Raw genomic sequence first — 68,935 nt, 5'->3', positions numbered from 1 at the left:
GTGGTGGTGGTGATGTGTATGTGTTTATGCAAAGTGTGTGTGTGTGTGTGTGTGTGTGTGTGAGAGAGAGAGAGAGAGAGAGAGAGAGAGAGAGAGAGAGAGAGCGAGCAAGCTTGACTCCTTTTCCTGGGAGCTTTTGTGGATAGGGATATCATGGGGAAGGGAAGACATGAGACATTCCCAAAATGGCTTCTTCCCTCTCTTCCGCAGGCTGAGTCTGAAGGGTGATAGGCTTGGGGAATGAAAGTTCTCTTTCCCAGTCTCAGTGTTTGGCATTAATCCCATAGCACCGACATTGTAACTGTGTTTCTATATGTTCAGTGTTGAGTAACCTGGAGGCAGAACCCACCCTAAAGGGCCAAAGGCTTGTACAGGATGCAGCTATGCTGCAAATGCCTGGCTCAAGTTGATTCTTAAATCCAAGGAGTGTCTAGCTAGGGGATAGGGAGGCTTCTGCAGGAGAACAGGGTTTAAATGCGGCTGCTGGAGCCTGAAGTTCCAATACCTTCTTTGGCAGCTTAGGCGATGATTCTAGTTCTATTCTATGTGTGGGTGCTTTGCCTGCAGGAGTGTCTGCTCATCACATGTGTGCCTGGAGCCTTTGGAGGCCAGAGGAGGGTTTCAGATATCCCGGAACTAGAGTTTCAGATGGTTGTGAGACACCACACATGTGCTTGGACTCTCTGGAGTCTCTGGAAGAGAAGCCAGTGCTCTTAAACCCCGAGCCATCTCTCCAGCCTGACATGGGTTCTACCAGGAAAGATAAACAGTCATAGAGGTGGGAATTCAGAACCTGTTCCACACACACCTGGGTTTGATAGATGAATGGTTTGGGAAGTGCTGTGTGCCTGTGACCAGAACCCTCTGGTGGTCCGGCTGCAGCAACAGGCTCTACCAGGTTCAGGAGGGGCGAGGTCCCCTAAACTCTACACCCTTCTGTGCTTTGGTACTACCCTCACAGGCCAGACTGCCCTGCCAACATGTCCTGCTGTGGGGTGACCCTTGGCAGGGAGCAGGTCTGGCTGAAGGCCCTGTTTTGAAGTTGCTAGGACCAATTCTTTTTATCTTCTCTCTCTCAGAGTCACAGCTTGGAACGATGGGAGAGGAGGCTGCGGTGAGGTGGTGGAGGGTGAATGGGTGGGTTGGAGAGTGAGGCAAACGGGAGGCATTACGGGGTCCCCTTCCCCACGGAAGGACAGGCCCTTCCTGCCAGTGTCCACAGAAACCACAAAAGCAATAGTCATTTTAGGAATTTATTTATTTATCCATTCCTTTGTTGTAACTGTGGTTTGTATGATGTGTGTGTCCACACAAGCCATGGTACATGTTTCCTTTCTTCCATCCTATGGGATTGGGAATGGAACTCTGGCTGACAGGCTTAGTGGCAAGTGCCTTTACCCCTGAGACATCTTGTTAGTCCCACTATGTTTCTTTATTGTCCGTGCTGCGTGGGCAGGGAGGAACAGAGGTCCATCTCACCGTCTAAAGGGGTCCGTGGGTAGCCAGATCACGGCCAGGCTTCTGGAGGTCAAGGTCCAGGCTGGAGAGGAACACCCCCTGGCCCTGGCGTACCCCTTTCACGTCCCCATCCCCAGGAGAGAGTTTCCCTCTCTCTCCTACCCGCCTGCCCAAGGATATGGGTGGAGGCCTCTGCTGGTTGCGCCACCTGCCTATCTGGAGTCAAGGGAGGGAGGCTCAGAGCTGGAGCCCCAGTGGTTCTTCCAGTACTCGGGGTTGGCTGGTGTTGTACGGTGGTGTAGTTCGTGATGTTCAAGTGAGGATGGACTGTGACGCTCGATGGGGCAGAGTTGGTAGAGTTGGAGGGTTTCTTCTGTTTTTGGGGTTTCTTCGATCTAGGAAACACGTCATTGCAGAGATCACGGGGGCCGAGATGTGAGTGGGGTGCTAGGTCCTCCTTCCCCCATTCCTCCGCCAGCTCACCTGTTGAAGAGCTTCTCCATGTACTTGTTGATATTTGTGAACCATCTGGCCACTCTGGGCTCGGGAGACTGCTGCAGTTGGACTTCCTTGCCCAGGGCGCCATCGGGTGGCACCAGGACTGCCGCTAGGCATCCCAGAGCCAGTGCGCACGCGCAAGGTAGAGACACGGTCTGTAGGGGGACGGAGCAGATAGCACGGTCAGGTGACCCTGGGAAGGAAGGTGAGGTGGGGTGGGGTGGCGATGGGACCTGGTTGTGTCCGCACTGAATCTCGGGGCCACACTCTGTTTGTTGGGAAAGCTGGGAGTGTGGCGAAGCTCGGACCAGGAGATGTAGCTGCCCGTGGTATACACAGAGCTTCTAGGGAATCCTGGTTCCCAGGGAGAATAGGGCACGCCTGGATGTGCACTCAGTAACCCCAAAGTACTGAGGCAAAAATGGAGCCCGGTCTGACAAGGATACATGATCTAGAGTTGCCGGTCAGGTCCCTGACCTTACAGACTTCTGCGGCAAATTCCTCCTTGAGCTCTCCACTCTAGCCTTTCCCGCCTCCTTAGGTGGTCCTCAGAAACCCTAGACATGCTGCTGTCTGCCTGGAAGCCTGGTCCTCCAGATGCCTGCAGGGCCAGCTCAGCTTCAAGCATCAGCTCGACACTCCAATAGGTCTAGCCCTGACACCCTATATAAAATTTCCACCCACTCTTACCTGTGCTGCGGCTGCCATGGCCACTCCTTGCTGCTTCTGTAGTAATTTGTAGCTATCGGCTGAACCTCCCAGCCCCACCTCCTCCCACTACCCTGCAGGTGGGCTCTTTACCCACTTTCTCTGATGTAGTACTGAGATCTGGGCCTGGCATTTAACACATTAAATGAGTAACATAGTTGCACACTGGAGTGCCAGCCCAGTAATTCCCTCCATCCCCAGTCACACACACACACACACACACACACACACACACACACACACACACACACACACGGTTCCGGGGCCACCGGACATTACCATAGTCCTAGGCAGGCACAAAGCAACACAGCAAAGGGTCTCTGGCCAGGACTTCAGGGGCCTTTTATATGTCTCAAATGTCCTGCCCCACATGACTTTCTCCTATTCCTGGGTCGTGACCCAGGGATTGGGAACAGAGAGAGTGTGGGGGTGGAAGGACACGGCCTACTGACTGTCCTGAGTAAGGCACAGTGTCTTCTAAGGGCTCAGAAGGGTGGGCGGCAAAGGTGGGAGTCTCCTGGGGCCAGGTACCTTTTTGTTCTAAGACCATAGATCCTGGGGAAGAGCTGTGTCTGTGCTTGCAGGTGGGAAGTGCCTTTCCTAGGGGCTATTTCTGAGGTTAGAAGAGGCCAATGTTGAGAGGCCCTACTCGGCCAGCTGATCCAAGGAGAGTCTTCCTGAAGGTTGCTGTGGAGGCCTAGCACGTCTGGTTTTGTGGGATTGCATCCCTTGCTCTGCCTGTCCCAGCCACGTGGAGCCCCCGGGCGTGACTAATGAGTCCTATGGGGAAAGGAATCTTGGCTACTTAAGTAACACACTCACTGTGATTCAGGCCAAAGAACCTTGCTGTGAGCCTGTGTCTTCCACCTTGCTAATTGTCCAGACCAAATTCCCTGCGACCACCCTGCTTCTAGGAAGGGACAGTAGGAATTCTGAGCTCCCTCGTTCTTGGCTGTGTTGAACCTGATCAAGGGACTGTACTTCCTGGTGAGCCCCACAGCCTCGTATGTGGAACCCGGCTCATTATGTCTCTGGCATGAGACTGATGCCAAGATTAGTCTGATCATGCGCCTCTGCCACTGGATAGTTCTTGGCACAGACTGGGCGATGGGCACGATGAGCCCCTCTATGTGGGCACACCTCTCCTCTAGTCTCCACTGATCTCCTGTTCACCCTTTCCTTAGTAAATCCCGCTCTCAGTGGAGGGGTGGGAACTCAGGGCCAGTACAATCAGAGAATCCACAACACCTTAGGAGCTCAGTGAGGCCACAGTGCCATCAGAACCACATTCCTGGGTAGCAAAGAGCTGGAAAAATAAATGAGATTTCCAGAATATTTCATAGTTCAGGGTAAAGGAGTTGTTTAGGGGGGCAGATATCCCACATGTTAACAAGCTATGAATTTGTGTGTGTGTGTGTGTGTTTTGAAACAGGATCATGAGGCTACTATGTAGCCAAAGAGAAGGTTGAACTGATCTCCCTGCCTCTGCCTCCTAAGTGCTGGGTGGGATTAAGACACATACCACCATACTGCATTTGAAACAAGCTATCACATGTCCCAACTAGATGCAAGCCTGGTTCTACACCCGGAACCCCACACTCGGTGAGGTCCTCAGAGCTTCAGTGATGTGTCCGTGTGGAACTCTAGGGCTCTTTCTCATCCTTTGGTTGCTGTCCTTGACTCATCTCAGAAGCAATCCAGTTCTGACTGTGTGGGGATGATGGTCCAGGGGCTTACTCTATTTCTGGCTAGAGGAAAGCTTCTGGCATGGAACGGAGCTGGCCAAAGGGAAAGGCGAGCTGTGCTTCTGGTGGCAGAGCTGAGGGCACAGGACTTCTGGAGTCCAGATGGTGCCGTTATGAGCCCCAGATGCCTAACACGCAGGGCAGGAACTGGGGTTAATTCTGCTGCTTCTCAGTCTTGCTTTGGTCCTGTCTTTCTGTGGGTGTCGAGTGGGTGGACTTGTCATGTTTAATCTTCATGGGCTGCTTCTGGAATCAAGGAACTTTGCACTGTATCATTATCAATAATATCTTTATGCATATTCTAGCCAATAATTGATAATCATTGTTGTGCTTGGTGCCAGGTCTGGCGTTCCAGTAAAACAATCTGACATGAAATCTCTAGTGTTATTTAGGTCACACTTCTATACCTTATTAATCCTTTATGTTGAAGGATGAAAGCTGAGAGAAATTAGATTGACCCAAGGGTATAGGGGCATGAAGCTGAAGCTCAGGGCAGGCTTTGATCAGAAGTAATTCAGTCTCTTGGAGTGTTCCCTGCCACTAGTACCCTGTCTATCTGTCCCCCCCCCCCCCCGTGGCCTTCCAGTCCCTCACCCAGCAGCTGTCCGTGCTCAACAGGCTTGCACCCTGCTTGTCTTTTAACCCCTGCCCTTTCCTATGCCTCTTCCATCCTGACTGTTTCTCAGGAACTTTTCCCTCTTGATTCTGGTAGGTGAGATAGCGGCTTTGGTTCCAAGACAGACCTGGGTTCCAAGCTTGGCATGACCACTTGCATTCCGTGGACAAGTTACTTTGTGTTTCTGAGTGTGATCTCTTCAGCTGTGGAGAGTGCTGGAGCTAGGTGCAGGCTCAGTGGGAGAAGTCTCAGAGGGGTTTGGGCCCCAAGCTGAGGTGTCTCCCTTATAAGGTGCTCCAGAGACCATCAAGGAATTCTTTTTTGTCTAAAGTGGTTTGAGCTGGCTAGACTAGTCAGTAGGGATTCTCCTGTCTCTGCCCTCTCAGCAGGAATTACAAGCAGGTACCACCATACCTGGTTTTTACATGGGTGTTTGGTTTAACTGGAGGCTTCTCTTCCACCCACCAGTTCCCAAATAACCACTCCGAGGCTTAATATTAATTGGCCTATTAATGCAGACTTATTATTAACTAGCTCTTGCAACTTAAATTAACCCATTTCTATCACTCTGTATTTTACCATGAGGCTTGTGGCTTGTTACCTCACATCTTGCTTCTCCAGGGGCTGCTGGTGTCTCCCTAACTCCACCTTCTTTTTTTCTCTATCTTTGATTTTCTGCCTAACTATATTCTGTCTGGCTATTGGCAAAATCAGCTTCTTTATTAACCAATGGTCATAAAACATATTCACAGCATATAGAAGGGCATCCCACATCAGCTTGGGGAAGCTCAGGTAGGTCTCTCTCTCTCTCTCTTTGGTTTTTTTGAGACAGGTTTCACTGGATGGCTGTTTTGGAACTGACTCTCTCACTCTGCAATCTAGGCTGGCCTCAAACTCACAGAGATCTGCCTGCCTCTGTCTCCTAAGGGCTGGGATTAAAGGTGTGCACAGTCAGCATCTGGTAGGTCCTCTTATTTGTACAGAAAGGATTTCACCGACCCAGCTATGTCTCCAGCTCTGATTGCTCCATCAAAAAAGTTTTTATTTTTTTAAAAATGTATGTGTGGGCTGGAGAGATGGCTCAGAGGTTAAGAGCATTGCCCGCTCTTCCAAAGGTCCTGAGTTCAATTCCCGGCAACCACATGGTGGCTCACAACCATCTGTAATGGGGTCTGGTGCCCTCTTCTGGCCTGCAGGCATACACACAGACAGAATATTGTATACATAATAAATAAATATTTAAAAAAATGTGTGTGTGTGTGTGTGTAGCTATATGAACATGAATGCAGTTGCTTGAAGATGGTGTTGGATCCCCTGGAGCTGGAGTTAAAGGCAATTGTGAGTCACTGAATGGGATCACTGGGAACTGAATTTGGGTCCTCTGTAAGAGCATTGTAATGTTCTTAACAACTGCGCCATCTCTTCAGTCCACTCACCCACTTTTTTTAATTTTTTTTTGAGACAAAGTCTTTCTACATACTCATGTCTATCCTGGAACTCACTGAGTAGACCAGGTTGGCCTTGAACTCACTGAGATCTGTTGTGGAATATTAGTTTAAGATGTTACATTGATTTGTTTAATGATGCAAAGATGCATTGCTTTTTTTATGTTGCATTTGTTTAACTCTGTGTTACTTTGTCTAAATTACCTGATTGGTCTAATAAAGAGCCGAATGGCCAATAGCTAGGCAGGAGAGAAATAGGCAGGGCTGCCAGGCGGAGAGAATAAATAGGAGGAGAAATCTAAAAAAGAGCAAGGAGTGAGAAAAGAAGGAGAGGAGGATGCTGGGGGCCAGACAGCCACAGAGCATAAGAAAGATAATATAGAAAGGTAAAAAGCCCAGAGACAAAATGTAGTTAAAGGAAAAGCTGGCTAGAAACAAGCCAAGATAAGGTCAGATAAGTAAAAATAAGGCTCTGTGTATTTATTTGGGAGCTGAGTGGTGGGCCCCCAAAGAGAGAGGGAGGGGGGAGAGAGAGGGAGGGAGAGAGAGAGCTACAGATATCCACCTGCCTCTCTGCCTCCTGCGTGCTGTGCCACCACACCTGGCTTTTTCCTTTCCCTTCTTCCCCCTTTTCTATTATTATGATTTTGTTTTGAGACAAGAGCTCACTATCTAGCCCAGTAGCCTGGGATGGCTTTGAACTTGCTTCAATCCTTCTGTCTCCCTCAGCCTTCTGAGTGCTGGGATCCCAGTGTATGCAGCCTGGCACAGTAGCTCTTGTCCTTTCCATCCCCTTGTGCAAGGCTGGACCTAGGGCTGTGTGCCCACTAGGCACTGTAGGCTGAGCTATAGCCTCGATCCTAATCACGCTTTCCCATTTTCTATGTTCAGATGTTTTGAATTCTGGGCTAAACCCACTGTTTGAAGGTTGTACCACCTCCCAGTAGTGACACCCCGAGGCCTAAGCCTTTAATCCCTTTAATCCACCTTTCTTTGGGAGATGCTCATCTAAACCCCAGTTTCCAAAACTGTCAATATTTGGTGGACCTGTCCTCAGAGATTCTGCACCCCGTGCTTACTGAGCGCTGGCCTGATGAAAGACACCACAGCTCAGCTAGACTGCCACTGTCCTCAAAGAACTCCATGGTCTAATGGGAATAGGTATTTAAGGAATGGAATAATTAATGTTTCAAGAAATATTTGCTAAGAGGCTACCTCTTGTCTGTGGAAAAGGATTTTTAAATTTTATTATTTTTTGAATGAGTAGAAGTCTTGGTTTCCCATCCTCCTCTGTTACAGGTGATTCGTGGACCAATTTTCCTGTGATGCGGGATGTTGGTGACTCTGCAAACCAGAAGGTCCTGGCCTTTGGACATCCCTGACAGGTGCTGTCAAGCATTGCTGAACAGTCAGGTGTGGTGTTGCATGCTTGTAATCCCAGCACTGTGAGTTCAGGGTCAATTCAGAAGGTCAGTGAGGCAGTGTCTCCATAAAAGAAAGGAAGAAAGAACCGCTAAGCTGTGTTGGGTCCAGTGTCTAGTGCCAAGTTAATAAAAGATTAAGATTAATTAGTAAGATTACCACCATCGAGCCTAGGTAAGTGTAGGGTTGGAGTAAGCTGTGACGGGAAGTGGCTAAGCATCAGCAAGGAAGCACACAAGTTGCTCCCAGGGGTTTATTTCTTTCAGCTGGGAGCACTGAAGGGAGGAGAGGAGAGAAGTGGGTGGCCCAAATGGGGCTGAACAAGCTTCCTCTTAAAGATGCGTGGGCACTGAGAAGAGGACATGCTCTTCAGACCACACACTTCAGAGGCCCTTGGGTGGACCCCGCCTGCTCTGGGAGGACCTGGGGTCAGTCAGGGCACATCAGATGGAAGAGGTGAACCACCCACTCATCCCCCTGGCACCTAGCTAGAGCCTTCCAAACTTCTAGAAGGGACCTGCATTTAAGGATCGTTTTCTGTGTGCCCGACACAGTAGCAGCTACTCTGCAGCTATCCTCCGGCAAGGTGGAGGCTACTATCCCCACTGTGCAGTTGGAAAAACTGAGGCTCAGCAAGGCTGTGTAACTGGCTTAGCATGCATACACATGCGGCTGGGCTAAGATTTCAATAGCACTGCTACAACTTCCCACCCTGATAAGGAAAAGTAGGACCAGGAGAAGTGTGGTCCTGGAATGGGGTGAGACAAGGAACAAGGAGGCTGCTTCACAGAGAGATCTAGGGCCCTCCCTGGTCCACGTGAGCTGTCCGAGTACAGGGCAGGGTGTGTGGTGTGACCTTGGATGGTGGAGTAGCCTTTGGGATGTGTCTTGTGATTGGTCCTCACATACCTGTCGGGAGGTTGTATTGAGGCTGAGACTGGGGCGGGGGAGCATAATATATCCCAAGTAGGGGGTACACCCAGGAGTATTCAAGGTAATTCCTTGCCATATGGGGAAACACATTTGAATTTTCATAGTTTCAAAATAATGCTTTAAGTTTTTGTGTATATGTGAATTGCTTCTAATATATGCAGTAAGTTCAGTAGCTCAGCTAAAATAATTCATAAGAAAACGCCCACCTCTTTTTCTTATTTATTTTTAAAGATGTCTTTATTTTATGTGTATGTTTTGCCTTGCATGTACATCTGCATACCAGAAGAGAACATCAGATTCTATAGGACTGTAGTTATAGATGGTTGAGAACTGCCATGTGGGTCCTGGGAATTGAACTCAGGACCTCTGGATGAACGGTCCGTGCTCTTAACCACTGAGCCATCTCTCTAGCCCTCTCCTATCCTTTTTTTTTTACATTGATGTTTCCAACCTTCTTTTTCCTGAGTGGCATAGCAAATAGAAGACGTTTCCAGAACAAACAAGCTCTGGGGAGTTGTAGGTGGGTGTGCATCCATATCTCTGTCCTTGTGTGTCCCAAGTGTGGGTGCATAGACTAGGCATAGCCCTGGTGGCTCCTACTGGCTAACCCAGGAAGTATAGCACCACTCCAAGGCCTGAACATCTGCCACAGGAGACAAGCACAGCCAGGGAAGCAGTGCCTGCACCTTGTGACTTCTGAGAAAGCCAGAAGCAATGCAGATCTGTGATCAGGAGGAAGCATTCTTCCTGGGGGCGGTGCAGCTCCTAAAACTGCAGTGAGAAGCTTGGTAGACTCTGGGAGAATCTTCTAAGCCGGGCCTGGATGGCTTTGGGCTCATTTTAGAGCAATATACCTAAGGGCACATTCGTAATAGAATTCGTAATAGAATGTGCCTTTAGGTCTATTCTATTCTATTCTATTCTATTCTATTCTATTCTATTCTATTCTATTCTATTCTATTCTATTCTATTCTATTCTATTCACCATACCACTAGAATAGCTGCTTCATCCCTGTGACACGTATCTCCCCGGCTTCCACTCCAGGACATTAGGCTCCTCATCTATTTCAGGAACACGGAAATGGGCACCTTGTCTTGAACAAACAGAGACATTCTAGTCTTCATTGATAAATGTTTCCATCCACTCCAATCTCACAGGACTATTGTATGAAACTGCCAATCAAATGTAAGATGTGTGTGTGTGTGAGGGGGTCAGACTGTAAGAACAATGAGTTGAACTCCACCAGGTGGATTCGAACTGAAATTACACCATGTCCTTAGGATCCTGGATGGAATAGGTTTGCTGTGTGTTGCTAAGGGGTAATAGTTGCTTGCTTGAGAAATAATTAATCGTTTTGGGAGAAACCAAAATCTCTCTTCCCTTCCCAACTAAATGCAAAAGTTAAGCAGTTCCCTGAGCAGAAGTGTGTAGCAGGTTTTTTCTTTTGGGTCACCAACCAGCTCCCAAACCATGACACAGAGATTTATTAGTTTTGAATGCTCAGCTTAGCTTAGCTCTTATTTTAATCTGTTTCCCTTTACATTTTGCCTCAGGGCTTTTTACCTTTATTTCTGTATCTCCTACTTTCCTGCTGTCTCCATGTCTGGTTGTTGGCTGCCTGGCTTCTTGCCCCAGGGGTGTCCCTCTCTTTCTTCCTGTTCTCTCCTTCTTCTCTCTCTTTTGCCTAGATTTCTCCTCCTATTTTTTTCTCTCTGTCTGCCAGTTATTGGCTGTTCAGCTTTTTATTAGACCAATCAGGTGCCTTAGGTAGACAAGGTGAAACAAACGCAACACATCTTTACATAGTTAAATGCAGTACAAATGTAACACATCTTTACACAGTTAACAGAGGCAGCAGAAACAAAAGTAACACACCTTCACATAAAGTAACATTCTGCAGCATAAACAAATGTAACACATCTTTGCCTAGTTAAAGTACCGTTCCACAGCACAAGTGAGTGGTTGAGAGCGGGTGTAGTCTCGGTAATGGGAGGGAGGAGACCTCTTGTCCTGAGTTCAATTAGGAAGATCTTCTAGTCTAACTACAAAAACGTTTGGAGTGCTCTGGGAAGCATTTTTCCTCAGACAGAAGCCTGTAGTTCCAATCACTACCATCTGGGGTCGCCACAAAGCTTTCTTCTCCTTCCTTAGTAATATGGTCAGCTTCTGAACATGGCTTTTTAGTATTTTGACCGTCTCTGACTTTTCCTTGTATCTCTTCCCAACTTTTACTCTTTGTGAACAGAGTCTGCTTGGATCACGTCTAGGGATGGATGCTCAAGCTAACTCATTTTCGAGATTTCCAAGCAAGTTTCCAGGACGCAATCCATTTCTGATCTTAGGAGCTCAGTTAGCAAGGGAGAGAAACGGTTTGGTTGCCAACTTTGCACATATTCCAGAGGGCAGCAAGGGGGAGCAGGGGACTCCCAGTTTAGGGAAATACCCGGGTTGCACAGACTGAATGAATGCTGTTTTCTACACCGCAGCCACCAATAGTTAGAGGCTGTGCAGTATCTTTTACTAGCAGGTCTGGGTGGAGCCAGAAACTGAGAAAGGCGGGCTAGTGGGCTTAACCCTTTGTTTTCTTTTTTCTTTTCTTTTTCCTTTTGGTGCCAGAGATAAAACCTAGGGCCTCCTGCACGCTCTACCCACCAATGGCGCCCCCAACAGCAACTTACACTTACATGTTGAAAATGGGACTCAGGAAAAAGAGAGTGTTACTTTTGTCCTTCCACAGACAGAAGCATGGACCAACTCCATGCGTCAAGGCCTAAATTAGGGTCTTGGTCTCCTTCATGAAGACACAGCCCTTTTTTATTTTTTGGTCCAAATTTTCTTGGAAGCCCGGTATGCAGGTATTTGCCATCTGAATGTTTAACGCCACCCCCTGGATGAGCCCCACCGGGAGTTAGTGTCCTAATGTTCCATTCCTTTTCCAAACTGAATCAGGAAAGCGTGCGTGGGACCAGAATTCTGGACCAAGCGAGTGTGTGTGTGTGTGTGTGTGTGTGTGTGTGTGTGTGTGTGTGTGTGTGTGAGATGATCCCACCAGGCTCAGGTTTTCCACCATTGCCCTTTTAAAGAATTCCCGGGCGCCAAGTGACACTCATTGGTGCTTCTCCGCGTTGGGGGGGGGAGGTGTCTCGTGGGCTTTGAGGTCTGCTAACCACTACCACCCCGCCCACCCGCCTGCTGCTGTGAGATTACTTTACAGTGGTCGGGAGGTTGCTGTGTCCCTTCCGCGTCCCAGCCCTCTTCTGTCTCCGCCCCTTCGCGCCTAGGCGGCCTCGCCGCTTTAAGAGCGCGGCTAGCGATTGACAAGCAATAACCGTGGAGCGCCCGGCTGCACAGAGTCGCCAGGAGCTAGGGGCTCCCCAAGACGCAGGTAGGTATCCCCAGGCCTCTCGGCCAGCATCCACCTCAGAATCCCTGCCTTCTTTTCGACCTGGCACTGCACTTGGGGACCCAATTCTCTAGGTCCAAACTCCCGGGCCCCTTTCCCAAGCCGACCCCCTCCGTCTCCAGCCGCAGCCCCCGGTGCTCTCTCTTTCTCAGGGATGCGGGTGAGGAGAACTGAATCCCTCATTCCAGGGATGCTGGTTTCCATCCCAGAGTAAGGGCTCCAGAGGGACACCGGGCGCAGGGGTGCTGAGCTGAGGGGAGCCCAGGTATTGGCTCGGGGGCTGTGCAGGGTTTGGGGGAGACTTCGGATCCCGGCATTACGTAAGAGCCGTGCTGCCGGCGCTTCCGGCCGTGGGGGAGCTAGACTGAGACTGTGCTGGGTCCCTTGGCACTCTGCACCCCAAGAGGCCAACATCTCGACCTTCCTGGGAGGGGGTCCTGGGAAGAGCTGCCCTGCTAACGCTGCAAGGAACAGGAGGTTGCCGGGTCTCGGGGGGGCCAGGGTTTAATGCCTGGGGACTTCAGAGGGAATTCGTGCCAGAAGCGAGGAGCCAGGGTCAGAAAGTTAGGTCAACTAAGAGGCTGGTGGGGAAATGAAGACTGGGGGTGGGGAGTGGGGGTTGAGGGGGGGGGAAGCAGTCATTCAGTGACCTCATCCCCTGGTCTCTGCGGGCGCGCAAGCAAAGAGCCTTCTTTGATGGCTCGCATCACGCCCCCTCCTTCCTGGGTCCTAGCGCTCAGCGGCTTAGGACTGAATTGGAGGGGCGGGGGGCGGTCTGATTGTGAGTGCAGGCACGTCCTCCTGCTCCCTAGACCCCATCCTCCGCTCCTAGTTACGACCAGCCCTCCCCACAACCCGACCAGGCTCCAAAGTGCCTTTGTCAGGCGTTCCTCTTTCTCACCTCTCTGTGTCAGCACTGATGGAGGGGTGGGTGGGAGGCTGGAGGAAACCTCCCCCTTTGAAGCTGGCGGGCTTCACCTACAGACAGACACCCTGGGGGTGGGGAAAGATGGATAGCTTGGTGGCGGTGGAGGTGGGAGTGGGAGGGTACCTGGGCTTAGGCTTTTGGATGCTGAGGTGCTGGGTCCGTGATGACTGGGCCTGGGGACCTTGGCATGGAACCAGGCTAGCTTGCCTGGCACTGCCGTTCTCCTGTGGGCACAGCCGGCCCCGCCCTCTCAGAGACTTGGGTGGGGGTGGGGCAGAGCGAGCCGACACCGTGGGAACCAACTCCTCAGGGAGCAAACCCGGGCTCACTGGGCAGGACTCCCGAGCCTAGGGTTTCATACAGGCTCCTCCCTTGCTTCTTCCCTGTCTCCTGGCTCCGGGAAGAGTTACCCCGCAGCCAGCACCTTTACTAGGAAACACGGCCTGAGCTATGAGAGGGTGCCCCCTGCTCTCTAGGAAAGAGCAGGGGAGTTGGCACAAGGGACACTGGCTGGCACAGTGGAGCCTGGACATTTCCCCCAGTCAGTGGTGCTAGTGTGAGAGGGGTCCCCCCCCCCCCTCTGCAAGTTCAATGCTTCTGGAGAAGATCCAGGAGGAAAAGGAACTAGCCTACTCACCTTTGTGGTTTCTGCCTCCAGAGCTGAGGTCATTAGTTTAGGCTTGCGAGGAGCAGAGAGGCGGTTAGTAAAGTTAGTAACTGCTCCTCATTTTGGATTCTTGGGTGGAGATGGAGTGGTCCTGTGTCTCCCCTCCCCCCCTTGAAGGGGTGCAAAAGGCTTTAGTCTTAAAGTGGGCACTGCCAGCTGCTTACCCCTACTCCCCCACCCTTGCTGTGAGCCACTGCCTCCTGTTGTCATGGCAACTAGGGAATTAGGGTTTTAGCCAGTAGCACATGCCCAGGAAGGCAAGGGGAGGAAGAGTGGTGGGTCACCCCATTATCGTTTCCAGGGAGGATGAAGGACCCACTCTCGGCTTGGGGAGACCCTGGGATGGGCAGTGGGGTTGTAGACTTTATGCCTATTTATGGCTGCAGAACCCCCTCCCTGCCCTGTCCCAATTCTGGACCTGTAGATGAGAAGGGGGAGAGAGAGAAGCCAGGACAGTGGGAAAGGAAATAGAATTTCTGTCAGCTGGACACCAGTGTTCATGGGACACCCAAAGGTTCTAGGCCTGGGGCCTAGAGGTGGGTAATGGAGTCCGTTCTTGTTCTCACAGAGCTTCCCTTCCGGGGACACTTCCCGCTTTTGCCTTCTATTCAGGACTCACACTTAATCTCCTTCCAGAACCAGGAAGAAATATTATATTTTGTTTGTTTGTTTTTGAGATGTTTCCCAGGCTGGCTCAAATCCCTGGGCTGAGGGGCCCTTCTGCCTTGACCTGAGTGGCCGGCACTACAGCACAGGTGGGCATCGGCATGCCCAGTGAGAAATACTCTTTCCTTACGCGTCATAAAGCCTAGGTTTTCACTGTAGCTCTCCTACCAGCTGTGGGACTTGGGGAAAACCGATTAGCCTTTGATACTTCCTGTCTCTCCCACCTCTGAGAAGGGGCGTGCTATCTGCTCTTCTTGCCTTCCAGGGCACTTGGGGTCACTCTGCTAATCCAACCCCCCATTTCTGGGCAATGCTCTCCTCCTCCTATGTGGCTGTTCCTGAAGAGGATGTCCTTCCTAGTATCTCATGTCCCTGGCTTTGCCCTGTACCTTCTCATCCTCCTCTCTCCCGCTCTAGGAGACTGATTCCAGAGTCCTCGCTGACCTCACCATGCCAGTTGCCGCCACGAACTCCGAGTCCGGTAAGAAGAGGGTGAAGCTGCCAGTCCACCTTAGTGGTTGGGGGGCTGCAGCAGTAGGAGCTGGGCACTTTGTATTCCTCCCTAGTCACACCGCACGCAGACACTCAATCCTCCATTCAGCTGCCTCCTCACTGGGATCAGAGAGAGCAGAGTAAGACCCTCGCTGGCTCCAGGTAGCGCTGGGTTACATAGCACAACTCACCTGCTGGAGGGCCGGGGTGCCCGCTCCAGAGATGGTGCACACTGCAGCTGGACAGGAATGGCAGGGAAGCGCCCAGGATGTGGGGAGGAATCTGGGATTTGGAGGATAGTACAGGTTGGAGGAACTGAGAAGTCCATAGCACATTCTGCCTACCCGGAGGCTAGGGGGCAGGACAACTATGGTAGGTGTAAATAGAGAGACAAAACCCCAGGTAGGAATGCTTGCACAAAGTTCTTAGAGTACAGAGACTGCAAAACCCAGGAGCCGGCTGGGGACTGCCTAGCCCGGACTTCTGAAAGAGTTGAAGGGCTATGAGAGGGGAGAACTCATTGCTGCAGAGGTGGCTGGTTGTTACCCTGTCGTCAGCCGGCCACCTCCCTTGGAGGACTTGTTTCCTCTGAAACAGAGTGGCAGGATGGGACTGGTGGTTTTCATTTTGCTCCTAGATCTCCCAGACTCTTGATGATAGCAGTGGGCCCCACCCACCTGCATTCATGCCCCAAAGTCTACACCGCACCCCAGTGGTTCCTAGAGTGTTTTCTGAGACCCACCAAAATTAGGCTCCTTGTCTAGAAAGCTCTGGCTACAGCTGTGAGATGCCCTGAGAAGGCCTGAGTTCTTCACAGTGGATCCTGCTGCTCCTTCGGCAAAGCATGCAGGTCCCCACTTTGGATAGAGCAAATCCTTGTTCCTACCCTCTGAGAAAATGAAAAATGCTGTCTGCCGGCTAGAACCTAAACTGTGACCCCTTTGCCGCATTCCCCCCGCCCCCAGGAAAGGTTCATTCTTCATACTATGGAATGTCCCCAGCTTCTTGGAGGGCTCATGTTTTTTCCTGCCCCCCACCCTGTCTCTCCCCCTGCTCTAGTCACCAGCTAGCCCGCTCTAAAGCTGCTTAGGAGTGAATGAGACCCATCCCTGAGCCTGTGATTAAAGGCTTCTCATCTGGGGCTGCCAAGTAAACCTATTAGCAGTGACCCGAGGGGCTGCATAGGGCATAGGCTCCAGCTGCAGGACACTTGATGGGGGTACACAGGACGGGGAGCCCGTGCCTATAAGTGTGGCCTGAGTTTTCAGACACCCCCTGGTGCCCTGTTCTCCTAGATGGAGTGCTGTGAACTGTTCATTGCTTCTATATCCAAAGGAAGAAGTACAGTGTGCTCCCTTTCCCTAGCCGGCCCTCTGTGGACTTCTCAGCCTCAAAATCTAAGGGTGCATCCTGCCCCTTATCATTTGGTGGCTATTGTACTTCCCATGGGTCTGACAGAGACCCAGCTGTGCCTCTCATCTGAGGTCAGGCTCCTCCCCACCCCCCACCTCCCGCCACACCACCCGCTTCCAGGGGGGCATCCCTGTTTTGGGCTCTGCAAAGGTGAAACTAGCAAAGTTCCTTCTCCATCCCTTCCCCATGGATTAAAATGGCCCTTGTTATTATGGGAGGGCTCACCCTTACTTTAGTTAAGGAGAGTTTGGAAGCTGCGTGGGTGGTAACACAGCATGGGAGTTTAGACATCCTGCGCTCACTTCCGGCCCCACTGTTTCTTCTTTCTTCACCAGGCTCACTCCTCTCCTTGAATCAAGGTGAGGATGTGGGCCCGCATTCAGATGAGGCTGTCCCTTTAAATATCTCTGCCATCCCTGGGTTACCGTCCTTGTGTGTAATCCTGCCTGCTGCCATGACAACCAGGGGTGCAAGGCGACCTGGTGCCAGTCCTCTGGGAATGGCTGACTGGAGGTGGCAGCAACAGCAACAGCAGTGCCCTCGTAGTGGCCTCACGGGTACGCATGCGTTCACATGGAGTACCGGGTCGTCACTAAGCCCCCTGCTCTTGCCCACTTTTATTCTTGCTGCGCCTTTTCCTTCCCCCAGTTCTAAGGTGCCTGGCTTGCTCCAGGGCATCATGCTTCACCTGATGGATAATGATGGCAAAAGGGAGAAGCAACTACTAAGCTAGAGTTAAGGGGCGGGTCCTTTACTGCTCCGTGGGTACCACCATTCTGTCTCTCCCTCCACCCGCCGCCCACACCATGCCCTAGTGTATGATGGCATGTGAGGTTAAGACACTTGCCTCTTGTCAAATGGTATTACTGCCTTCCTGCACCTAGAGCTGTTCTTGAAGCCTTCCTTCGGTTGAGGGGGTTATTGTAAAGAAGCTAGCCTGGCGTGGGGGAGAGGGTGAAGGTCAGGAGCAGGTAGGAGTCAGCATCAGAAGTAGAGGAGGGGCATCCATATGAGAGAGGTACGAAAGCAGACGGGAGTCAAGCTCTGCCGGGAATTTCTACACTGGCTGAAAGGGCCCAATCCTGAGGGACTTACCCCAGTCTCATCGCCACCTCCCTACCTGCACTGGTGACGGGGATCAGGCCAGTTTAGCATGACTCTCTCCTGCCACCTCCTTTCTCCCACCCATTACCGCCCCCTCCTCACCAGCAGGCTTTTGGCCAATCAACAAGGCGGTCCAGGAGGCGGAGCCTTGCTATTGGCTGATCCTGCAGCGCTCTGCGAGTCCCGCCTTCTTTAGCTCAGCCCGCGTCTGGCTGGGAAGGCGCCGACCTCGCGGGAGACTGTTCCAGGATTGCCAAGGGGTCGCCATGGCCTGCAGCCCAGGCAGTGGGGCTTCCTTGGAGGGGATTTCCCTGGGCTCCTCTGAAGAGGCAGAGCTTCGCAGGGAAGGTAGGAAGAGGAGTGGGGAGAGGTCAGGGGAGGGGTACTTACCCTTTAACTGACCCTCTCATAGTGGTCTCTGGGACACCTGGGCAGCAGTGCCCTTAGGGGAGATCTGGACGCCCACTGGCCAGAGAGCTGATCTGGCAGAGGACATTACTCCCCCCTGCTCAGTCCCCCACCCTCAATAGCTGATTGTCTGGGCAGACAGTGAGCAGGCCCGGGGACTGTGGACGTTTGGCAGACTGGGAAGGGCTCTGACTTGCCTTCTTTGAGAGCCCTGGAAGGACCTTGTAAGTCTCTGGTCCTTGCGAGTCCGGACCTGGAAAGGAAGGGTCTGGAGGCAGACTGGGCTGTGGTTTATGGAGAAGATGGGGAAGAGGAGCGGGAAAGGAATGGGGTTCGGGAGCCCTAAACCATCCTCCCCAAGCTCCAATCTTAGGGCCCCCTCCTGCCCACCATCACTCTTTGGAGGAGGGGAGCTCTGACAGGACTGGGGAGAGGTGACAGGGAGCCTATTTCCCCACTCCCCCTCCTCCAGGGCTTGGATGCTGTTATGTAGAAGTAGGCGTGGGTGGCAGAGTAATGATACCCCCTGCCCATCTTTGCTCCCAGCTGGGCACACTGATTTTTTTTCCTTCCACTCCCTGGAGCTCCCTCCCACCTTCCCCCACCGGGAGTGAAGGCAGCTTCTACCCCATTCTCGGAGACCAGTTTTAGGTGTACTGATGTCCTTGGCTGCATCTCATCCCAGGCTGATAGTGCTCAACCCTGGGGCGATATGGTTTTTGACATCTATCCTTGGTAGCCACAGCTATCCCTGGGTGCTTGTTTCTCCAGCCCCTGCTGTTATTCCAGGCTTCTGTTTTGACTTTTTTTAAAATCATGCATTAGTTTCTAAATAATGATGTCTCTTAGAGAATCGTGCTGTATCACACTAAGCTAGTGGTATGTAGCTTAGACTGGTGCTGTGTTGACCCTGGCCTTTGGCAATGCTGCCTGCTTGGGTATGCTTGGACTCCGGGACCCCCCCCCCCAAGCACTGTCTTACCCCTGGGCTGCCAGCTACAGGTGGTTGTGTCCTCATGCTTTGACCCAGCTAGAAGTTGAGTGTGATGTCTGAGTCTTTGGTGCTGGGCAGAATCTGGAAAAGGGACACCTGCCCCTGCTCCTTGGTCTGGTTCCTGCTGCTGGTAGCCTCCTACTTTCTCAGGCTGGCCTTGCTTAGGGTGGAAAAAAAGGTCAAGAAAACTGTTGCCTGTCCCCAGGATCTCTGCCTGGGAGTCTGTGAGAGGAGAGTAAGTGCTGCTGGGTGTCTTCTATGGGGCTGGATATGGGAGGGTTTGTGCTGAACTTTCATCTTCTGTGTCCAGCTGATACTCAGCATCTCACTGCCCCTCCCCCAGCCATGCAGCAAGTCTTGGACAACCTGGGATCTCTCCCCAACGCCACCGGAGCTGCAGAACTGGACCTGATCTTCCTTCGAGGCATTATGGAAAGTCCCATAGTCAGATCCCTGGCCAAGGTATGGTGTATCAGGGAGGTGGGTCTCAGGAACCCTAGGAATGGGGCACATGACGGAAGGAACCACCTGAAAGGGTGTGGAAGGATATCATGCCTGGGTGAGGAACCCGAGGGTCCAGGTAGACGAGCTTCCGTGGCACCTGGCTGCACCTGGCTGCATGTGGCTGCACCTGGCTGGTGAGAGGTGGCAAGGGGAACATCTGACTGAGAGAAGAGCATGCATGGGTATTGGAATCTCCAGATTGGTCCTGCCCACTTCTCTGCCTTTGGGTGCTGGTGCATGTGTGCCAGGTGGGGGGAGGCAGACTCAGGAAAAGAGAAAATTAGGAGAATTTCGTCATGGCACTTTAGGAGCGGATGCGTACATGCTTGGAGGAGCATCGAGGACAGGACCTACCTGAGCCTCTGGGGGTAGAAGGGGCCAAGAGGGGGAGGGGCTAGCTGAGTATGGAGGACACAGAGAGGGGCAGGAAGAAAGCTTGGGCAGAAGCATCAAAGTGAGAGGTATTTGGATGTGTGAAGCTGGGGCCTCAGGTGCCAGACAAGGACAGTGAGCTGTGAAGATGGTGGCAGGTTGTGGAGGGCACTGAGGGTCATGCCTGGGGCCTCAGATATTGTTCCTCAAGTATCAAGCCAGCTTTGTACATTTTAGGCAAGAAGGGACAGTGACATAGGAGTTTGGGAGCCCCCCCCCCCCAAGCTCTGGCAGCCAAATGGAGGGTTTCAGAGACCAGTTAAAGATCACGTGGTAGTTAGAGCTAGGAGGAGCGTAGTGCTGAGATGGTATGGGATAGGACATAGTGAGGAGCCCAAGGTTCTGCTGTAAGTGGGGGAGGCTGCTGTTGACTTTAGTAGAGAGGGTGCAACAGTAAGAGAGGGAATCTTCTCCTGTGGTGAAGGAGGTGCTTCTGGGGGGGAAGGGGGTGCTCCTGGGGGAAGGGGGGTGCTCCTGGGGGAAACGGGGTGCTCCTGGGGGAAGCGAGTGCTCCTGGGGGAAAGGGGGTGCTCCTTGGGGGAAGGGGGTGCTCCTGGGGGAAAGGGGGTGATCCTGGGGATAGGGGAGTGATCCTGGGGGGAAGGGGGTGCTCCTGGGGGAAGGGGAGTGCTCCTGGGGGAAAGGGGGTGCTCCTTGGGGGAAGGGGGTGCTCCTGGGGGAAAGGGGGTGATCCTGGGGATAGGGGAGTGATCCTGGGGGGAAGGGGGTGCTCCTGGGGGAAGGAGGGTGCTCCTGGGCTGGGTTGGAGGCAAGGCTGGGCATGCTGGAAGTCAGGCTGATCACTGGGAAATCTGAGGAAAGGCAGGCATTCCTCTCCTGGGATTCAAGGGTCAAGGTCCAAGCAGGGGATCAGAAGCAAAGTTTGACCAGTCACTGAAGGGGAGAGGATCTAGTGAACAGGGACCCAGACAGTCAGCCCGTGATAGGCACTGACTTCCCTGGGTGGGATGACTCAATCCCTCCCCCAAGAGGAAGAAGAAGGTGGGCTTTTGATCCTGGGCTCAGAGGTAGGTGGAGACATGAAAGAAGCCTGAGATTGAAAACATGACCTTGGGGCCCTGGCTGGGAGGAAACCCACCAGGAGGTTGGGAGTGGGGTCTGCCTGAGATTGTACCGTAGCTGGGGAGTGGTGAGGGTGTAGAGATGGAAGAGAAGGCCAAGGCCAGAGAGGGAGGTAGGAGAGGGGGATGGCATGACCATACAGGGTGTGGCTGCTACAAATAAGTCTGTTGTTCAGGGGCATTGAAGAGATCCTGGAGGGAAAAGGCTGTAGTGAGGTGGGCGTGGCTACATGCACCTGGGAATCAGAGCCAATGGCAGGTGATATGGGAATGAGACTCAGGCAGTCAGCTGGGCCTTCAGAAATGAATGATGGGGCGGGATTATAGGACAGAGAGGCAGTATAGAGGGCAGTAGGGTTTCCTTTGTCTTTTCTTTGTGTGTATGTATGTGTGCACATGTGTGCATATGTGTATGTGTGTGTGCACATGTGTGCATATGTGTATGTGTGTGCACATGTGTGCATATGTGTATGTGTGTGCATATGTGTGCATATGTGTATGTGTGTGTGCACATGTGTGCATATGTGTATGTGTGTGTGCACATGTGTGCATATGTGTATGTGGTGTGTATTAGGTCCTGCTGGAGGAAGGGACACATCTGGCATACGTTAATGCCCATGTACACGGGAAGCGGAGGCAGGAGACCTATGTGTTTGGTAGCTTGGGCAACATAGTAAAGCCCTGTAAAAAAAACCCACAAGAACCCAGCATAATGATTTATTTGTTTAATCCCAGCACTTGGGATGTAGAGGCGCGAGAAGCAAGGGAGTTGAAGGTCAGCCTCAAAGAGTTTGAGGTCCCTCTGGGCTTCCAGGAAATGCTGAATCCAGAAACCACAAAAAGTAAACATTCAAAGCGAACAAAAACAATCAAAACACAGAAAAGAGCAGATGATTAAAAAGTCTGAGAAATTCTGAGGAAGAGAAAAGATGATTGGAGGCTACAAGAGAAAGGGAGGTTGCTTTTTGCATTCTGTGGTCATTGAAGATAACTTTTCTTAAAAAAAAAAAATTTAAAGCAAAAACTCACACATGCCTGTAGTGATAGCTACTGTGGAGAATGAGGCAGGAGGATTGCTTGAGCCCCGTGCAGGGCAAGTCTGGGCAACACAGTGAGACCCTGTCTCTTAGACGATGAGGGGGAATTAATTTGTGTTCAAATGTTGAACACTTGTGTTCCAGGCAGGCAGGAAGGTTTGTCTATCTGGATGGCCGCCGTGTCTTCAGAGCCTAAAACAGTGTTTGGCACATAATTGGCTTTTACTGAATATTTTTTGAGTGGATAAATAGAAAAGACTGAGAAAAACCAATGTACCCCCCCCCCCATACCCATCTCCGTAACATTAATACTGAGACTGTTATTTTTGGCTTCCTTTTTAAAGCCCTTTAAAAATACACGCATTTCTTTATGTGTATGTATGTTTGTGCATGGGTATCTCCAGAAGCCAGAAGAGGGCATTAGCTTGCCTGGTGCTGAAGTTGCAGGGGTTGTGAATCATTTGATGTAGGTGCTGGGAACCGAACTTGGGTCCCTCAGCAGAAGCAAGAAGTGCTCTTAACTGCCAAGCCCTCTCTCCAACTTTTACTCTTTCTGCTGAAGAAATACAAATGTTGTTTGTTAAATCCACTCTCCCCCCCTTCCTCATTTCTACTGCTGTCCCTTCCCAAGGGTAAACACTGGTGATGTCATTTCCCAGAATGCTTGCTATCCTTATCTATATATGGGTTTAACCACTAATAATATGCCCTTGTTATCCATGCCTTTAAATTGCCCATACATGGAATGATAGTATAATCTGCTTCTGTCTTTGAGATTTCTAGTTTATGTAGGGAGTAAAGTTCTTGATCTAAGTATAGGTAATGATGGTGAGATTCATTGAACTATTGTGTTCCAATTGTGACGTGTGTCGAGCGCAGAGTCTGGTGTCTCCCTTCTGGGAGATGAGGGTGGTGGTGCAGATTTTTCCCTGAAAAGGACAGCACTGAAGAAAATGTCCTTATATCCTTGTGTTTATGCACAATGTGAGGATTTCTCTGGGGTGGACCTGGCAGTGGAAGTGCTGAATGCATGAATGTTTGAGCCTCAACATCTGTAACCTTCCAAAGCTGGATTCAGGGCTGTATGGGTTAGGCCACATCTGTGGGTCACAGGGTCAGGGCTGGGTGGTATCCAGCTTCCTTCAGAGTGACTTCCCTCAGTAACACTCATTCCCTGATGGCCTTGCCCAAGCACTTGACAGATTTCCAGAGAGGGATTGCTGGCTCTGTCACCCATTCATTCCCTCATTCATTCATTCCCTCCCTCATTCATTCCCTCATTCATTCATTCCCTCACTCATTCATTCCCTCACTCATTCATTCCCTCACTCACTCATTCCCTCATTCATTCTTTCTTTCTATCATCTATTCAACAGCTGTCTCCTGGATTCCCAGCATGATTAAAGATCCAGCTGCAGCCAGGCAGTGGTGGTGTACACCTTTAATCCCAGCACTCAGGAAGCAGAGGCAGGCAGATCTTTGTGAGTTCGAGGCCAGCCTGGTCTACAAGAGCTAGTTCCAGGACAGGCTCCAAAGCTACAGAGAAACCCTGTCTTGAAAAATGAAAAAAAAAAAAAAAAAGATCCAGCTGCAAAATCTTGGTACCTCAGAGCCCTCAAGGGATTCGGGTTAAACTCTTTATAGTCGTTAGTAACCTGCCTCCTTCCTTTGGCCTTTGAGGAGTTGGGCTTGACTTTTGTCTCTGAGAATATGATAGGCATTTTGGGGGGGGGGTGTCCTGGGATGGGTAGAGCTGGGGCCAAGAATGGGGTGCCTGAGGAAGCAAACCCAGATTCTGAGGGCGAGCATGGCAGGCAGCTCCTAAGTCCAAGGGTTGGCTGTAGATAGCAGGTGCCTGGCATCTGGGAGGGCTGACATGGATCCAGCAACAGGTGCTTCAGAGGCAGCTAACACCAAGGTGAACAGTCCAAGGCGAATGGCATTTAGGAACCGGTTAAGTTGCTAACAGCAGGCTCGCCTCCCTGCAGGAAAGCATGGGAAGACGATATTTGAACTAGTCCACATGATGAAGGGCAAAGAGCCATGGCTAAAGTCAGAGACCCCCCTGACTGACTTTTGGGGTGTCCCTTATTCTGACTCATGGTTTCAGGGCAGTCTGTCCTGGCAGGGTTCCTGGAAGTAAGAGCATGCGATGGAGACTCAGCACGTCACTGTGGATCAGGAACCAGGGAACAGCTGGAACTAGGGACGGGGCTGTCACTTTATTGGACTGTTTCTAGTGTCTTCTGCCAGATATGTAGATCTAAAGGAACCTCCTAACGGTTCCACAGCCCTCTTAAGCAGTGCTACCAGCTAGGGAATAAGCTTTCAAAAACATGAACCCATGGGGGCGCATTTCAGGTTCAGACCCTGTGGTGCCGTAGTCTGTTGATTTCTGGGTATCAGTTGTTTCTTCTGAGAAGTGAGGAGAGGCACGCCTGTCTGGTAAGAGAGTCAAACGGATGTAGCGGTGGCTATGGATGTGGCCGTGTCTCTATGGTATAGTCTTCCATCAGCCTGAATTCCTCAGAAGGCTTTGTCCTGTGGTTAGGCTGCCTGGGATGAGCTGGTGGAGCAAGCCAGGGCTCTAGAACAATGAGGGGACAGGGAAGCCAATGAGATTGGCGCCTTGACAAGGGTGTGTGTGGTAAGGGGAAGGTGTGGCAGCGGGGAATTCCCTAAACCAGTGAGCTTTCGTTACACCCCAGACTCCCCGACGTGCTGTGCTTTAGTTCTTGTGGTTTTGTAGGCAGATTGGGTGCCTTCTCTGGGCTGGGCTTGCTCACCTGGGTGAGCTGGGTAGTCTAAGATGACCTTGCCCGCGACTGCTGTCTCAGCTCAGAAGGCTGCAATGCCTGAGGTGACGGGGTCTCTCTCCATATAGTTTCTCAGCCTGTAGGAAGGTGGCCCTGTCTTCCCCACATGGTGCTTTCTCTGTCCAGGGAGAACAAATTCCAGGTCACAGACCCCGCCAAGCCTCTGCTGATGTCCCAGTAGCCAAAGCAAATCACCGCTGCTCAACCCTGATGGGAGAGTTCTGGAACACTGCTCTCTGGCACCTGCTTCAGTTCTTGAGTTTAATTATGAGCCAGAGGTCAAGGGAGAGTTCTGTTCTCTGCCAGGATCGGAACTCTGGGAATCAGAGGGTGAAGGAGTTTTGCAGAGAGATGGCTGTGGAGGCTCTACGGTTGAAGCCTGCTGTTGGCTCTGACTCAGGAGTTGGCAGAACCAGGCCACTAGTATTTCCTCGACTGTCAACTGACCATGTCCCTGGCCCCAGTTCCTGGCCCCTGCATTGGGGGGGTATGTGAGTCATAAAGCTTCCTGTAGCCTCGACTGGCCTTGACCTCACTACGTAGCTAAGGCTGACTTTGAGTTCCTGCTTCAGCCTTCCCAGTGCTGGGATTAGAGGTATACACAGCTGTGCTTGGTTACCATATGCTGGGGATCCCCACAATTTCCTTCATGCCAGGCCAGCACTCTACCAGCCGAGCTACACCCCAGGCCATGTTGAGGATGGTTTGAGATCAAAACGGATACACGTGGTCACCATGGACATTCAAATTACTCTCCTGGGCCCAGTGCCTCTAATAATTGTTTTTTACGTCAATCATGTCTACAGAAAATAAGGGAAAAAAATCTGTTGGGGGCTGGAGAGAGGGCTCAGCAGTTAAGAGCACCTGCCACTCTTGCAGAGGTCCCTGGTTTGGTTCCTAGAATCCATACGACTCCAGTTCCAGGCTACCTAAGACTTTAATCTGCCGTCTCAGGCACAAGGCACAAACATGGTACACATACATAGGTGAAGGAAAATGCTAATACACAGTAAGTTTAAAAATCACCCCTAGTAAAATTAACAAAAAGTAGTAGATAAAATAGATTTTCACTCAGTAAGTAAATTTTCATAATAAATTGTAAACAAAATAAAACAAAACCCCACACTAGGCACCTAGGATTTTACATATTTAGGATTTTAGCTCGACTCTCTTTTTTTTAAAGATAAAAATAGCTACAAATTATATTCCCTTTAGGACTGTGTAGAATCCATACAGAGAGGTAAACAGCCAGGGAATCATGAATGCAGGCAATGGATATGTGGTGGGTGGGGCCTGTGGTGAGATCAAGAATATCGTCCAATAACTCCCAAGTCACTGGGCATAAACCCATCATGAAAGCACATCATGAACTTAGCATTGCGAGCCAACTCTTGAGTTCCTAAGGCCCCCAGAGGTTGGCAGTTGTGAGGGAGGCTGAGAGAGTTCAGCCCTGGTGAGAGAGTTTCAACCCTCCGAAATGTTAGCTCTGTATTTAATGGGTCCATATTCAGAGTTTTCTCTGGGTCAGAGGTCACTGTGGTAGTCAGAGTTCTCAGGAACAAAACTGCCAAACTGGTAGAATGAATATATAAATAGCACACACACACAAACACACACATACACACACACACACACACACACACACACACACACACACACACACGGGATTTATTAGAAGGTATTACAATGGCTGTCTCCTGAGGGAAAGCTAAAGAATCCCATAGTTCAGTCCTTGAGACTGGCTCTCCAGTCCTTGCAGTTTGGTGCTGGAGTCCTCGGGAACTCCTAGAGCGCTGCTGGCCGTGGGTCTGCGTTGGAGTCCTGGAGAAGCAGAGTCTAACACCAGCGAGGGAATGCCTCAGCAACAGAGTGCGTGAACCTGCCAGCAAGAGTGAGGGCAAGGAGACAAAAAGGTGAAGGCTTCTTTCTCCAGCATCCTTTTCCGTGGGCTGCCACCAGGAGGTGTGGTCCAGATTTAGAGTGGGCCTTCCCACCTCAAATGATCTAATTAAGAAAATCCCTCACAGCCATGCCCCACTACTTAATTTTGATTTGTTCTTGATGTAGTCAAGTTGCCAGCCAAGATTAGCTATCATTGTCATTATGTCCAAGGGGAGTTGCTGGGAGGTGCCTGACTCCTTTGTTGGTCAGGTTAGTCTCTTTAGCCTGCTTGGCTTGTCCTGATCTATCCATGTAGCAGAAGATGCTAAAACCCAAAGGAGCAACTTCTCGGGAGCCCAAGTCAGATACTTGGGTCGGAGCTGGATCCCCTTAGCCACCACGCTGGCCTGCGGTGTTCACTTTCCTGGGCCAGAGTTTGCGCTGGCCTGCGGTGGTCACTTTCCTGGGTCAGAGTTTGTGCTGGCCTGCGGTGGTCACTTTCCTGGGCCAGAGTTTGCGCTGGCCTGCGGTGGTCACTTTCCTGGGCCAGAGTTTGCGCTAGCCTGCGGTGGTCACTTTCCTGGTGCCCTGTGACTTTGTTCCTCTTGCGACTCAGAGTCCCAGCGTTAGCCTTGGGCCCAGAAGTGACCCAGAGCCAGTGCAGTTTCTCTCTCTCTCAGGCTCCAGGCCAGCTCTCTCTCACTGTGCTCTGGGGTTTCCCAGGCTTGTTTCTGTCCCGGTATGGGACCCTTGTGTCCCATCAATGGCCTGTTCCCCCTTAACAGAAACATTGGCAAGCCGAGAGGAAAATGGACAGTCTAGTGGTCATGTCGGGTGCTGTTCCCTGTCCTGTTTGGGAAAGACAAAGGGGGAAGGACCTGCTGTATGCAGACATCGTGTCTGTCTATGAAATGTTATTAAGGTCTCTTTTCAGAAGACGGACTCCAGAAAATTGTCCCCTGGTCTCGGCATGCGCTCTGTGGCATGCTTCCCTCAATAAGTAAAACATAATAAAATAAACAAATGTCATAAGAAAATTAAACTCTCCCTGTATGAAACTGGGTTTGGTGACTGCGTCATGCATGCCTGTAATCCCAGGATTTAGGGAGCCGAGGTGGGAGGGGCGTAGGAAGCTGAGAGTTTGAGACCAGCACAGCAACATATTGGGAACCTCACCCCCAAAACAACCAAACAAAACTTGCCCTATCTTGTGGGCTTAGAAAACATTGTGGAATTAAAAAAAAAAAGTACCCAGAGCCGTCGTCCATCACCCTTCCATCTTCAACCAATGGTAATTTACAATCTTGCTTCAGCCACACCTCCATCTGCTTCGCTCTCTGCTAAAGCAAATCTCAGATGTAATCAACTTTATCTATCTCTAGGCATTTTAGTGTGCTTATCAAAGATAAGGATTCTCTCCCTCCCTTCCCTCCCCTCCCCACCTCTCCCCTTCCTTTCCCCTTTATGTGTTATGTGTGTATTATTCTGTCTCTCTGTGTATATACTTTTGTTGTTGTTGTTGTTGTTTTTGAGACAGGGTTTCTTTGTGTAGACTTGGCTGTCCTAGGACTAGCTATATAGACCAGGCTGGCCTTGAACACGTAGAGATCTGCCTGCCTCTGCCTTCCAAGTACTGGGACTAAAGGCGTGTGCCACCTGCGTATATGTACATGCAACATGTTCATACTTGGTGCCCAAGGAGCTAGAAGAAGAAAGCACTGAACTTCGTGAAACTGGATCTAGAATCTGTCATGAGCCACCATGTAGATGCTGGGAACCAAACCTGGGTCCTCTGCAAGAGCTGTCTCTCCAGCCCATGGTTATTTTAGATAGGGTCTTTCACACATAATAGCTCATCAGTTTGGCTAGGCTGCATAGTCAATGAGCTGTAGGAAACTATGTATCCGCTTGTTACCTCCCCATCTCATCCCCACCCCACCTGCTGGTATCACAGGCACACACCCCACTTCCACTTTTTCTTTTTCATGTTTGTCTTGGGCATCTGACTTCAGATCCTCATACTTGCAAAACAGGAGCGCTTTACTGACAGCTACCTCCCAGCCTTCTATTGTGCAGTTTGAATAAGCAGCACTGGGGCATCGTGGCATTCATTTTTGAAGATATCAAGGTAGATCCACAGTTCACGCCATGTATCAGAATAAACTCCAAGCAGACCAGAGACCTAAATATGAAACTATGCATCTTAGAAGATCTGTATATGGGAGTCACCCCTCCCAATCTCAAAATTCAGATGCATGAAAGAGGAATACATTCAGCCATATTAAATATATTTTTTGCAAAGCAAAAACTACCATAAGCAGAATCCAAAGATAAATGACAAGCTAGAGGAAAATGATTTGCAAAAGATGTCATAAATAAAGGGCTAATCTTCTCAATATAGAGAGAACATTTAAAAATGGGGAAAGGGAAAAAAAAACCAAATAGAAAAATTGGCAAAAGACATGAACAGACAGTTCACACAAGTAGATACCCAGATGGTCTTTAAACATACGAAGCGATGCTTGGCTGCACCCATGATAAGCAAAATGCAAATGAAGTTCCACTGACAGATCATTTCTCATCGGAGTGACTGGCAGGCATTCAGAAATTTGATTAGTACTGGGAGGAGCTGTGGAGACATTTCACATGCGATGCTGGAGGTAAAGGAAGTTGGCCGCAGCCCCACAGTATCTGAGGCATCTGCTTGACCCAGCCAGACTTTTAGCAATGTCTGCAGGATCTCTGCAGATAGAGAGCACCGTGTCACGGTTATTTCCCTGTCTTCTTGCAATAGCAAAATGTTAGAAACAAGCTGAATATTCAGAGACTGGTTGAGTAAGTTAAAGGACGCTCGGCGTGCAGTAGAGTCTTTCAGTCATTAAAAACGTAAGAGCAATAGCAGGGAATCTCCATGTGTGATGTGGGGTGGTATCTGGAGAGAACTGTTAGGCTGGCAACCCAGAGAACAGCTGGGTGTGGTGGTGCATGTCTTTAATCCTAGCACCTAGGCAGAGGCAGGAGGATCTCTGGGAGTTCATATAACAAGTTCGGGCCAGCCTTGGTTACATAGTAAGATCCTGTCTCAAAAAAACAAAAACCCCCGAACGAATAGGGCTGGAGAGATGGCTCAGAAGTGAAGAGCACTGACTGTTCTTCTAGAGGACCCAGATTTCATTCGAGCACTGCACATACATGGCAGCTCACAACCATCTGTAACTGCAGTTCCAGGGGATCTGATGCCCTCTTCTGGTCTCCATGGGCACTGCATGTACGTGGTGCACAGACATACATATAGGCAAAACACCCATACGCATAAGTTAAAAATGACTAAAATCTAAAAATAAAAATCCCAAACAAAAAAAGAAAAGAGAATTATGCCAGGTAGTGGTAGTGCAATGCCTTTAATCTCAGCACTTCAGAGGCAGAGGCAGGCAGATCTCTCTGAGTTTGAGGCCAGCCTGGTCTACAGAGTGAGTTCCAGAACAGTCAGGGCTACACAGAGAAACCTTGTCTCGAAAAACCAAAAACAAATAAAATAAAAAGGGGTGTATTAAATCTTTCTTGTCGTACTTTCTTTGGACCCCCAGCCCCCAAATAATGACACGGAGACTTATGAAATCTTGGCCTTTAGCTTAGGCTTGTTCTCAACTAACTCTTATACCTTAAATTGATGTGTTTCTATTAACTTATGTTCTGCCACATGGCTTTTTTCCTCTCCTCCATTCTGTATGTCCGATCCCTCCCTGTCTCGCCGGTGTCTCCTGTGTCTGATTCTAACCCAGAGTTCTTTTCTGTGCCTGGAAGTTTCCTCTATTCTTTCTTGCCTGTCTATTGGCCAGTCAGCTCTTTATTAAACCAATCAGGTGCCTTAGGCAGATGAGGCAAAACACAAACATATCTTCATGCAGAGTACAAAAAAGATTATCCCACAACAAAGGAGAAATAAACAAACATTTTAGTCTTGTGGAAACGGCATAATCCCTAAACTGATGAAATAATTCCTTCTGGGTGTGTGTATGGATAGAGTATGGGGGTGAGGAAGGGATGAACTGAGACTTTCAGCTTACTTTTTAGTGTAGGTGTGAAATATGAGCTATATCAATGTACAAATTAAAAATTAAATGGAAAAAAACATAGCCTAGAGTTAAGGGGGAATAGATGCATACACCTGTAATTCTGCCCTTGGGAGGCCGAGTCAGGAATATTGGAATTTGAGAACAGCCTGGGATACATAGCAAAGCCCCTTCTAAAAAAACAATAAGCCAAAAACTAAAACCAAACCCAAAACAAACAAAAGAGATACTGATGGCCATAGATAAAAACACTGATTAAAAAGCGAGTGTGGAAGAGGGTTTTATAGGCAGTGATGATTGGTAAGGGGGATTTTCTTCAGTGGTAGGCACGGGGAAGGTGCCCATGCTTCTGTAAATGACCTCTCACCTGTGAGCGTCTACCCGGTCCTGATGCAGCTCACTGACTCATTAAACAATCAGATAAGGCTAGGAAGTAGAGGGGAAGTAGTCGTGAAGAGGAAGAGATCCGTGGGAGAAGGAGGGGACGGGGTAGCACGGGGTGAACGTAATCAAAATATATAATGTAGGATTGGAGAGCTGGCTCAAGAGGTCAGAGGACTGGCCGCTCTTCTCGAGGACCCAGGTTCAATTCCCAGCACGCACATGGCAGCTCACAACCGATCCAAGCCCTCTTCTGACCTCCTGAGGCACCGTTTTCACGTGGTGCACAGCCTCACATGCTGGCAAAACACACCTATAAAATAGGAAAAAAATGTATAGAATGCCATACTGCAGCCCATTACATATAATTTATATACACACATATAATAATAAAACACTTTAAAAAACCATTTAAATTTTCCGCTAAGGTATAGAGGTAGTGAGCATTTTACGTCTTCAGGCTGTATACTCTTTGTCACAACTCTTTAACTCAGCCACAATTGCATAAAAACTGTCAGCCAGGCAGTGGTGGCGCACACCTTTAATTCCAGCACTCAGGAGGCAGAGGCAGGTGAATCTCTGTGAGTTCGAGGCCTGCCTGGTCTACAAAGTGAGTTCCTGGATAGCTAGAACTGTTACACAGAGAAACCCTATCTCAAAACGCCAAAACAGAAAACAAACAAAACTGTTTAAGACACCATGTAGGCACGTGAGAAGGGAAGGGCTGTATTTAAACAAAACTGTCAATAGACCAAAAAGAAAAAAAAATGTTCATAGCAATGCCCAGAGAAAGGAGGAGGAAGGATTGGAGGGAGGGAGACAGGAAAGGCGGAAAATGCCTGTTTTCTTCTGAGCGTGTGCATGCGTGGTTAACATGTCTGTTGACACACATGTGTGAGTAGGCATACATGCGCATGTGTGTGGAAGCCCGAGTTTGAGGTCGGGAATCATCCGCAGTTGCTCTTCCATCAGCGTCATTGAGGCAGGGTCTCTCAAGGAAACCTAGAACTCACTGACGTGTCTGGCCAGCTTGTTCTGAGGATCTCCTGTCTTCTCTTTCATGTCTGGGATGACAGGCTATCTGCCGTCAGCCCGGCATTCACGTGGGTTCTGGGGATCTGGATCCAGTCCTTACACTTGCGTGAGGAGTGGTTTAGTCGGAGCCTGTGGGCCATGACAGGGTTTGACAACCCTCTATCTCCAAAAATATTTACACTACGATTCATAACGGCAGCAAAGTTACATTTATGAAGTAGCAACAAAAGTAATTTTTGTAGTAGGAGCAGAGGGTTGCGTTCCTGCCCATCTCCCGCATGCCAACTTTACCCAAAATAACAACACACAAATTGTATCCATTTAAACACTGCTTGGCCCGTTATCTGTAGCCTCTTACTGGCTAATTCTCACATCTTGACTAACCCATTTCTAATAATCTGTGTAGCACCACGAGGTGGTGGCTTACCAGGAAGGATCTTAACCTGTGTCCATCTTGGAGAGGAGAGCTATAGCATCTGCCTCACTCCCCTTCTTCCCAGCATTCCATTCTGTTTTTCCCACCTACCTATGTTCTGACCTATCAGGCCAAGCAGTTTTCTTTATTAATTAACCAATGAAAGAAACAGATAGATAGAAGACCCACCTACATCAAATTTTATGGTTGGGGGGTGGTCACCACGGCATGAAGAACTGTATTAAAGGGTTGCAGCGTTAGGAAGGCTGAGAACCACTGGTCTGAGCTATCTCCCCAGCCCCAGGAAAGGTGTCTCTATCAGTAGACTGCCAACCAAAATTTGGACGGGATGACTGGTACTCACTGCTGAACAGCTTTAAGTAGGATAATAGATTCAAGCAAAGCTCATGAGTGGATGGATGCCAGATCCACTGGAGAAGGATCACTGGGGAGTGGGACAAACACACAGCTTTAAACCTTGGGAAAGACACAGCTCCCTCCCAAAATGATTAACCAAGTCTACCTGTAAAAGACAGTGTCTCCCCGTGTGGCCCTGGCTGTCCTAGAACTCACTCTGTAGACCAGGCTAGCTTCCAACTTATAGAGATCCTCCTGCCTTGGCCTCCCGAGTGCTGGGATTAAAGGCGTGCACCACCACCTCCAGGCTTTGCCCAGACTCTTTAAAAGTCTGAAAAACATTGAGATTTTCTAGATTAAAGAAGAATAAACATACTTTATGACCAAAAGCAGTACATGATCCTTGGTATGATGGTGAATCAGAAAAATAGAATTAAAAAGGATACTTTTGGGATAGTAGGGAACCTTGAGTTTGGATTATTAGATAATATTACCACACATAACTATATTACACTTTTCGTGTGTGCTAATGGCACAGTGGTTTCTAGATCGGAGGAGGCTAATGTACTTTGGGATGTAGTGTCTGTGGCTGTCTTTCAGATGAACAGCAGGAAAGACTCCATTCATATAGATCCCCAGATGGCATTGCTTCATTACCCAACATAGGCCTCCTGTCAGCTGGGAATGGGGGGAATGGAATCTTTCCCCGATTTCAGAGCCCCTAGCTATGGTCCCCAGGGTCAGTAAAGCAACGAATAGATGCAAGGCTCTCTGCTGGCACCATGCACCGATTCTGTCCTTCCCTCCTTCCTTCCTTCCTTCCTTCCTTCCTTCCTTCCTTCCTTCCTTCCTTCCTAACTTCCTTCCTTCCTTCCTCCCTCCCTTCCTTTTCTTCCCTCCCTCCCTCCCTCCCTCCCTCCCTCCCTCCCTCCCTCCCTCCCTCCCCTCCCTCCCTTCCTTTCTTTTTTTTGGTGTGTGTGTGTTTTGAGACAGGGTTTCTCTGTACGGTCCTGGCTGTCCTGGAACTCAATATGTACATCGTGGAACTCACTCTGTAGACCAGGCTGGCCTCAGACTCTGATCTGCCTGCCTCTGCCTCCCGAGTGCTGACATTAAAGGGGCGTGCCACCCCACCCCTGATTTCTTTAAAGAGATTTACTTTTAAAAGTATTATGATGTTAACATAATGTGTGTGTGTGTGTGTGGGTGTGTGTGTGTGTGGGTGTATGCATGTTATAGCATGTACATGAAGGTTGGCGGACAACTCTGTGAAGTCACTTCTCTCCTTCTTCCTCCATGTGGGTTCCAGGGAACAGACTCTGGTTATAAGCTTGAGTGACAAGCACCTTTATATGATAAGTCATCTTGCTAGTCTCATGAATTGATTTCTTGCCTCTTCCCCATAAGACACACTGAGCCTGGAGACCCAGGTTCAAGTCCCTGGGAAAGTTACTTTACCTCCATGGCTTTCTGATCTTGGGCTAAAAGATGTCTAAGGTCTCATCTAAACATGATGTTGACTCCATATACTTACATTTCTTGGGAGTTGGGGACAGTTTGATGATTTTTGGTGACCATGTGAGTCAAGAGAATGGAATCAGAAGTCTGTGTTTTAGATATTCCTGTCCATAAACTGAATCTTTAAAAAAATTTATTTTTATTTTATGTGCATTGGTGTTTTGCCTGCATGTGTGTCTGTACGAGGATGTCAGATCTTGGAATTCCAGACAGTTGTGAGCCACAATGTGGGTGTTGGAAATTGAACCCGGATCCTCTGGAAGACCAACCAGTGCTCTTAACTGCTGAGTCATATAAACAGAGTTAATTATCATTTGCTGGATAAAGAAAAACAAAGTACACATGAACGTGTGTGTGTGTGTGTGTGTGTCTTGTGTAACTAAAGTTATACCCAGAGTGATGTTGCCAGTGGGGGGTTAAGGATTAGGGGTTTGGAGCCAGAGGAGTGTTCTTTGGCGGCCTGGCTGGCCTCACCTATTGCTTCCACATCCCAGGCCCACGAGCGGCTGGAGGAGACGAAGTTGGAGGCCGTTCGGGATAACAACCTGGAGCTGGTGCAGGAAATCCTTCGGGACCTGGCGCAGCTGGCGGAGCAGAGCAGCACCGCTGCAGAACTGGCACGCATCCTCCAGGAGCCCCACTTCCAGGTTCCCAGCTGCTGGCTGATGCGCGTGGTGATGGTGGTGGCGGTGGCGGCGGTGGCAATTTCCTGGTTGGAATTTGGTTGGGAAGCCAACGCGGGGCATTTCCCCATTGTCCCTTTTTTTTCCCATCCCGTTTCAGTCCCTCTTGGAGACACATGACTCAGTGGCCTCAAAGACCTATGAGACCCCACCCCCCAGCCCAGGTCTAGATCCCACGTTCAGCAATCAGCCAGTACCCCCTGATGCGGTGCGCATGGTGGGCATCCGCAAGACAGCTGGAGAACATCTGGTGAGGATCAGAGGCTTGGGGGAGGGGACAGAGAGTCACCAATGAAGAAGGAGACAGGGCAGGTGGGACTAGGCCCAGGTTCATCCAAGGGCTGTATAGACTTAGCTATACATGATTGTGAGTACACACACGTGTGCATGTGCCCACGCATATACACATTCTCCCTCAGGATCCTCTCCAGCCTGTGGCTATAGGTGAAGGATTGAGCCTAGAATAGGAGGTTTTTGAGTGGGGATGAGCGTGGGGACTGGAGTGGGAGGGCCACCCTGGACAGAGACAGCCTTGCCACCCGCTCCTTTCGTCCTCCAGGGTGTGACGTTCCGAGTGGAGGGCGGTGAGCTGGTGATTGCTCGCATTCTGCACGGGGGCATGGTGGCTCAGCAAGGCCTGCTGCACGTTGGTGACATCATCAAGGAAGTGAACGGGCAGCCAGTGGGCAGCGATCCCCGGGCGCTGCAGGAGCTCCTGCGTAACGCCAGTGGCAGTGTCATCCTCAAGATCCTGCCCAGCTACCAGGAGCCCCACCTGCCCCGACAGGTGGGCCTGCCTCCCTGAGCCCCCCCCCCCCCCCCAGTTCAAAGCCCAAGAGTTGGCTGAGCTGTAGCTTCTAGGTCTCTTGGTCTGTTCCACCCTAAACTGTCTAAGGAAGAAGAGCCAGCAAGCCCTCCAGGCTGATGGTACTCATTGCAGCTACACAGCCTCCAAGTGTGGCGCATAAACACGCATTGACATGTCTTATATGTAGGCATTCATGCACATATGCAAGAGCTATGTGAGCTTCTATGACTAGGAAGGCTATCTGAGTGTGCAAGAGATTGTATGGAGTGTCCTGAGTGTGTCTTTGTGGCCTTTGCACCTATGTGTGTGTGCAAAGACCTCACCCTGCAGGCTGTGTAAGGTGGGATTGTCGCCTGCCCTGGGAGCTGCTTCCTTGGTGGATTGTCAAAGCTGTCACCCCACCTCCTCTTTGGGTTTTGTTCTCTCTGAATTCTGCCCTCCTGAAGGGAGGAAGGAAGACTATAGGGTTAGGTGCCAGTGACCCCGACCTGGGTATCTGCTTCCTTTTTCCTGACCCATCCGTGGGCAGTTTCTCAATTGCTAAATCTAAATCTCTTCATTCCAATTGCCAAGGGGAGTACCAGGAGGGCAGGGTAAGCAGGGCTGGGGACATCACTCCTTTAGACAGGGAGAGTGGCAGGGAGGGGTGGACTGTCTGCCTAACACCCTTCCAGTGGACACGCTCTCTCTTCGGTCCCTTGACTCCTCCAAAATCCCTGTGCTCAGGTATTTGTTAAATGCCACTTCGATTATGACCCTGCCCGCGACAGTCTCATCCCCTGCAAGGAAGCAGGCCTGCGCTTCAACGCTGGGGACTTGCTTCAGATTGTGAACCAGGATGATGCCAATTGGTGGCAGGTGAGCCCTGGGCACTCCTCCAGTGCCTCCAAGTACAGCAGCGGGGCAGAAGGAGGGGCACGGTGAAGGGTCCTCTTACCCAGGCAGGTCTCTGGCATTTCAGGCTTGCCACGTAGAAGGGGGCAGTGCTGGGCTCATCCCCAGCCAGTTGTTGGAGGAGAAGCGGAAAGCGTTTGTCAAGCGGGACCTGGAACTGACCCCGACTTCAGGTAGGCGCCCCGTCCCCGTCTCAAGTCCCAATTTAAGACTTGGAATCACCCAGGCTTTACTCATTTGTTTCCTTGTGGCCAGGGACCCTGTGTGGCAGCCTTTCGGGAAAGAAGAAGAAGCGAATGATGTATTTGACAACCAAGAATGCAGGTGGGTGCTAATTCCTGTCCCAGTTGTCCAATATGCCGTATCTCTCTTCCTCACAAGTAACCTTGGGAGTCAACTCTGCTCAGATGCTGCCAGCCTCCTTCCTAGGCCTGCCCGAGTCCTCCGTTTCCCAGGCCTCAAGCACTTTTACTCTCGACGCATTCTGAGAGCCCCTTCCCTCCCCCCATGGGGCAGCCTGCTGAGCAGTACCATCTCTCTGTGCCCAGAGTTTGACCGCCACGAGCTGCTCATTTATGAGGAGGTGGCCCGCATGCCCCCATTCCGCCGGAAAACCCTGGTGCTGATTGGCGCTCAGGGTGTGGGCCGACGCAGCCTGAAAAACAAACTCATTCTGTGGGATCCAGACCGCTATGGCACCACAGTGCCCTGTGAGTGGGGGCCATGAAACGGGAGGTGCGGGGGGTGGTGGGGAAAGGAGAAAGGAGGAATGGTGGTGGAGGGGTGCGGAACAGCACTGAGTGAGCATCTTCAGGGGCATCAGGCCAGGTGGTTCCTTTGGGTGAGCGCTGTGTGGTGTGCGCCCTCTGTGGGTGGATGAAGGGAACTGCAGGCTCGGGATTGGGCGCAGGGTCTGGCTTTATTTCAGGATTTCTTTCCTCAAGTTTTGCTTGCAAAAAGGGTCAGGAAAAAAGGTGTCTACCTTGGGATCTGGCGAAAGAGGGTTTAACTGCGTGTGGCCATATGGTAGACAGGGCTTCTAATCTAAGGGATGGGTCAGCAGGAGGTGAAGGTGGGTGGTGGCGGTTCCTGGAGGCAGGAACAAGAATATTAAGCACAGATTTCTTGACCCTTGCCGTATATATACGTTCGTCGCCCTTCCTGAGCCTCTGCTACCATCAGTGTGCATGAGATGGGGCAAGTTGTTTTCTGAAAGTCCTCCCGGACAAGTGTCTTGCGTGTGTCTATGTATCTGTGTGTGCACATGCATGTCAGTGCTGAGGATGAGGGTCAGTGTGTGTGAAGACATGAGTTCAGAGATCATGCAACCCACATGGAAACCACATGTGCATTTTTTGAGGTGGGGTGACTTGACTCACCCATCGGCCATGCTTCCTCTCCAGACACATCCCGGAGGCCCAAGGACTCGGAAAGGGAAGGGCAAGGCTACAGCTTTGTGTCTCGCGGGGAGATGGAGGCTGACATCCGTGCTGGGCGCTACCTGGAACATGGCGAGTATGAGGGCAACCTGTACGGCACGCGTATCGACTCCATCCGTGGCGTGGTTGCCTCCGGCAAGGTGTGCGTGCTGGACGTCAACCCCCAGGTACTGTCTAGCTCTTCCCTTTCATGTCCGTCAGTGTCCTCTGCCCACACCCTGCTCCCCTCAGCAACCCCTGTATGGCTCATTAGTGCTCATGTTCCCCTCGACTATGGCGAGGCATCTGGCCTTTGCCGACTTCCTGGATTCTTTCCCCAGCCTCCTTCAGTTCGTCTCCAGCTACTTGTCTTTCTCAGGACCCAGGTCCCAGAACCCCAGGCACCACAAACATCCACTCTCAGGTGCCCACCCTGTCACTCACACATGTGAAGATGTGGCTCCCACCTCTTCTTTGCCTGCAGGCGGTGAAGGTCCTGAGGACAGCTGAGTTTGTCCCTTATGTGGTATTCATTGAGGCCCCTGACTTTGAGACCCTTCGAGCCATGAACCGGGCTGCGCTGGAGAGCGGCGTGTCCACGAAACAGCTGACGGTGAGGGGCTCTGACCGCCTGGGGTGGTGGAAGCCAGAGCAGTCGGACTTTGTACCTTTGTAATTTGTGCCTCTGAAGAGAGGAAAGGATGAGAGAGAAACACAGTGCCCAACATCTCAGACCGAGCCAGGGACACAGAACTTGACTCCAGGCCTACTACGTGCTCCAGAGAGCCAGTGGGAGACTTGTGGGACAGAGATGGCCAGGGGAGGCTTCTGGACCTTGATACAGCATTGCCCCAATGGATAGAGTTTGCCAAGTTCTGAGCTGAAGGCTTCCCACTCCCCACGCCCCCATCTTCTGTCCCATGCTTGTTACAACAGCTCCTCTGCTCCACAGAGGCTGTCTGGGTTGGGCTTGCATCCTCTGATGACCTGATGCCAGCTCTGTACACCATGGCCCTGACCAAAAACGTAGCCAGAGCCTCTGGAACACTGCGGCCCTCAGTTTCGTTAAGCCAGTTGTCCAGTTCCTTCACTGCTTCCCGGCTTAGCTTCCTTAGGTATAGGGTAGGTGGGAATTAACTTGTCCATTTGTGGGATCATCCTGGTACCAGGCGAATCCTGACGCCACCTCACGTAAGGGAAGGGAGCCCTGGCTGGAGTCAGGCGGATCCCTGAGCCATCGGCTCACTGTGACCTCTCTGTATCTGAGCTTTGTCTTCTTAATAGGAGAAAGAAAATTAATCCTCCCTTGTGGAGCTGTGGTGAAGGGCCTGTGGGTGGCCAAACCATTAGTGCCCTGCTTATCACAACAGCTCCTCCCTCCCTTCTTCCTTCCCTCCCTTCTTCCTTCCCTCCTTTTCTCCTTACCTCCCTCCCTCCCTCCCTCCTTCACATCTATCTGGGCTTGCTGGGGCACAGCCTTGTGGGCACAGGGCATCTGTACCACTGCGCTGGCCTTTGTGGTGAGGTAGGCAGGTTGTAGATTCCTCTGAATATGGGGGCAAGGAGGAGGCACTGACGAAGCCCCTTGTGCGGGACAGGAGGCGGATCTGAGGCGGACAGTGGAGGAGAGCAGCCGCATCCAGAGGGGATATGGGCACTACTTCGACCTCAGCCTGGTCAACAGCAATCTGGAGAGGACCTTTCGTGAGCTCCAGGCTGCCATGGAGAAGCTTCGGACAGAGCCCCAGTGGGTGCCCGTCAGCTGGGTGTACTGAGCTCTGCTCTGGACCTTGCTCCCTGCCTGGTTGGGAATCCATCCATCCTTCAGCCCACTTGTGACACCCCCTGCCCCGATAACGATCTCCACCCCCCCCATCCCATCCCTGGTTTTCCCTGGATCACAGTTCCCAGCAGGCTTCAGTCCAGAGGTGTGCACTGCCAGGGAGGTGGGTGTTCATAGGGTACCTCTGTACCCAGGTGCTGCCCACTCCCGATGCCCACTGGCCACCAGACATCCCTCTCTAAGGATCATGCTGTGTCCAGGAGCATCTCAGAGTCCCTCCTGGGATGCTCAGACAAGGGAAGAGCAGAACTGCTTGGACCTTGTGGTCAGTAGGTCTAGAACCCTACCAGCCTGTTCACCTTGGGGCTGGCCACACCCACCCTGTTCCCTGGCCCCTCCTACTCCTTCCTATAGTCCTTGGAACAGCCTTGGGCTGTTCTCCTGTGGCCAGGTACTCAGACCACTGGTAGCTAAGCAGACCTGGGCAGTGGTGTCAGTCTGGGCTGTTTTATAGACTGGGGGAGTCCCATCGTGAGCCAGCTGTTGTAGCTGGTGGCACAGGCCTCAGCTCCTCCAGGAGCAAACGTAGCCTGGTCCCTCCTTTATTCCTAGCTTCTCACTGCCAAAGTCTCTCCACGGACTTTCTTCATGTGTCCCTCTTTTATAAGCCCTGCTCCCCAAACATTGCGACTGGCAGGTGGCAGGAGGCTTAGCCCAGGTTGGGAATAGGGCCTAGAAAGCTGAACCCTGTGTTGCTGGGACCTAAAGGACTCCGGGCTCCACAGCCCACACCAGGCTCTGTTCGCTTTGAGTTTTTCTCTGAATGGATCTAGGTGGCCTCTGGCATTAGGGCTGGTAAGCTTGGACTTGAAGACGGGGTGGGGAGACTGTGAGTCTGGGCTTGGAAACAGACAGGCTAGCTTTAGTAGCACTTGCCACACAACTCCAAGGGAGAGCCATTGGCACTCCAGGCTGGGCAGTCTGTGGCTCTGCCTGCTGAGGTGCTGGTCAGCGTTCCTGGCCTTGGTGTGTGTGTTGTACGTGTGTGTGCATATGCACAGATGTGGTTTGGTTTGAGGGGAGGCGGAGGACTGCTTTTTCTTGGAGCTGGCTCATTGAGGCCCCCAGAGCCCGGGCCTTCCTCTACTCTCCTCTTGTCCCCTATCCTAAGGACCAGCCTTTAGTCCTCGGGGAGGGTGATTTTGTAAATTAGGAGAATCCGTTTAAAAACTCTGTCCTTGACATCCGGAGACATCTCATCCCTCATCCTTCTTGAGGGGGCTCCTGTCCTCTCAGGGACCCCACCCCCAGCACCCCCACCCTGTGCCTCCCAGTTCTCCTGAGTGTCAGTCTTTGCTGCAGTGCCAGCCCAAGCTGACCCCTGAACCACTGTGTGCCCATTTCCTAGGGGAGGGGAGGGGAGGGGAGGGGAGGGAGGGAGAATAAACAGAATATTTATTACAAATGCTAGAAATATATTTATTATATTAGAAGCCTCATTTGCATTGCCATTGGACGTGCAAACCGGACTAGAGGTGGACGGCCTGCTGCTCATTTGCATAGCTCTGCCCACACCCATGCAGTCACCTCCCCACCTTGTTCCCAATCAGTCAATGTCCTGTCCTTTCCTTCAGCATCTTGCTGCGACCCTGACCCTCACTTAGCCTAAGGGGACTGGTAGCAGGAGAGAAATGGCACATTTCCCTGTTTGCCAGTTTCCTCCTCCCCTGGAGGACTAGTGTAGGGGTCAGAGCAGCCCCTGATCCCCCCTCCCCCCCAATTAACCCACAAAGCCCTCTGACCAAAAGACCAGGGTCTCTAAGAGATCTGGTGGGCACCATGCTGGAGAGTTGGTACCAGTCCTTCCCTCTGGATACCCAGTGGAGTAGTGATCCTCACAGCATCCCTGGTAATGTGCAAGGGCCAGGGTTGGGTCCCTCCTCTCTGAACAGCCTCCTACCTCTCCTGCTGAGCCCGACTCTACACCCCTTTCAAGTGCTAGCCCCGTGGGAATAGAGGCTGGGAGCCTCCTCAGCTCACCTGGCACAGCCCTTTAGTTAGAACATGTTGGTGCCCACCGAGCTAGCTCTGTGAGCCTGTCCTCCCTCCCTTCCCACTGTGGACCTCGGGAGAAGGAGGACCCTGCCCCCCCATGGTCCACACTCAGCCTCAGCCCATTACCCTTCCTTTGTTCCCTCCGCCAGACATCTAATTCTTAAGTTTTCTTTCTTTTCCTTTGATTAAATGTGAAAGCATATGTTTCTGGACTCCGTTGGTCTTTGATTGGGGGGTTGGGTAGATGGTTTGGGGAGAAGGTGCGGGTTAGGAAATACAGCACAGATAGCAGAATAAAAGAAAGAAAGGAAAAGAAAAGCACATGACTCCTCCTAGGTGTGGTGGAGGAGGTTTATTGCAGACACGTGGGAGAGTCTAGCCAGAGGCAGGGACAGGGACATCTGGGGGAGAACAGAGTGGACATGATCAGATTGAGCTGTGCCGTATGAGGAGGAGGGGAGGGGAAGGGAGAGGAGAGAGGGGGGAAGCCAGGTACAGTGGCTAGAAGGCCCATCATACCAAGAGAGCTAGTAACCAAGTTGGCTGGATTATATAGGGAAGAGCAGCTCAGCACCCCCACTCCCGGGAGTTCAGGGTAGGGAGCTGGGTGTGCCAGCCAAAAGGGCCCTCAACAGTAGGTAGGGACCAAGGGATGCAGGGAGAACCTGGTGGCCAGTATTTGCTCTATGCTACATAGACCTTAGCCATTTGCCCTGGGTTTAAAAACCTAACAATGTTTCTAGAATGGAAGATGGATTGACTATGGTGTCTTCCTCCCCCGTCTTGCCCCTCTGAGCTGTATCTTAAGAGCTTATGCCTGGGAGCTGTGAGCATCAGGGAACAAAGGACTCAGGGTCTCCATGGCCAATCCACACAACTTCATGTGGAACTCCTGTGGTCTTCAGCAATCGCCCCTGCCTCCCTAGGGCTTGGCTTCATGCTCTGTGAAAGTTCCACAGTCTCTCAGTGATAATGCTCAGGGGTTCTGGGTCCTCACCTGACGGCAGGAGACGACACTGGAGTGTCACTCTTTAGATCCCTCTAACAGCAGCAACACATCACACCTCCCAGGGGTTCCACCACAGCAGTATGTGTGGTCCAGGGCATCAGCATCCTTTCCACCCAAAGTTCTGCAGGAGGGAGTCGTGGTACACCATCCCGCCATTATGACTGCAGGTCTCTGAGGCAGTCCCTGTGTGCAATGGCCACTTGTCCATTAGAACCTGGTCCCCAGTCCCAGGATACTGATAGGAAGGCTGGGAAATGTAGTCTGTGGAGGATTGAAGGCAGTCAGCAGATCCCGGTACTGAATGAGCTTTGAGAGGTGCTTTGTTTTAGAAGCTCCCGGAGTGAGGCCGGGTTAGCTGACCATCGTTATTCCTTGTTTGGCACACTTTTGGGATTGAGAAAACGTCTTTTTAGCTTCCAGTTGACATTAAGACGTTTTCCTAAATTAAAGACAGATAGTCTGAAAGAAATTATTAGGTTTTTTTTTTTGACACAGGGTCTTTCCATAACCCTGGCTGTCCTGGAACTCACTCTGTAGAACAGGCTGGCCTCGAACTCACAGAGATCCACTTGCTTCTGCCTCCTAGGATTAAAGGCATGCAACACCATGCTTCCTGACTTTTTTGTTAATAGTTTTTAAAAATATAGTTTTAAAAATTGACACATAATAATTGTGTTTATAATACAGAGAAAAAGAGAGAGAGAGAGAAAGAGAGAGAGGTGTTTCTTTTCCATCAGTCACTCTTAAGCACCAGCATGCTTTAATTTATGTTGTGTTTTGATTCTTTAATTTATGTTGTGTCTGGAAGCAGGGTTTCATCATACAGCACAGACTAGTCTTGAGCTTGGAATTCTTCTCTCTCACCTCCTAAAATCTGGATTACTGGTGTGTGCTACTTTGTCCGGTTGGAAAGTCCATTTTGGATGAACTTCTTTTTTGGGTGTTTTCTGCTAACTGCCTGGGGGCACTGCTTATCCCAATTTTTAATGTATTAATGGATTTGCATGGCCTGCATTCTTGTAGGTACATATTCTCTCTCTCCCCCCCTCTCTCTTTCTCTCCCTCCCTTCCCCCTTCTCTGTCTCTCTCTGTCTGTCTATCTCTCTCTGTCTTTCTGTCTCTCTCTCCCTCCCCCTTCTCTCTCTCCCTCCCTTCCCCCTTCTCTGTCTCTCTCTGTCTCTCTATCTTTCTCTGTCTCTTTCTGTCTGTCTGTCTGTCTCTCTCTCTCTCTTCCTCCCTCCCTCTCCCCCGTGAGGGGGGTTTCACTTGCCCGTGCCCCGTACAGGCCAGAGGTCTGCACCGGCTGTTTTCCTCTAGGTTTGAGATTGTTTCTTAGGGAATCTAGAGGTTGATGTCCTGGCTACCATGCTCTTGGGCTTTGCCATCTTCCCTCCAGCACTGGGGTACAGACTCACAGTGAGGCTGTTACAAGGAACTGGAACTCGCTGGGGTCCTCTTGCTTGCACAACAAATGCTTTACCTACTGAGTCATCCCTCCAGGAGAGGTTAGGAGAGGAGGGACACACGTCTTTAATACCAGCACTCGGGAGGCAGAGGCAGGTGGATCTCTGTGAGTTTGAGGCCAACCTGGTCTACAGAGCGAGTTCCAGGACAGACTCCAAAGCTACAGAGAAATCCTGTTTCAAACAACAAAAAACAAAACAAACAAACAACCCCCCCCAAAAAACCAAATGAGAGAGAGAGAGAGAGAGAGAGAGAGAGAGAGAGAGAGAGAGAAAAGAAAATATTCTTTTTCTCAGGACCACATGTTCTCTCAACTCCTTCTAGAGATTTCCAATGGCAGTTATTGCTCCTGCATAAAGATTCATAGCTAGTGACAGAGAACTGGTTCGGTAAACTGAGGCACACCTATATGCTAATGCAGCTGAGAAACAGTTTATTGTACAAGGTTTGTAGGAATGCTTATGATGGGGTAACGTGGGATGGGGTGACCCCTCTGTGAAAGGAGCAACTTCAAAATGCGTGGAGGAGAAAGGAGGGGGATCCAGCCAAGTGCAGTCAGGGTGCCAACAGGGCTTGGTGAGGTTATAGATGACCTTAAAAACACTGCTCCCCCCCCTGCTTTTTGTCTTTTCCCCTGTGTTTCTATGTTTTACGTGCTGAACACCTCCCTCTCAGTGTGTCGTTTTCAAAACGAAATAGTAAAAGGGAAGCAAAGAGTTGAGCCTGACCGTCTTTCCCTCATCCAGCTGGCCTGGATTTAGCATTATCCTCTGCTAATTGGAGTCTTGTTTCTTCCTGCCCCCTCCCCTTCCCACCCTACTCTGCTTTCCTCCTCCTCCCCAAACCTCCAGAGCCCATGGAGTAGTAGCTCCGTTTGGACAGAGAACTTTTCTCCAATGTCCTTCCAAAGCCTGGAATACAGGGTCGTGAGGAAGGAGAAGGAGAGACAGCTGGCCCCACAGTGAAAGAGAGAAGGAAGAAAGACTCTCAGGCTAGAGGAAGCCGAGGATCCCTCAGGCTCAAGTGTGGGAATCTTGGTCACTTGTCAGAGCCACTGATGAAGACCTGGCCTTGCCCTCCAGATGGTTTGGGGCGGGGCTCGGGAATTCTGTTTTAATGATTGTTCTGAAGGGCCAGAATGCAGGTGGTTTATAAACACATATGTTTTAGACACACGTATGTTGTCTCCTCCACAGCAGCTGCGGCAAGAGAATGGAGGGAAGCGAAGGTGGGATTTGCAGGGGATGGGAGGAGGGACGGTTGCTGGGCACCGACGCCCAGGAAATTTCCTGGAACCCATACAAACTCAGCCCTCATCTACTGAGCCTTGCCAGGCCCAGGTGAAGGTCCGCAGCTGCGCACTCTTCCTAGAGATTAGAATATGCTGGGGAGGTCTCAGCCATTGGCTGGAATTGTTACGTCCACCCTGGGCTTCGGGGTCCACAGATTCACTTCGTTACCATTCTGGGGCACACAAGCAGGGAGCCTGGAGGAAGGTGGATGGAGCCCTGGAGTGTGAGCAGAGCCGGCGAATTCGTGCAAACTCAGCGGTTCAGCTTTAAGGAGCCTGACCACGGGCCATTCTGCGGTTATACAGAGATGAACTCGGAAGCCAGTTCCTGTGCGGACACCTGCAAGGGAGGGGCTGCCATTGCGTCCTCATCCTCCTTGGCGTCCAGGGAAGGGGCTGCCTCTTCCTCTGTAGCCTGGAGGTATGATGGTGAGGTTGAAAAGCAGAGCCTGGCGGTGGTGAGGTCTCCACTCCAGCAGAGCCCCCGCCCCCTCATCTCTTGTCTGTAGCGCATGGGTCTGAGACAGGGTCTCATCATGTAAACTGGCTTCTAATCCTCCAGCTCCTCCCTCTGACCACAGACTCCCTACTGTTAGGATTACAGACGTGTACCACAATGCCCCGCTCAGCTGAGAACTCTTTAAACAGACACCCAACATGCTATTAAAGAATTCTCTGAGCCTGGAAGAGGAGATCGTGAAGTTTGGGGCCTGGGGAAATGACCTAGTCTTATTACGGTTTTGATAGGCTAGATGGACAGATGTGGGGGTGGGGCTTCTGGGGAAGAGCATGCTGGGGGAAGAGCCCTCCCCGCCTTGTCCCCATTATCTCAGTGATGTCAGCTAGCGTGGATTCCAGAGCCCTTCTGTCCACACCTGGCCGAGGTGCTGGGTCTCCGTGAAGGGCACAGCGGAGGCGTTGGCGTTGCTGAGACACTCGGGAGGCGCTGCAAGGTTGATCATGGCATCTTCAGGCACCCAGTTGTTCCCTGGTGGCTGTAAGAGGAACTCGGTCAGAACTCAGGACAGCCTGTTCTTAGCAGCATAGACAGTCTGGAACTAAGCCCAGAGGAGCTAGAGAGGGAGGACATAGTTCTGGTTGCCATATGACTTCTGGCACCTGGGTGTTGTTACCTTGGCAAGCTAAAAGCTTGAATACATGTTACTTCTCAGGGTCACACAATCCAAATAGCACTAATTTTAAAGACATGACTTCGCCAAGTAATCCTGGATGACTTGGAGCTTGCTACGTAGACTAGGCTGGCCTTGAACATACAGAGATTCCTGTGCCTCCCGGATACTGGGAATAAAGGCCAGTGTCACCATGCTTTGTTTGTTTTCCAAGTCAGGGTCTCACACTTCCTAGGCTGGCTTTGAATTCCTTCTATAGCTAAGGATGACCTTGTTGAGGGCTGGCGTCTCAGATGTGCACCGCCACCCTCAGCTGAGGCTGGCTTGCTTTGTGCACACCAGGCAAGCACTCCACCAAGTGAGCTGCGCCCGCAGTCTCCGGACAGCATCTTACCACCCAGTGATCAGAAACTTCTGGAATGGTTTGTTTTGTTTTAATCGTGTTATTCCTTCGTAACCAGAGGGAACAAGCAGGCTGTCTGCTGGTTTTCGTGGGCCTCAAAGATTCACCAGATACAAACAGCACAGGAGGCATTTGGTCTGTGACTATCCCATGCTTAGGGAAGAAAAATGGTTCTTTTTCTGGAGTCTGCGGGACCAGCCTTGGGCAGTACATATGACTGAATTCTTCCAACCCTTGCACTTCAGTGTGGAAGGATGGACGGCACAGCGGCCAGCCTCATAGACCTTGGGTGGTTTTGTCTAGTTCTGTTTTTCTCAAGCTGTGTTACTGTGGGCATAGAATTACCCTCTCTGAGTCTCTGTTGCTATGTCTATAAAATGGAGGAAATAACACTGCCTGCCCCGATAGAAACGACAAGGGGTCAAGCCCCCACTGCCTGCTCTCACCTCTGTTTCTGCCATGTGTACCCCAGGCTTGCCTTGGACAGCAATTCTCCTTCCTCGGCCTCCTGCGTCCTGGTCTGTACCACTGTCCATGTCAGCTCCTTTGGCCTCTTACAGGACAAGTGTCCTCTTCCTTCTTTGTTGTGAGTGTGTGCAAAGAAAATCCCCAACCACTCCTGTGTCTTCCCCCGACCTCTGCCGAAGACTGCAGAAATGGGGACTCTACCAAACAAAGCACGTGTCTTTGACTGACTATGTTTTGGTGACAATGGCCTCTGACCTTCAAGGTCCCCTCTCTCCTATCTTTCTACCTAAAGTGGCTGCTACTCAGTTTCCTTCTGCTCAAACTGCCCTGAGCTCTTTCTTGCTCCTTCCTATGGCTGCAGGGGGAGCTCAGGTGCCCCAGGCTGGAATCGGCCCTGCCCACAGTGGCAGGACAGGAGACACCCCCACACCCAACCGTGGCTGGTTTTCTGAACCCTAGCACTCTCCTGATGAGCCATCTCCACCCCAGAAGGTTGAGCTCTGAAGGTGGCCCAGGGTGGCCTCTGTTCCCATGACTTTTGCCTCACTCCCCTTAGCCACTTTTGGCCTTGTTCCACTTCCTGAGACAACAACAGCTGCTTCCTAAGTCAAGGAAGAGCCCATCCCCACTCAGCCCTCCCCTGGGTATCTGCCTGGAGTCTTTTGTCTTTACTGACGCCAGGAAAGAAGGGGATGATATTCCCCTTTCCCTGGCCCCATGTTTGGAAGAATAAAGTTGAAATGCCTCAGTAAGTGGGTGGATTTTGGGGCAGGGCATCAGGCAAGGCAAGGTAGGATTTTGTTTCTCAAATACAATTCTGCAGCATATTGGGGGCGGGGGGTAGGGGGGCAAGCACTGGCCTGGGAAGTTGGACGGCTTGGTTCTTCAGGAAGATGTGTACAGGAACCTCTGTACATCCCCCCCCTCCCGAGTCCCCACTCCCACTGGTTCCCAGGGTGCTCTGCTCACAACTGGGTCCTTGAGCAGCCAAACCTGAGTAGCATGGCCTCAGAATCAGTGGAGGACCAGAAAAAATGTTTTGAGAGATTAAAGAAGAATTGATAAATCTGGGGCTAGAGAGATGGCTTCGTGATTAAGCTGACTGGCTTTTCTTATAGGGAATCTGGGTTTGGTTCCCAGTACCCACTCGGTGGCTCACAATTGTCTGCAACTCGACCCTCTTCTGGGTCCCGTGGGCGCCAGGCACACATGTGGCACACAAACATACATGCAGACAAAATACTCATACACATAAAATAAAATAAATGAATCTTTTAAAAGAATTGAGAAATTCGAGTGCGGCTGTGTGGGTTTGGGCCAGACCTTCGTACTCTCTGGGCCTCGGTTTCATTTGTAGAAGTACAGTGGAGCCACGTTTGAGGGGCCCTTGTGCTCTGATGGGCTGTGGGTTCCCAGCCCTCGCCCTAGAAGATTGGGTTGGAAGCGGAGTCTGGGAGATCCCATCTCCAACCCCACTAGCAGGTGAGATGGGATCAGAGTTGAGATACACACTGATCTGAGATCCACAGGGATCCTTCTCACTCCAGTGCTGAAGAACCATGATTCTAAAAGGTGTGGGAAGAGGGTACCCGCTTGGTGGAACGATGCCTACCTGGTTCTTGGTGACCCTGCCTGATTCCAGGTGGGGATCAGGGTCAATCATGGGCATGCTAAGGAGCTCACACCCTAAAGGGCCGGTCTGGAGACTCCCACAGATCCTTTCAAGGCTGGGAGTGAGCTCTGCCTCTGGGTGGGCACAGATATGGGTCTGGAAGTCTGACCCAGGTAGGCCCCAGAGGGGTTGATCTCAGACTTTGGCTCCCTGGGTCCTTACCGAAGCTGGGAGGTAGACCTTCTCGTTCCTCTGTGTCTCCATGGCCAGCCAAGCTGAAAGAGACCCAGGAGAACCTTGAGACCAGGAAGACCTTGAGTCATTCCCAGAATGCAGAAGGTCATGTCACCCGTGTATGGGGGGATTCCCAGAGGGAGCTAGGAGGCCCTGAAGCAGGACACCCTGTCTAGCTTGGCCTTTTAGGAAGGAGTCGGCATTTGAGATCTATGAGAACTAGAAAGTGCATGAGGAAACTGTGTTCACTTCCTGAACCTTAATAAGCATGGGGGACATCTTCAGCTTGATGCAACTTGTCTCATGGGAGGCCTGGTCTTCAACTTGAGAGTGGTAAAACTTTTAAGAGGTGGGACCTAGGGGGCATCTTTTTGAAGGTGTCTGTGGGCCTGTCTTCTTTTCACTTCCTAGCCATGAGTGAGAAGTTCTTCCCTCACCTCACGTGAGGTATCTCTTCAGAAGTCACGTAACATGAATTTTGTTTGATCCAGATGACCACCACAGGTACCCAGATGATCACACACAGGTTCTGAATTGAGCTCTGAGACTCTGCATTTCTAACAGGCTACCAGAGGGGGCGCTGCGGCTTGCTGGGGAACCATAATTCCAGAGATAAGATGCGAAGTGGCTTCAGAGTTGAGGCTCTTCCCACCCTGTGTGTTCCCTTCTGGTCTCCTATGAGGGGACCTGGGGACACGAATAAGCTGAGATTTCTTACAAGGTCGGAAGCAGGCCTGGGAAAGCCCCAGGCCCACCTTCTCTGGGATGCCACTGTAGGTCTCTTTCTGGCTCTACTATTTCCTAGGCCTTCAAACACAAGGCAAGCTGCCTAAGCGTCCACTTTCCTCCACTATAAGATGGGGTACCCCACAGCACAATAAGTTAATGGAGATGAGATGCAGGACCTCGCCTGGTTCCTGGCACTCTTAATACCATGGCATCATGTAATCTGCTTGACCTCTAACATCCAGCACAGGAGCCAGAAGCCACGCATGTCACCCAGCACGGGAATGTGGTCATGTGAAATCATACCTAAACTTCCAAAGGCTCAACATGAAAAAAAAACAAAAAACAAAAACAACAACAACCACAGTGTAGGGTATGAACATCAAATTTTGTTGAGGTTTTGAGATGGGGTCTGGCTGTACTGTTCAGGCTGTTTTCAAATTCCTGGACTCAACTGATCCTCCTGCCTCAGTGTGAATAGCTGAGACAACAGGCGTACACTACAATGTCCAGATTTCCTTAATATCTTAGCATTGGTTCCGTGCTGAATTGGTCATGTTTCAGGTACACTGAATTGAATGAAACTTAATTGTTATTGTTAAAATCAGCTTTGCTAGCTCTTTTGCTCTGTTTGCTCATTTGTTTGTTTGTTTAGACCCGCAGACCAGGCTAGTATTGAACTCATGATGTGTCCGAGACTGTCCTTAAGCTTCTGCCCTTTCTTTCTCCACCTTCCAAGCGCTGGGGTTATAGGTATATGCTTCCATCTTGGCTCCCTGAACTTTCATATTAAAGAGCTCCCATGTCCCCAGTTAAATTGTTCTTCCCAGTGCTGGCTGCTTCATGGCTTCTCAGAAGGAAACAGCTAGATTGTGTTGTTTTGGTTTGGGTTTTTTGAGACAGGGTTTCTCTGTGTATCCCTGACTGTCCTGGAACTCACTCTGTAGACCAGTCTGATCTTGAACTCAGACTAAAGGGGTGCGCCAGGACACACAGCAAACAGAAGGTTGTCAGACCCACCCACTGAGGCCCACAGATCTTTCCAAGGTTGATGTATCACAGTTGTGCACGAGCCTCCTCCCACCATGTTGATCACTTACCTTTCTTTCTCCACTGGAGCATGTGGTTGCCAAAGGCAATCAGACCTGTCGCCAGCAGAAGGGACAAGAGCACCCAGACTGGGGCCATCATGCGGACAATCGGGATGGACACACTAGAGGAGAGATGAAAGGAGCCTGGAGGAGCCTGGTGGCGGTTACCAGATCAGCCATCTATGTCCTTGATTCCCATGCATAAGCTGAGAAAGCCAGCTTCTAGCCTGATGGCCAACGCAGCCCCAAATTGAGGCTCGCTGGGTTCGAACCCTGGTCTTGACATTTCAGGGACATGTCACTCTGAGTAAATGACTAAACAACCTTCCAGACCACCGATTTTACTTCCTATGAAGCAAGGCTGTGAGGATCAAACAAGTTGGAATGTTTAAGATACTGAGTTCAGGGGCTGGAGAGATGGCTCAGAGGTTAAGAGCACTGATTGTTCTTCCAGAGGTCCTGGGTTCAACTCCCACCTCCTACATGGCGGCTCACAGCTGTCTCCGTAACTATAGTTCCTGATATCCTTACACAGGCATTCGCACACAGACAAAACATCAATGCACATAAAAAAAATAAATGAATAAATTAAAAAAAGATACTGAGTTCAAAGACAGGTGAAGTGATTTAAGATTGTGATCCTTGCACTTGGGACATAGACGATCGGGAAGATCAGGAGGTTTAGGTCATCCTTGGCTACTAAGGGAGCTGGAGGCCAGCCTGAGCTACATGAGAAAACTTATCTCAAATTAAATACTCCTCCCACTAGGAACAAATCTTAGTACGGTACCTAGCTATATTTGCTGCTAAACTACACAATTCAACAAGCAGGACTTTTTATTTTTAAACAAGGTCTCACAAACTTAACTCAGCCTGGCCTTGAACTTGTGGCCTCCCTAACTCTGAGTAATTGGAATTACAGGTGTGCTCCTTCACATCCGGCAAGAAATGGGGAGGCTCACTGGCCTGAAGGCGGTGTCACCAGCACCGGTTTACGGCAACACAGTGCTCTAACTCAGTGTCCAGTCAGGTTTCTGTCACCCGAGGAGATCAAAAGGCATGAGGGGCCAGGGTCTTAGAGATCATCCCTGTGTGCTCTGCCCAGGGTACCCCAGCCTTCAGGACATATTCAGCCCGGTCTGAACCTGCTAGTGGTGACCTGAAAGGCAGGAACTGGGAGTAGGGAGAGCCCCCAGAATCATTTGCTGCAGACTGGCATCCAGCTGTGTCAAGAAAAAGTTGGTGAAGGGCTTTTGTGTTTTCATGCAGCCCAGGGCTCAGAGCAAAGTATACAGGGAAACCCCTGAGCTGGGGTGACTTGAGTGGAAGAGAGATACTTTCTGGGTCCAAGGGAGACCCTTCACCTCAGATGGCTCTGTGTGTCCAGATGAGCCCTGCGAGGACACTGAGGCCTGAAATCTGCCTTCTGAACCACAGGCTGTGGCCACCACCAGAGGAACTATCTGCCAGGAGGAAAGAAAGGAGAGCCGAAAGGTTGAAGCGTCACCTTGGGTCCCCTGGACTCACCTGGACGTGAGGACATGACTGGCCGTGGAGTCCTTTGTTGTGATGCTGTGATGCCAGATGACTGGGCGGGAGCTCCCTGCATGAGGAGAGGTCGCTGTGTGAGGAGAGCTCCCAGCATATGGAGAGGTTCCTGGGGAAGGGGAGGTTCCTGCAGACCAGGCTGGGGTTGTTGTGTGAGGAGCACTCCCAGCATATGGAGAGGTTCCTGGGAGAACCTGGGAGGTTCCTGAAGACCAGGCTGGGGCCTCCTCCGTGAACACAGGGGCCTTAACCTCTGTCTTCCCCTGCTTGACTGTGACGACTGTCGGGTGGAGACCAGGAGAAGCTATAAGTCCAAAAACAATACCTCAGCACCTTCCCTGGCCCTCAAGCTCCACCCAGACATTTGAACATAAACCTTTCCAATCTCAAACTAATCTCAGGATGTCCTCAACTAAAACACTTCCCAGAAGGCAAGCAGAGGCCTAAGTGAGGCCCTTAGAGCAAGAAGACCCTGGACCAGGCACATCTATGCGTAATCTGTTCTGTAGACTTAGACCCTACCCCCAAGGTCCTGTCCTACATCCTGGTCCTCCCCTTATTCCAGGCCAGGGTCACCCCCTCTGACCAAAAAGCAACTTCTCCATCTGCCCAGAGTTGAACCTCCTGACCCAGATGTCCCGGTAAGGCCTAACCTCCTTCAGCTTCCAAAAGCTGGACAGAGCAAAGTGGCAAAGACAGGTCTGAGGTCATGGCCAATGTCTGGCTCATCCCCAGATCCCAAGGAAGAGCTTTGGGGTCAGCTGTAGCCTTTTCCCACGTGGCCCTGAGTCAGTGCCCAGTTCCTTCGAGCCACTGTGGCTTCTGAGGTTGTTGGGAACAGCTGGGAGGCCCTCACGCTATGTTTCCTGAACTGGAGAAGGGGCAGGAAAGCCATTGACTCACTCAGTTCTGGGAGCTGAGTCTGCCAGGCTATTGCCTTGGGCTGCAGGATCCTTGTAGCTGTGAGAGGCTGGAAGGAGGGGTTAGGGGAAGTAGGGCAGCAGGTGCCAGTGGGGGTGGGACTGTCCCTTCTTCCTAAAGGAAATGGAGAGGCTGCTCTCAGGGAGACAGACATTGCCACAGTGGGCCCCTCATTCTCAGTAGAGGCGCCCTTGTTGTCTCCTCCGAGCCAATCGGAGGCCATAACTGGCAGATCCCAGTGGATCCCGGGTCTTCCCCACCTGCTGCCCATATTAGTCTCTCATTGGATCAGGTCTTCCGTGTTCCTTGCCCCAGCCTGCTTCTTTCATACCACCCTTTGCACGGACACCTGCGTTTCTAAAACATACATCACATTCCATTGCTTCTTGCTCTGGAAGCCATCAGTGACTCCCCATTTTAGCTGTAAGCTGAAACGCTGTCTGCTTACTTAGTGTGTTTCTCATGGCCTTTGAAACTCAGACTTCAGATCACCCTACCATAGTCACCTCTTTCCCCATGGGGAACTCACGGAGCCACACAGAGATGCCCTGTGTTCTGTTCAGGGTCACCCTTTCTACTGCTGTGCCTTTGCCAGGTTGTCCCTCTGTGAAACCATTCTCTTACACCTCTGCCTAAAGCTCCCCCTCACCTCTGCCCCTAACCCCCTGCCCTGTCTTCCATCATCAGCTCAAAAGTTAAGTCCCAGTAATGGTGGAGGAATTCTCCCTTTCCTTTGTGTGTCTTAATATCCCGTGTTTGTCTCCTGGGGAGCTAGTGCTCACTCTGACTACAACTATGGATTTGCAGGGTCTCCCACGGGGCTAGGATTCCTCAAGGGCCAGCATCCCAGGGTCTTTTCTGACGACACCCAACCTTGACATTCTGGGATTGCTCTCCACTCTCAAGTCTAACGCTTGGTCATTTACTTGTATTTTTTCTAAGTAGCCGACTAAATCTTCTGTAAGTCAAGAGCAGCTTCCTATTTTGTGTGTTTCTAAGCCTCTGTGCCTTGCCTAGGGCCTCCAGAAGATGAGAAATAGAGGATATGATAATGGATATTTCCCGCCTAGATTGGTCCTGGAGGCTGCTAGTTCCCTCTTGCTTGTTAACTTTGCAGGGATTCTGGGAGCTGGTTGTTAAATGTTTGGCAGATAGACACTGGCTTTGCAGGAGGGAGTGTTGCTACCAGAGAAACCTATAAACATTACAGGCCAGTGTCCCCAGTGGCTGTGGGGACACCCACTGACATAGCCCTCATCATTGGCAGGATGAGCTGTCATCAGAAGCCAACCAGCTCTGGCCTGAAAGGACGAAAAGGCATGGATCACATACCTCGGAGAGGTGACAAGAGCTCAGGGCAAGAACCAGACACAAGAGAGTCTCAAAACTAGAGAACACTAAGCTGGGCAGGGTGGCACAGGACCTTAGTCCCAGCGCTCAGGAGGCAGAGACAGATAGATCTCTGTGAGTTCTAGGCCAGTCAGAGGAGTCAGAGCTGCATAGTGAGACATCATCTAAAAAGCCAAATAAACGAAATAAAGATAGAGCTATTCACAATTAGGGAAAAAAAAGATGTCTGTGCACCGTTAAGAGATGAAAGAGACTGGGACCTTCTGAATAACAGAAGCTACTCAAGGAGTATTGTTCTACAGCATTAGGGATGCAGCCCACGGTCTTACCCATAGCTGGCCCTCTGAGCCACACCCTCCAGTCTCATCAGTGAGGCTTTGTTGCTGCTGTTAGTGTCTGGCTTGTTTACTTTTATTTCCCTTAACTGTCATAGAGACTCAGGAGTGAAAGAGAATAGGCTTTGGAGACAGAGCAGAGCTTAGGATGGGTCCTAGCTTCTGGGCCCATCTTTCAAACAGAGAGACAGGTTGCAGTGATCTGGGTTTGAATCCTGCCTGCTCCGCTTCCTGCCTCGACCTTAGGCCAGTCACTGAGTGACTTGGAGTGTCTCTGTGTCCCATGTGGGAAGTGGTGGTTCAGAGATCTACCCAGGTCTCACTGGCTGAGACAGGACTGTCTGTACTCTGGCCCCCCCTCTAGTTTTCCTGCCCTGGGTTCTCCATACAGAAGGTGGAAAAAAACGTGGAGACCATCAGCATAGTGAAGCCAGCTCATGGCTTAGGGAACACTGCGGGCTGGGCCTGGGAGGTGACCATGGTTAGCCTGGGCTCAGAAGGTTGTGGGAGCATTTGTGACACAGGAAATCTGCAGGTCCTTCCTTGTTGCCTGAGATGGTCATCTTGTCCTCATCCTGTCTCCCCCAAAACATCCAGGCCAAGAGCGACAGGTGTGACCACATTTTGCTCTATGAAATCCTAACAGGGAGACTTGCAAAGGGACAACTGAGGCTTCTCTGAGTTGTTTCCGGTGCTCAGCAGGTGTCCCTACTAACTCCTCAAGTCCTAGAGACGGCCTGATGAGGTTGGCACCAAGTCTGCCCCCTTCTGTAATAGGGAACTTTCCATGGTTCAGATCCTCTTGCCCATCCCACCCAGGCCACGGGGAGAGCCGTTCGTTACCTGGAAAGACGATGAGAGACACTTCAAAAGATTCATCGAAGCCCAGTCTGTCAATCCCGCACCAGTACTTCCCCGAGTCCTTCACGGTAAGGTCCCTCATGGTCACGGTCATCGAGAGGTCTCTGGGCCTGTCTCGGATGGACATCCGGCCCCGTACCACCTCCTGGTTCTGTTCTGAGTAGACAATGTCGGAGCAGCGGGACAGGATGAGGCCACTCTCTCGGCACCAGTACTTCCTGCGTCCCCTCACCTTCTTCTCGTAGGTGCACTGCAGGGACACGCTGTCACCTTCAAATCCACTGACCTCCTTTGGGCCCTTCAGGGCTTCATAACCTGAAAACACAGCATGAATGGAGACGGGATATCTATGGATCCAAATACTCGGCCCAGACTTGAAGCTCCCATTTCACAGGGAGGAAGGGAGGCTTTCTCGTCAGATCTTCTGAGGCAGCCTGAAAAAGCCCCAGGATTCTCTTCTTCTAGGGAACCTTAAGATAATCCTGCCACTCTTTCCTTAAACACCATTAATTGAAAGGGATAGACAAAAAAAGGATAGAAAAGTTCTAGACTCAGAATCCTGGGGGGTTGAATCCCAGCCTTGGCACTCTGTAGCTTCGTGATGTGGGGCAAGTTGCTTAACACATCTAAGTTTTCTCGTCTACAGAAGAATATTAACATTCTCCTTCATTGCATTTGAGAGACGTAAGCCAGGCTGGCCAGATGGCTCAAGGGGTAAAGGCACTTGCTGCTAAGCCCAACAAAGTGAGTCTAAGACTCAAGAAGAAGAGAACAGACTACAAAGGTTGTACGCTGACCTCTCCACGTGTGCTGCGCCTTTTTGTGTACCAATGCGTGCTTGTATGTGCATACACACACATGAGGATTACATGTCATAAAGACTTCAGAAAACAGCCCGAGTTCATTTATATATTCTTAAGGGAAAACTAAACAAACATGCCCCACTGAGCAGTTATAAGATGCATACTGATTTTTAGGTCTTAATGGAGGAAGCCCAGCATGGTGGGCTCCCTTGTGGTCACAGCTACTTGGGATCAGGGCAAGTTCAAGTCTGAAACAATGGAAAGGGAGCTGGGGATGCAGCTTAGCATGGAGCACTCACTCAGCGTGCTCCAGTGCCTAGGTTCCACCCTCCTCTGAGCATTGAAGAAAAGAAATAAAAGATAAAAGTGATAAGAGCAAAGAAATCTCCCCTGCAGGTATGTTCTAGCTACCTTTCAGACCTTTGCCCTCTTGCAATGAACTAACTAAACTAAATATACCGTGTGTAGTATATGTAAATGTACACACACACACACACACACACACACGCACGATAACAATAATAAATTAAAAATTCAAAATAAGTAAAGCAAGAAAAAAATGAAAGCAAAGAAAGAGAAGCAAGTTTAGTAGAAATTCAACTAAGTCAGCTGAGTTAAGGAGCTAAGTAGATGCATCTCTGTGATCTGAGGCTCGGCTCCTTTTACACCTGCACATCCGCGCAGAGGCCACAAACACGAGTGAGGAAGACGCTTGGGTCTGAGCTCAAAAACACCAGGTGCTGCGTGCGCCCAGGGTTGCCGGGCTGAGGATGGCTTAGCTGGGAAGAAATGGGGAAGTTTCTTCCTCCACCCCACCTCCTCACGGGGTGGGGGGAAGAGCGGCTCTGCAGACCAGAAGAGTGTGCTCAGGCCCGCACCTGCCTGCCCCTCCATCCCTGTCACAGCCATTCCCCCTCACCTGGGAGCACCAGGCAGCTCCACAGCAAGACTAGAGGCCGCATGGTGGGTGATGGACACGGCAGGAGCAGATGCCTGCAGGTGCCAGCTCCTTCGGGCCACTCGGGGCTTTAGCTTCCAGCAGAAACGCTGGGCTGGAACCAGGAAGGGAGGGGAGGGGCGTGCATCGCCTTGTCCAGCCCAGTCTCAGAGGCGCCTCTGCTTTTCCTCCTGCAACCTTGTGTAGGTTACTGCAGCCTGCAGACCCGCACCAACGCTTTTCCAAAACCCCAGTTCCTGCTTAACCTTAATCTGAGATCTGAGCACCACAGCTCTGCCGGTGACATTCAGGAGTCTGCGGGATCTGATGGGGAAAACTTGCCTCGTGGCCTTTAGGAACCTCTGATAGACTGCTTTCCCTTCTATTAAGAATCCCCAAGCCGGGCGGTGGTGGCATATGCCTTTAATCCCAGTACTTGGGAGGCCGAGGTAGGCAGATTTCTGTGAGTTCGAGGCCAGCCTGGTCTACAGAGCGTGTTTCAGGACAAGCTCCAAAGATACAGAGAAACCCTGTCTCGAGAAAACCAAAACCAAACAAACTCTGAAGCAATCAGTTGTTGCTGACATCCCAAATTTTATGTATACTCCTCGCTGTTTGGAAAGTTATTAATTGTTAGACTTGCCTCTAGATCTGAGTATCCAAGTGCTAAATATGGAAGCATATTTATTGACTAGTGTATCACTAATGACATGCTTAAAACTATTTCCCTATTTTTAGTATTTTAATATGAGTTATTATTTTCATTTATTATGTTAGTAGTAAGTAGTATTAGTATTTTGATTTTTTTGAGACAGGGTTTCTCTGTGTAACAGCCTTGGCTGTCCTGGAACTTGCTCTGTAGACCATTCTAGCCCTGAACTCACAGAGATCTATCTGCCTCTGCCTCCTGAGTGCTGGGAGTAAAAGCATGCAAACCCCTCATTTTCATTTTATTTTTTATGTGTATGAATGTTTTGCCTGCATTTATGTCTGTGGACCATGTGTGTGCAGAGTCCTCAGAGAGAGGGCGCTGGAGCTCCTGGGGACTGAAGTTACAGGCCGCTGTGAGGGCCCCATGAATGGTGAGAATTAAGTCTGGGTCCTGGAAGAAAAACAGGAGCTCTTAACGGCCGAGCCATCCCTCCAGCCCTCTAAAAAGTTTACTAAAAATGTTAAATTACATTTTCAGAGGACAGCTTTGTGGAGTCCACCTTCCAGTTTTTCATGGCTTCCAGGAATCAAACTGAGGTCATCAGGCTTGTGTGGAAAGCACTTTTTACCCCGAGACGTCTTGTGACCCTTATTTTAAACAAGTGTCCATGTTTCATAAGTGTGTGTGTATGGACATTTGTTTTGAGAGGGAGATCTATAAGCTTCCCCACACAGCTAAAGAGTTCAGTGGTACTGGTACAACTTCTTTCTTTCTTTCTTTCTTTCTTTCTTTCTTTCTTTCTTTCTTTCTTTCTTTCTTTCTAGTTCTTTATTCTTCTTTCATACAATACATCCCAACCGCAGCTTCCCCTCTCTCCACTCCTCCCAGTTTCCCCTCTGCCCTCAGCTCTTCTCCAGACCCACTGCTCCTGTTTCCCTTCAGAAAAGAATAGGCCTCCCAGGGATTATCAACTAAAGACTGCAAAATAAGTTTTAAGACCGGGCCCAAACCCTTATATCATGCTGAGAGAGGTAACCCAGTAGGAGAAAAAGGGTCCCAAAGGTAAGCAAAATAATCAGAGACATGGCCACTTCCACTGTTAGGAGTCCCACAAAAACACCAACCTAAACCAGGTGGTGGTGGCACACGCGCTTTTAATCCCAGTACTCCGGAGGCAAAAGAAGGTCAATTTCTGAGTTCAAGGTTGCCTAGTCTACAGAGTGAGTTCCAGAACAGGCAGAGCTATGCAGGGAAATCCTGTCTTGAAAACCCAAACCAACCAAACCAAACCAAACAAAAAAACCCCAAAACCCACAAAACACAAAACAAGTCAAAAAATTCACCAAGCTTACAACCATAGCATAGAGGACCTAACACAGCCCCATGCAGGCCTCTCTCCGTGATTTTTGCTCCAGTCTCTGTGAGCTCCTATAAACTCAGTTTATTTGATTCTGTGGGCCGTGTTCTCTGACCTCTCTGGCTCCTACAAGTCTTCCTCCTCTTCCATGGGGCTTGCCTGAGCTCAGAGGGAGGGGACCTGATGGAGATCTCTAATTTGGGCTTTCTCTGCACCTAATGTTTGGCTATGGGTCTCTGCATTTGCTCCCATCAGCTCCTGGAAGACGCCTCTGTGATGGTGATAGCGCTAGGCACCGATCTTTGAGTTTAGCAATATATCATTAGGAATAATTTTTATTGATTTTTTTCTACCCTGAGTCCTCAGTTTCCGGTTCCTGGTCATCCAGGCAGTGTGGCGCATGGGCTCCCTTTCGGGACTTAGGTCTCAAATTTGCACAGTTATTGGTTAGTTGACCGTTCCTATAAGAACTGCTCTTCCATTGTCCTCCACCCCCCTTGCCCCGTGTCCACCTCCTCCCCGCTCTCTAGCAGGCAGGATGGATCGAAGGTTTTGTGGTTGGGTTGGTGACCCAGTTCCACCGTGAGTGGTACAACTTTTAATGACCAATTGGACAGCTCTTGGGACCAGCGTCCCCGCCCCACATTTCCTATCCGGGGCGCAGTACATCTATTGGCCACCGGGAGGCGGTGCAGGCAGGGCTGAACTGAGCTGAGCTGAGCTAAATTGGATGGAGCCTTGGGCCGGCCGCCTTGGAAAGGTGCTTCCCCAGAAAGGCAGCTTTGTCTTGCTGGGCGCTTACAAAAGTGAATCAGTGACTTATTTCCTCTTCGCAGACTTCATAATCCTTCAAGGGACCAGAACAAACACTCACGCTAGAGGGAGCTCTGAACCATTTTCCCAAATAACTGTCTTGCAAAGTTCATATGGAGTCTAAGCAAATGTTTATTTTTTTTAGATATCTATTTATTTATTTATTTATTTATTTATTTATTTATTTATTTATTTATTATTTATACAATAGTCTGTCTGTATGTCTGCAGCCCAGAAGAGGGCACAAGACCTCATTACAGATGGTTGTAAGTCACCATGTGGTTGCCGGGAATTGACTCAGGACCTTTGGAAGAGCAGGCAATGCTCTTAACCACTGGGCCATCTCTCCAGCCCCGCAAATGTTTATATAATACAAATATGTAAGAAAGAAGGGAAAGCGAGCAGGGTAGTAGCAGTTAAAGCATTAACTGGATGGTTGTGGGAGGGGAGTTTGTTCTTGTGGCTCTGGTAACAGAGGGCATCAAGATTACGCTTATTTATTTACTTATTTATTGCTTTTTTTTTTTTGCTCCCCGAGACGGGATTTTTCTTTGTGTAGCTTTGGAGCCTATTTCGAAACTCACTCTGTAGACCAGGCTGGCCTCAAACTCACAGAAATCCACCTGCCTCTGCCTCCCGAGTGCAGGGATTAAAGGCGCGCGCCACCAGCGCCCGGCTAGGGTATTTATTTTTGGTGCACACGCAGGTTATGGCATGCTGTAGAAGGCAGAGGACAGCTTGCAGGATTCACTTCTCTCCTTACACCATGGGGGCTCCTGGGATGTACCACAGATTGTCTTGTTTGACTGTAAGAACCTTTATGCATTGAGCCATCTCCTCAGAACGAGGACACATGCTGGGATCACCACAGCGATTGGCCGGCTGAATACCGCTGCTGTTTACCGGCATGGACCGTGTCACCTTGAAACCCTACAGACCTCAGCCAGGAATATGAGTGTGTACAGATTATCCAATCAAGTAGTTATTGCAGTTTGAAAAACAAGCAAACACCGCCCACAAGGTAATATCTAGCTTTTCATAATGCATTTCTGCATGTTTTTTCCTGTTCTCACTTCCTATGCCTAACTTATCATGATAAGTGGGGCAGGCACTTGGCCCTACACTTTACTTTCTAGGGCGGCAGGGCCTGGCCCCTGACATATTGAAATATGTGCTGCTTGGTAATAAATTGTTTTCTTTTTCATTTCTTCTCCCTAGAACAGCTGGAATATTATATTATAATTTAAAGAAATGAATCATATGAGCAGGCATGTTATTTATGATTGTCCTTTCCGGGGAGTACGGGAGATGTTCCCAAATGCTTATTTATAGCCAAGGAGCATTGGGTCTGTGGCTTGTCCTCCGTACTCTCTTTCTGCATGTTTGAACATCCTTCACCCCTGCTCTCCCAGCTCCATATCTAGCCCAGGAGCCGACCTCGAGGGCTCGAGATGTGGTTCATGGACTAAGATCATTGAGCAATTGATTCGAAGCACCCAAATGGCGGCTCATAAGCATCTGTAATTCCAGTGCCAGAGGAGCTGATGCCCCTTATGGCCTCTGTGAGTACCAGGCATACACACAGTGTACATACATACACGATGGCAAAACACTCATATACATAAAATAATTTTAAAAAATTGTTGGAAACAAAACATCCTCCAAGTCAGAGGACACTGTGGGAGAGAAGGTGTGGGGGTGGGGGCATCTGGGTTGTTTCCAGGTTCTGGCTATTACAAATAATGCTGCTATGAACATAGTTGAGCAAATGTCCTTGTGGTATAAGTGTGTCTCCTTTGGGTATATGCTCAAAAGCCGTATTGCTGGGTCTTGAGGTAGCTTGATTCCTAATTTTCCAAGAAATCGCCATACTGATTTCCACAGTTGCTGCACAAGTTTGCACTCCCACCAGCGATGGAGGAGTGTTCCCCTTATTTTACATCTTCTCCAGCATAAGCTGTCATCAGTGTTTCTGATATTAGCCATTCTGATCGGTGTAAGATGGTATTTTAGAGTTGGTTTTGTTTTGTTTTGTTTTGTTTTCCCCTTAGAGTGGACTGAGCAAGCTCCAATTCCAACTCCTAGTTCCAAAAATCCATTTAATATATTGTCTTCGGATAGAGGACGTATCAGATATTAAACTGATAAGAACAGATACTACACTTGATCTTAGCCAAAAGGCCGAGAAGCGATTCAGAGTTGTTTTTATTTGCATTTCTCTGATGGCTAAGAGTGTTGAGCGTTTCCTTATGTGTCTTTAGGCCATTTGAGATTCCTCTGTTGAGAGTTCTTTGTTTAGATCTGTACCCCCTTTTTAAATTGGATTATTTGGTAGTTTGATGTCTAGTTTCTTAAGCTCTTTATATATTTTGGAGATCAGCCCTCTGTCAGATGTGGGGTTGGTGAAGATCTTTACCCATTCTGTAAGCAGCCATTTTTTTTCTTGTTGATAGTGTCCTTTGCTTTACAGCTTCTCAATTTCAGGAGGTTCCATTTCTTAATTGTTGCTCTCAGTTTTTAATATTACTGATGTTATATTTAGGAGGTAATTTCCTGTGTCAGTGTGTTCAAGGGTACTTTCCATTTTCTCTTCTATGAGGTTCAGTGTGGTTGGATTTATGGTCAGGTCTTTGGTCTATTTGGACTTGAGTTTTGTGCATGGCAATAGATATGGACCTATTTTCATTCTTCTACATGTTGACATCCAGTTGTACCAGTACCATTTGTTGAAGATGCTTTGTTTTTCCTACTTTATATTTTTAGCTTCTTTGTAAAAAACCAGGTGTTCATAGGTGTGTGGGTTAATGTCAGGGTCTTTGAATAGATTCCATTGGTCCACCTGTCTGTTTTTATGCCAATACCAATCTGTTTTCATCACTGAAGTTCTATAATAGAGTTTGAAGTCAGGGATGGTGATGCCTCTGCTGTTCCTTTGTTGTACAGGATTGCTTTGGCTATCCTGGGTTTTTGTTTTTCTATATGAAATTTAGTATTGTTCTTTCAGTATCTGTGAAAAATTGCGTTGGGATTTTGATGGGGATTGCATTGAATCTGTAGACTGCTAAGAGCAAGGGAGATCTTCCCATTTCTGATGTCTTCTTCAATTTCTTTCTTCAAAGACTTAAAGTTCTTGCTATACAAGAACTTGCTTGGTTAGAGTTACCTAAAGCTGCTTTACGTTGTTTGTGGCTATTGTCCACCTGCCTCTGCTCCCAAGTGCTGGGATTAATGGTGTGCGCCACTACCACCCAGCTGAGTGTCATGTTCTTAAAATTACTTCTTCTTGCTGGAGCCAACAGCATCTTTAGGGGACCCTGAGAAAATAAGGTCATGTCTTGGGAGAGCTAGCTGTCATTTGCTGTCCAGCCTCTGTGTGATGGAAAGTGCAGGGTTTATCTGAAGTCCTTACTGGAGTAGTCTAAGAGGCTGGGCCATTTTAGCTAACTGCTTTGAAGTTGTCCAAAGCTGATATTTGGGTGGTGTTTGTCAGCTTAATGGCATTTCACAGTCCAGGAGGATTTGTCGGTGCAGGGCCCCATCATCTTTTCGGAGACTTCTAAGGTCACTGTTAGGAATGGTCATGACTGAACTGCAGAAATCATAAGCATTTTAAAAGTCATATACAACAGATCTCAGGTTAGAGGACCATAATCTACTAAGTACATTCGGGGTATGCAAACTTAGTTCTTAGTTACCTGCTTCAGACTCAAACCCAAAAACACATACAGGAAGCTAGATGAAGTCTTTTTCTTTTTCTAGAATTAGTGCTCTATGTGACCACTACCAACACCATGACAGAAAGTTTATGTATATATATATATAATCTTATATATTTTGAGATAATATTTATACCTTAAGAAAAGTTTTAAAAAGTCAAAATAAAACCAAAGGATTATGAGGTTAATGATGATAGAACTGTCCCTTAATTTTGGTTTTCTTCTATTCCATACCTGGTGGATCTTCTGACATGAGACAGAGGTTTGAGATTTTTCTTTAACAAGCATGCTTGGATTTAGAGAAGGAGAGAGCCATGCTCCAATTCCAAAACTAGCTTTAATTTCCATTGAATCGGGACTACAAAAAGATCATTTGCCTTTTATGTTTGTACAGATCAGCAAAAACAAGCATTTGGGAAGATTTATGAAGTTCTACCCTGTTGGAGGTGTCCTATATCATCAGACTAATTACTCCTTTTTGTGGGACATTTTCTCTTGATGATTTGTCCTTCTTCTTCAGGTGTCTCATTTGTCCAGCAGTCTTTAGATTCCTTAGTTAGAAATTTTCATTCTCCTGGAAAGACAAAAATAAAACCCTGCCCCAACCCTAACTTTGGGGAGTTCCTATTTTTGGCAGGCCATATCTTTGTTAAGGTAAATTGGGTTTTGGCAGTAAAAAAAGTATTATCTCTTAATAATATTTGCCGGGCGGTGGTGGCGCACTCCTTTAATCCCAGCACTCAGGAGGCAGAGGCAGGCGGATCTCTGGGAGTTCGAGACCAACCTGGTCTACAAGAGCTAGTTCCAGGACAGGCTCCAAAACCACAGAGAAACCCTGTCTCAAAAAAAAAACAAAAAAAATAATATTTTTCCATACCTGATCCAATGTAATGTTTTCGTTAGTCTTACAAGGTAGTTCAGATTTAATGACCAAGCTGTGTGATGAACTATCACCTCTTCTAATCAAGAGGTCTCTCCTGTTTGAATCTAATCTTTCTCAATCTTGATAGCTTGTCTTCTCCTGTGGAAACAAAATCAAAACCTTTTCCCCAAAGTAACATATAACCTGGTTTTTATTCTGAGATCAATTCATCTTTAAAATATACAGGCTGATTGAATTCAGCAGCTTTTTATACTGTTCAGTCTTTTTATACTATTCAGCTGCTCCTTTCTAATTAGCATTAAAAAATTTAAAGTTAGCCAGGTAGTGATGGCACACTCCTTTAATCCCAGCACTTGGGAGGCAGAGGCAGGTGGATCTCTATGAGTTTGAGTCCAGCCTGGTTACAGAGCTAGTTCCAGGACAGGCTCCAAAGCTACAGAGAAACCCTGTCTTGACAAAACAACAACAACAACAAACAAATTTAAAGTTAATAAAGCACAGTTAATAAAACAAATTTCAAAAAAATAAAATTTGGCAAATGGATGTGTTTCATTTTGCAGAGTTTGGGGAATTAAAGTATGTACAACTTACCATAGATACATATTCAGGATTCCAAAGGGCTACTGCCTTGAGTTCTGAAAAGACAGATTATGTAACTACACATTTTTTCAGAAGGCATGGTGTGGCTGGGTGGTGGTGGCGCACGCCTTTGATCCCAACATTCGGAAAGCAGAGGCAGACGGATCTCTGTGAGTTTGAGGCCAGCCTTGTCTACAGAGTGTGAGGACAGGCTCCAAAGCTACACAGAAAAACCCTGTCTAGACCCCCCCCCCCCAAAAAAAAGATTTACTTTACATGTGCATGAGGACTCTGTCTGCACGTGCACCTGAACGTCAGGAGAGGGCATCAGGTCCCCTATAGATGGTTGCTGAGATACCATGTAGTTGCCCATACTTGAAGTTAGAGATCCACTGGATGAGCAGCCAGTTCTCTTAACCAGCGATCTATCTCTCAAGCCCTTTGTTTTTAGTCTTTAATTGCCTGTGTATGGGTGTTTTGCCTGAGTATCTGTGCTCCTTGTTGGTGTAGCGCCTGAGAAGGTGTTGGATTCCACTGGAACTAACTTTACAGATGATACTCAGTGCTGCCAATCAAGCCCAGATCCTCTGGAGGAACAGGCTACACTTGTAACGGTGGATACTCTCTCTCTAACACACACAGAGCTCCACAGTACAGAAAAGCTGAGCATGCGCGAAGTGGGCAGGCTCCCAGGAAAATGAACAAGGAGGCTCCAAGATATATGCCTAGTTTCCCCCTCCACGCTCAACAGTCAAATCAGTGAAGACTTGGGAAGAGGCCCCAGCGGGCGCTGCGCTACAGAAGGGGACAGCAGGAGCAGGAAGGTGCTTTCTTAACAAAGCCTGTGGTCCCTGAGACCGGAAGCCATTAACTCTAGGAATCTGTCCTAGATAGCTGCCAGGCCTGCAGAGGACATCCTGTGGGCGAGAGAGACTCTTCTGTGTTCCGCTGTTGGGATGTTGTGGCGCAGTCTACACCACACAGGTGTGATTTTTCTCTCACATACGCCACCCTCTGTGCCAGTTTCAACTTCCCCATCCCTGGCAGGTGCAAACCCAGTGTTTCAACTGGCACTAAAAACAAATCTGAGAATATTAAGCTTACGTGTTTACTCTTCCAGTGACTCTTAGGCGGAGGAGCGGAATTGCGAGGAAGCAGTAGGGAGGGTGGCCATGGTGGAACAGAAAGCTCACCAGTCTCAGTGGCCGGCTGAGAGAGAAGTGGTTGGCCTCATTCTTGTGGATTCTGTATCTGCGATTCAAAAGAAATCAGATGGAGGTATTTGGGGGAAGACAAATCCAGAAAGCTAGGTGCTGGCAAGATGGCTCAGCCGGAGAAGACACTGGCCTTGTCAACCTGCTTCTCTGAGTCTGCGCCTCCGGAGCCACACGAGGTGCAGAAGAGACTCCACGGAGTGGTCCGCTGGTAGGCATGCTGTGGCAAGATGGTGAGAGGTATAATTCCGTGATAGAGCACTTACCTAAAATGTACAGGACCCAAGCCTGATCCCCAGCAAAACCACACACACACACACACACACACACACACACACACACACCCCTACACTACTAATGAAAAATTTTAAAGAGATTTATTTATTTTACATTTAGCATGCAAGAGTGTTTGCCTGTGTACTCCATGCATGCCTGGTGTTCAAGGCAGAAGTGAGTATCAGATCCCCTGGAACTTGAGTTCCAGATGGTTGTGAGCCACCATGTGGATGTTGAGAACTGAACCTGGGTCCTCTGCAAGAGCAGCAAGTGCTCTTAATTACTGAGCCTTATCTCTAGTCTCAATAAATTTAAAAAAAATTATAAAAAAAAATTTGAATTTGCTACTTGCTAAGTAATCCATTGAATAATGTGGACAGAGTGACATGGCGCAGATTCTGCAGTAGGACCCACCATTTCACAGGCCAGATTCTTAGTGTCTCTCCAGAGCGTGAGAGGTGGGCACTGCCCACTACACGTGTGCTTGTGTGTGGGGGGATCAAACGTAGGTCCTGTAAATGTTAGGTAAGTGTAGTGATATTTAATTTATATTTTAATAAATAAAAGTTGCCTGAAGATCAGAGAGTAAAACAGCCCCACTGGTCAGCCTTACAGACTGGGCAGTGGTGACACAAACCTTTAATCCTAGTAGCCACACTAGTTTGCCATAGAAACCGGACGGTAGCGGTGCACATCTTCAATCCCAGCACTAGAGAGGAATATAAAACAGGGGAGACAGCTCTCACACACAGTCTCATTCCGGGATTCCTGGAGGCAGAATCACCATTTCAGACTGAGGTAGAGGTAAGAGCCAGGGGCTGGCTGCTTTGCTTTTCTGACCTTCAGGTTGAACCCCAATACCTGTCTCTGGGTTTTTATTAATCTTGCTATAGGTAAGCCCCCTATCACAATTACACCTCTAACCCGACCAAAATCAAATTCTGAACTCACTCGAACTCTCTCTATAGTTCAAGAAGGCCTGCAATTTGCAATCCTTGTGCCTCGGTGTCACAAATAGCTTTGGTAAGAATCTGTGTCACCAGGGCTGGCTCTTCAGATCTATGACAGCTGTGTCTCTAATGGACTTGTCGTTATCTCTAAACAATAGAGAAGAAGAACTATTGATATAGCATTCATATTGTACTAGGCGTTTGAAGCCATTGAAGGATGATATGTGTGCAAGTTACAT

At 49.8% G+C, this 68,935-nt stretch overlaps 2 protein-coding genes and 1 non-coding gene across 14 annotated transcripts; 1 reads left to right on the top strand and 2 right to left on the bottom strand.

The window, feature by feature from the left end:
- Positions 1-11,971: 11,971 nt before the first annotated feature.
- Mpp2 (MAGUK p55 scaffold protein 2) lies at positions 11,972-42,275 on the top strand. Of its 7 annotated transcripts, none has more exons than XM_075990498.1 (14): positions 12,108-12,211; positions 14,908-14,971; positions 16,731-16,952; positions 19,245-19,363; positions 34,927-35,079; positions 35,216-35,365; positions 35,675-35,902; positions 36,650-36,781; positions 36,885-36,990; positions 37,073-37,141; positions 37,366-37,527; positions 38,221-38,423; positions 38,720-38,848; positions 39,834-42,275. In XM_075990498.1, the coding sequence occupies exons 2-14, from the start codon at positions 14,941-14,943 to the stop codon at positions 40,008-40,010; spliced, it is 1,881 nt and encodes a 626-aa protein (XP_075846613.1). In that variant the 5' UTR covers positions 12,108-12,211; positions 14,908-14,940; the 3' UTR covers positions 40,011-42,275. The 7 variants fall into 7 exon arrangements, with proteins under 7 accessions (XP_075846617.1, XP_075846613.1, XP_075846619.1 ...); XM_075990503.1 differs by lacking the exons at positions 12,108-12,211; positions 16,731-16,952 and adding exons at positions 12,576-12,706; positions 14,502-14,579; XM_075990499.1 differs by lacking the exon at positions 12,108-12,211 and adding an exon at positions 12,689-12,706.
- A 3,370-nt stretch (positions 42,276-45,645) lies between these two features.
- Positions 45,646-58,358, bottom strand: Cd300lg (CD300 molecule like family member g). Of its 6 annotated transcripts, none has more exons than XM_075990492.1 (8): positions 58,239-58,358; positions 56,499-56,831; positions 53,953-54,084; positions 53,029-53,353; positions 51,511-51,623; positions 49,673-49,725; positions 46,713-46,832; positions 45,646-46,252 (listed from the first exon to the last, which is right to left on the bottom strand). In XM_075990492.1, exons 1-8 carry the CDS (start codon positions 58,279-58,281, stop codon positions 46,136-46,138), a joined length of 1,236 nt encoding a protein of 411 aa, XP_075846607.1. In that variant the 5' UTR covers positions 58,282-58,358; the 3' UTR covers positions 45,646-46,135. The 6 variants fall into 6 exon arrangements, with proteins under 6 accessions (XP_075846607.1, XP_075846609.1, XP_075846608.1 ...); XM_075990494.1 differs by having other exon boundaries at positions 45,646-46,177; XM_075990493.1 differs by having other exon boundaries at positions 53,029-53,329.
- A 4,730-nt stretch (positions 58,359-63,088) lies between these two features.
- On the bottom strand, positions 63,089-63,271 carry LOC142832099 (U2 spliceosomal RNA). Its single transcript, XR_012907184.1, has one exon. It is a non-coding gene; the product is annotated as a U2 spliceosomal RNA (small nuclear RNA).
- Between the last annotated feature and the right edge of the window lie 5,664 nt (positions 63,272-68,935).

Source organism: Microtus pennsylvanicus, chromosome 11, assembly GCF_037038515.1.
Source record: "Microtus pennsylvanicus isolate mMicPen1 chromosome 11, mMicPen1.hap1, whole genome shotgun sequence".
Lineage (NCBI taxonomy): Eukaryota > Metazoa > Chordata > Mammalia > Rodentia > Cricetidae > Microtus > Microtus pennsylvanicus.
This window is presented reverse-complemented; position numbering and strand designations above follow the sequence as displayed.

Coding starts and splice junctions, on each gene's coding strand:
- Mpp2 (XM_075990498.1), top strand. CDS start 14,941: ATGCCAGTTGCCGCCACGAACTCCGAGTCCG. Junction 35,080..35,215: donor TCCAGGAGCCCCACTTCCAG/GTTCCCAGCTGC, acceptor ATCCCGTTTCAG/TCCCTCTTGGAGACACATGA. Junction 35,366..35,674: donor AGACAGCTGGAGAACATCTG/GTGAGGATCAGA, acceptor TTCGTCCTCCAG/GGTGTGACGTTCCGAGTGGA.
- Cd300lg (XM_075990492.1), bottom strand. CDS start 58,281: ATGCGGCCTCTAGTCTTGCTGTGGAGCTGCCTGGTGCTCCCAG. Junction 54,085..56,498: donor GTCTCTCATCGTCTTTCCAG/GTAACGAACGGC, acceptor CATTTCCTTTAG/GAAGAAGGGACAGTCCCACC. Junction 51,624..53,028: donor AGTCATGTCCTCACGTCCAG/GTGAGTCCAGGG, acceptor TCTCTCCTCTAG/TGTGTCCATCCCGATTGTCC.